Source organism: Helianthus annuus, chromosome 16, assembly GCF_002127325.2.
Source record: "Helianthus annuus cultivar XRQ/B chromosome 16, HanXRQr2.0-SUNRISE, whole genome shotgun sequence".
In the NCBI taxonomy this organism is placed as follows: Eukaryota; Viridiplantae; Streptophyta; class Magnoliopsida; order Asterales; family Asteraceae; genus Helianthus; species Helianthus annuus.
In genome coordinates, this window is record NC_035448.2 from 38245443 (window position 1) to 38317531 (window position 72089).

At 38.1% G+C, this 72089-nt stretch overlaps 1 protein-coding gene and 1 non-coding gene across 2 annotated transcripts; both read right to left on the minus strand.

The window, feature by feature from the left end:
- Positions 1 to 28618: 28618 nt before the first annotated feature.
- LOC118488734 lies at positions 28619 to 28706 on the minus strand. The gene has a single exon (XR_004885273.1). It is a non-coding gene; the product is annotated as a small nucleolar RNA Z159/U59 (small nucleolar RNA).
- A 1924-nt stretch (positions 28707 to 30630) lies between these two features.
- LOC110915415 (26S proteasome non-ATPase regulatory subunit 14 homolog) lies at positions 30631 to 34262 on the minus strand. Its single transcript, XM_022160114.2, has 6 exons — positions 34058 to 34262; positions 33743 to 33920; positions 32827 to 32908; positions 32047 to 32223; positions 31803 to 31970; positions 30631 to 30960 (listed from the first exon to the last, which is right to left on the minus strand). Exons 1-6 carry the CDS (start codon positions 34197 to 34199, stop codon positions 30769 to 30771), a joined length of 939 nt encoding a protein of 312 aa, XP_022015806.1. The 5' UTR covers positions 34200 to 34262; the 3' UTR covers positions 30631 to 30768.
- Between the last annotated feature and the right edge of the window lie 37827 nt (positions 34263 to 72089).

Genomic DNA, 72089 nt, shown 5'->3' on the forward strand with positions numbered 1-72089 from the left:
GAATTTCTAAGGGTTTTGGGCTTTAATTATTTTATTATAGTTTGAAATATTGTTGGGTTTGGTTAATGGGCTAAGACTTAGTGGGCTAGTTAGGCTACACGGTATGGGGGACGTCCCCACACCGTCCCGGTCCGGCGCCGCACCAAACACCGTGCCGCCCCCGGTGCATCGCGTCCTCCACGTCCGATTATCGCCGTTGGCGACGTTCCAAAGTTGTGGGCCCATCCGAATTTGAACGTTGAAAACAAACAAAATTAATTAATTTTTCAACGACTATTTTATTAATTCCCCCCCCCCCCCATTTCACTTCCATTTTTATAAATACTCACCCGTTTTACTCATTTTTTCACAACTTTTCACCAACTACAATCTCACATCTCTCTCACATTTTATAACCCTCTTCCCCTTTTATAAAAATTCATCTATTTTTTTACCCGCTACCACCCTATCTCTCGCTAAAAAATTAGGATATTTTTAAGTTTTTAGGATATTTTTAAGTTTTTTTTTTTACTTTATTTTTTTAAGTTTATGTTTTTTTTTAATTTATTTTTTTAAGTTTAATTTTTTTTAAGTTTATGTAATGTTTTTTAATATTAATGAAAATATTTTGTTACTTTATTTGTTAAATGTTAAAAAAAGTAGAAGATTAAAAAAAACATAAAAGTGGTGGAGGATTATGACTAGGACCATCCTCCCATGCCCCCTAGTTTTGGAGGATGATCCATCCTTGGGAGGACTATGATGTCGCCTACGTGGCGGATCATCCTCCAAGGATGGTCCATCACCATACCTTGTAGTCTTAGTTAGGAATTATAAGTGGGTAAAGGTATTGTGTATTTGGGTTTAGTTAGTTAGGTATTAAAAGTTATATAATTTAGGTAGTATTTAAAAAAATAATAGTTTACTAAAAAATCTTAAAATATAAATTGATAACACTTTTTACCGAAGGGGTGCGGTCGAAAAATTCCAAGGGGTGCGGACGGGATTTTCGACGGAACTTAGCACTAAAAAAATCTTTCCCCGGGGGTGCGCCCGCCCACCTTAAGCTGTGCTTGGGTCCGCCCATGGACAAATGGAAATTGTTTGATCTAATTTTTCCTTTTAATAATCTTCTCTTTACATAATACGAATAGAGAAGTAACTAAATGTTCGAGTCAGAGTCATGTAAGATTTATCAATTAAATATTTTACGACCTTTTATAACCTGATAATGAGATTCAGGGAGTATGACACTTTAGGTGTCATATCTAAGCATATATATATGCCTTTTCATGATAGTAATAATAAACCAACTTTGATTTATTTTTCTATTTAATGATATACGTATAATAAATAATATCATACAAAATATGAGATATAAATAAAGTCAAGGCATACAATACATGTTATATGTTACCACATATAAAAGCTCTATAAAATAAAATATTTTTCATGACAATATATATATATATATATATATATATATAGACCAGTCACAAGAATATTATTATATTATATATACAAATATTTATCATCATACTTTTACATAAACAAATATCACATCAAGTTCTTACAAACATATGATCACTACTCTTACAATGATCAATTTATATCACATACACTTCAAAGAATGAGATGGATATGAAAACTTTCATAAATTCTTATTCTTTACTCAATCACACGGGTAAGAAATCAATTTAAACTATTCATACTATCTTAATGATATTAGTACATCAAGAAATATAAATAATTAATCACTTTAATTTGAAACGTAAAGAAATGTTTTCTTTAAATCTGCATGATGTTTTAATAATATATCATTAAATATCTATTACTATTGTGATGATTTAACGAACCATAAACGAACACAACATTCCGGGTTTCAAGTAAATGAACAAATTCTTCCAATAATCTTTAACAAGAAAATGCTAATAAAATATATGATTCATACCTTCCATCATTTTCCTTTCGTTTTTAATTTTAATATGAAATCAAGTATACATAATCATATGTATATATGATACGAAAAACTAATTTAATTGATTAATATATCATCTAAAAGACCCTAGAAGAAGTATTCACTGATTACAATGTTCACAAGATTAATCTTAATATATCATCTAACAAACCATGTATCTTGATCATACCAAACTGTTACATCCAATTGAATTCACCCAAGAATAATCTTATATACGATCAAGAGTATAACAACAATAATAATAATTATGTGGTTAATATAAACATTTAACAAAAAAAACGCCGTACTTTAACACATAATCTGACTAACAAATTAGTCTATAATTTAATATTATAATGAGTTTTCATTATCAAGAATATAATACCAAGCATTAATTGCTAGATAACTAATGCAAATTCACTTGAAAACTTTTACAGATTTAACTTTATATCCTAACGCATTAACATTTTCTTTATGAATTTTAACCTAGTTTGTTGAGAAAAGAATATGGATGAGCCAAAATAGGTTAAGCCTATATTGTGGGAAAAATAAACTATTATTCACCCTTCGTATTACTAACCCCAGCCTTCTTAAGTTTCAATGATTAATGCAGGAAACGTAAACATAAACGAAATGTTATGAAAACGTAAGTGAGAATGGTAATTGTTATGGTCTGACTAGAATATAAATTATGACATAGTCATGTTATTTTAATTCTTTATAATTCAATAAATTGAATGGAGAGAAACGTTTTTTTCTCAAATATTAAGAGCTTATACAATTTTTTAAAGAAATATATATTCTATTTAATCCAATTCAATAAAATAAACATATAGATTTGGTAACAAAATTTTTCGTATCACAAAATCAATAACATTTTTATTTAATATTACTAATATTATTTGAAAATTTAGGCAATTACCATTCTACTCTACTTAAAAAGAATTAGGTATTCGAAATTTAAAACTATGAGATACGCTAAAATAATGATATATGCAGGTAAGTGGATTTATACATGTAATAACAATGATTAATAATAAGAAGAAAATTATATAGTGCATATATGAGTGATAGAGTATATTAAATGAAGGTTAAAAATTGGTACCTAATTGTCGAGAGAAGCAAATCCACTTTAAATTCAAAACATGGCGAGATGCTAATGTATCAGGTCCACTTTGAAACGTGTAGCGTGTAGCTGGTAGTGATGATTCCTCAAAAATTAGGGTTTTGGTGAGAGCACTTTCGTGCTGATAACGTGTTGCAAAACTATCCTAAAAGCAAATAATAAGAGTAGAAGAAGAAGAAAATAATAGGGAGAAGGGATCTAATATTTCATTGATTGAGGTGTCTATTACAAGAGATACAAAAGACTATATATAATTGAGGAAAACTTGTAGAACAAGCCTAATCTATTTAGGTGTTGATAACCACATTAATAATAAATATATTTATAACATTTTGATTATTTTCTAAATTATATAAAATAATACTAAAAATATAGACAACTTTTTTATATACTTTATGTGACACCCTGTTGAAACATTCTCACTTACGCTAGCTTGACAGTGGCTGCCTTAACTTTCGGAACGAAAGTTCCTAAAACTTGGGGATAATGTGACACTTCGGATTTTCCCGGGAAACCTTTTAATGTAACTTACGTGTATATATGTTATTAAATGAAAATTTGGAACTATTCGTTGTTGCATGCTATGTGTATTTATGTATACGGGTAATATATATATATATATATATATGTGTGTAATACTAGTGAGCCGGACCCGACTCGAGACCCGGAGTGGTCTCGAGTGAGCAGTATTGGGCCGGTTTGGACCTTGCAACACTCCTTAGCCCACCCTCTTATAACCGGCACACACACACACCCTAACCCACTTGTGACACTATATAAACCAACCCTCCCATCCCTTAACCATTTTTACTACACTCCTCTCACAACACTCTCATACTCTCCTCTCATCTCTCTCACTAAAAACCCTAAGAATTCTAGCAACCAAGATCACTTCCTCACCATCTCATCTCTCTCGGGTCAAACCATAGCATCAAGGCTCGCGGATTCAAGCTCAAGATCATCTTTCGGAGCTTAGTTTATCGAATTCTTGGACCACTACTTCCAACCGGTTAGCATGAATATTTCTACAAGTTGTTTTGCTTTGCTTGTTACTAAATGATGCTTGTAGCCTCTTGTTATGTTATCCGATTGATGCATTTAGGACCTAAAGATCATAATCATGTATGTGTTGTTTGCTATGATTATCCGGTTAGATATTGGAGTTTGATTTAAATCGTTGCTAGTTGTAAGGATATGTTTCGGTTTATGTTGTTGGTATGTGTTGTATATGATGATGGTTATGAAATCCTTGTTCATGCTTGAACGGTTTGTTATCGGTTAGAAATGAGGATCTGGTTAGGGTGTCGAATGCATAATTTAGGATGGTTGATGATTGTGGTGATGAATATTGTTTGATTATTGTTCGTGTAAATGATGAACAGTTTGAAGATGGTTTGTATATTCAAAAATATGTGTGTTTGATCCATTTTAGACAAGGGTTAGACAAGAAAACATGTTTTAGTGGCATAGTACAATCTGATTTCATGAAATTGCAATTCTATTGGCCAGTACTGTTTGCAGGTTCTAGAAACTGATTCATGTGCACGTAATCACGGTTGCGAGTCGCAACCTTTGGTTGCTACTCGAGACCACATAAAGTCTTGTCGAGATCTCCCGGTTGCGAGTCGCAATCAACGCGTATCGAATCCAGTTGCGAGTCGTAACCACTGCTGCTGAGTCGGAACTGCTGGTTGCGAGTCGTAACCTCTGGTTGCGACTCGTAATCAAAACGTGACGGACCGAGACCTCGGTTGCGAGTCACTCTTGTCTCGACTGGACTGTTTTAGGGTTTTTGGGCCTTTGACTGTTGGGCTTACTGTTGACTGGACTGCATGTTGTCACTGCTGATTATATGTTAGGGCTGACCCAATGACCCAACTGTTCGTTTGTTCGCATGTTATACGTGTTTGCTATAAGTATTGCCATACGTGTTCGCTACGTGTTTACTTGTACCCGACTTGACCCATACTTGGTAACCATGCTAGGACGTGGTGACCAACATACTTGACCGGGTAAAATAATCTACCGAGCAACCCAAGGTGAGTTCACAACTTAAAAGCATGCGTCCCGGTGGTTTGGGACACGAGACTAAAACAACCTTATCCCCTTGTAAAGGGGATACCATTTACAATCCTTCCCTAGTTATTGGGAACAAACTTACTTTTCCTTCCCTTGTCATTGGGAAACCTTTTAGTTAATTACTGTTTATACGGAATGCAACCAACGGCACTAAACGCAACTCTATCACTCAAGTCCCTACTACATAATACCGATTAGTCGCCGGGGCCAGGCGAACGGGTTATTAGTTGATAGCGCTATTTAGGTTTTACCAGCCTCACACCGTGCCATGGTATGGGATCGGTCGTGAACTAATGTACTCAGGCATCCGTCAATGATGATAGAACATTGACATCGGGGCATCCTGCGGAAACGCAAACGGTTACCTAGTGTTCGGTATTGGGAAAAACAGTTTAGTCGCTACTTTTGGGGTAGCTCCCCATGGCATGTATAAACGGATAAATTAACTGGTGAAACGAGTTTTGGTAATTAAAACTGGACAACTAGTGAACTCACTCAGCATTATTGTTGACCCCCTTACTGCATGCTTTGCAGGTGGCCAGTGACTGGAGCAGCTGCTTGGGATGTGTAGTGGTCGTCTGCCCGTGTGTTGGGCATTTATCAGGCTTACCTTATGAACATTGTTTAAAACTGTTTATTTATGCTTCCGCTACTTATTACTGTTTGAACTTGAAACCTTAAACTCTGAACTTGATATTTGCTAATCTTATGGTTAGTAAGTATTACCTTTTGTTAATAACTTAATTATTCAGTATAATTGGTGGCTGGATCCTGGTCGGTCACGCCCTCAAAGCGGGTGTCATCCGCGGGTGGATTTGGGGGTGTGACAGATTGGTATCAGAGCCATTGGTTATAGTGAACTTGGTTTTAAAAAGGGGAAGAATCTTTTTGAGAAAAACCAGACTATAACCCGTGACTCGTGACGACACTACACTCCAAGTGCAAGGCTCGACTTATCTGACCTCATAGCTCGGACCCATATTTACTCGCCTAATTGTCTTATGCTTTCTGCTTTACTATACGTACTAGTCTGCCTGATTAGATAGATGCGTCTCCTCTCTTCTATCGTATTCTCGCTATGTTACGACACCACACTCATACTATGTTTTCTGGTTATGAAGACAATGAGTGGACGCGGACGAGGAAACGTCAACATGACTCAGGCTCAGTTCACTAACCTGCTCAACACTGTGGCTGCAGCTTTCGCAGCTCACCCTATAGGTAAGCTCGTTGTTTTAGGATGTTTAGATCCTACCGCCACATCGTCTTTTCGCCTCTAAACCTATTTCGCTCCACACAACAGGTCAGCCTGCGCCTGTGCAACCACGTGTCTGTACCTTCAAGACCTTCATGGATTGCAAACCTCTTCCATTCAGTGGCACTGAGGGTGCCATAGGTCTCCTGCACTGGATCGAGAAGGTCGAAGCTGTCTTCGCTGTCTGCGAGTGTCCCCCTGCTAATTGGGTGAAGTTTGCTACTGGTACCCTTGAGGGTAGTGCGCTTTCGTGGTGGAAGGCGCAAATTCAAATGCTTGGTTTGGAGACTGCAAACGCTACTGTATGGGAAGATTTCAAGGATATGATCAAGGAAGAGTACTGTCACAGGGATGACATCCACAAACTCGAGGACGAGTACTATGAACTCAAGATGGTTGGGTCAGAGATCGAGACCTACACCAAGTTGTCCAACGACTATGCTGCTCTCTGCCCAAACATGTCCCGACCCATGTATCGAAGGATCGAATTGTACATCACGGGCTTAGTCCCGGAAATCAGGAGCCATGTAACCTCGGCCAACCTCCCTACCATACAGCCTGTGGTTCGTCTTGCCCACAAACTCACCAACCAGGCTGTGGAGGAGGGCAGGTTGCCCAAAAGGATCAGTGCTGCGGAAGGAACTTCTAGTGATGGTAAACGAAAGTGGGATGGAAATCAGGGCAAAGATGCTAACTCTACTCAGGCCCCAGCTCAGCAAAGGAAAACTGACAACAACAAAGGCACTCAGCAACAGGGTGGCTACCGGGGAAGCTACCCTAAGTGCAACAAGTGTAACAGGCACCACAATGGGGCATGTAACAAGGGTCAGTGTCAGAGATGCCACAAGGTGGGGCACGAAGCCAAGGATTGTAGAAGTCAGTTCCCAGTAAGGCAGAATCAGCAACAACCCCAACAGCAACAGCAGCAGGGAAACAACCGAGCATGTTTTAAATGCGGGGCAACAGGGCACATGCGAAAGGATTGCCCTGAACTGAATCAGAATCGCAACAACAATCAGGGAGCTGGGAACAATGAGCAAAACAACAATGCTGGGAATGGTGCAAGGGGCAGAGCTTTCGTGATTGGTGCTGGTGAAGCAAGGAACGATCCCAACGTCGTGGCGGGTAAGTTCCTACTTGATGATCGTTATGTTTCTGTGTTATTTGATTCCGGTGCCGATGCCAGTTATGTATCCCTTCGCATTAGTAAGAAACTTAAGCACCCACCTGCATTATTAAGTTCTAAGCACATCGTCGAGATAGCTAATGGTAAGAACATCGAGGCCACGCACATGATCCACGACTGCACCCTAGAATTGTCTGGCCACACTTTTAGTATCGATCTTTTCCCCGTCAAACTTGGAAGCTTCGACGTCGTCATTGGTATGGATTGGTTATCCAAACATCGCGCTGAGATCCTCTGTCAAGAGAAAGCAGTTCGTATACCTCGTTGTTCTGGCCAACCCCTCATTGTTCAAGGCAACAAAGGTGGAGAAGTCACAGGCATTATCTCGCTTTTAAAAGCCCAGAAGTGTTTACAAAAAGGGCACACCGCTATCCTAGCGCTCGTCACCAACACCCACGAAAAGGAAAAGAGGATTGAAGATTTTCCTGTAGTACGAGACTATCCCGAGGTATTTCCTGAGGAATTACCTGGACTCCCTCCCCACTGTCAGGTCGAATTCCAAATCGAGCTAGCTCCCGGAGCAGCACCCATAGCTCGTGCACCGTACCGTCTAGCCCCTGCAGAACTAAAAGAACTCTCCACGCAATTACAGGAACTATTGGATAAAGGATTTATCCGTCCTAGTTCGTCACCCTGGGGAGCCCCAGTACTCTTTGTCAAGAAGAAGGATGGCACATTCCGGATGTGCATCGACTATCGTGAGTTGAACAAGGTTACCATCAAGAATCGTTACCCCCTCCCGCGCATCGACGACCTATTCGATCAGCTGCAAGGATCGAGCTACTATTCCAAGATTGACCTGCGATCAGGCTATCATCAGCTGAGAGTTCGTAATGAAGACATCTCTAAGACTGCGTTCAGGACTCGTTATGGTCATTACGAGTTCCTCGTTATGCCTTTTGGAATGACTAACGCACCTGCGGTTTTCATGGATCTCATGAACCGAGTGTGCAAGCCTTACCTCGACAAATTCGTGATTGTGTTTATCGACGACATCCTGATCTACTCGAAAAGTCAAGAAGAGCATGAACGACACCTACGCCTCATCCTCGAACTCTTACGCAAGGAGCAATTATACGCCAAGTTCTCGAAGTGCGACTTCTGGCTTCGAGAGGTCCATTTCCTTGGGCATGTAGTCAACAAGAACGGAATTCATGTTGACCCAGCTAAGATCGAATCGATAAAAAACTGGCCTACGCCTAAGACTCCCACTGAAGTTCGCCAATTCTTGGGATTGGCAGGTTACTACCGCAGATTCATTCAAGGATTCTCGAAGATTGCACAACCCCTCACTATACTCACTCAGAAAGGCATCGCCTACAAGTGGAATGAAGCACAGGAATCTGCTTTTCAGAGGCTTAAGGATAACCTCTGTAGCGCCCCTATTCTCTCGTTGCCTGAAGGCACTGACGACTTCGTAGTCTACTGCGATGCGTCTATTCATGGGCTCGGTTGCGTGTTAATGCAACGCGAGAAAGTTATTGCCTACGCCTCACGACAACTCAAGACGCATGAAAGAAACTACACTACGCACGATTTGGAACTGGGAGCAGTGATCTTTGCTCTGAAGATATGGAGACATTACCTGTACGGTACCAAGTGCACTATCTACACCGATCACAGGAGCCTCGAGCATATCTTTAGGCAAAAGGAATTAAACATGCGACAACATCGATGGGTCGAACTCTTGAATGACTACGAATGCGCCATCAAATACCATCCGGGCAAGGCCAATGTTGTGGCAGACGCCCTCAGCCGAAAGGACACTGTACCAAAGCGCGTGCGAGCATTGCAACTTACCATCCAGTCTAACCTCCCTACCCAGATCCGAAATGCTCAAGTTGAAGCATTGAAACCGGAAAACATCAGGGCTGAGTCTCTGCGGGGGTCGAGGCAGCGGCTAGAACAGAAAGAAGATGGTGCTTACTATGTAACAGGGCGCATTTGGGTTCCACTCTTTGGAGGTTTACGTGAACTCGTGATGGACGAAGCCCACAAGTCCCGCTACTCAGTACATCCTGGTTCGGACAAGATGTATCACGACTTGAAGACTACATACTGGTGGCCTGGTATGAAGGCCCACATAGCAACATACGTCAGCAAATGTTTGACTTGCGCCAGAGTCAAGACAGAGTACCAGAAGCCAGCGGGTCTACTCCAACAACCAGAAATCCCGAAATGGAAATGGGAGCAAATTTCCATGGATTTTGTTACAGGGCTACCTAGGTCTCAACGCGGAAATGATACTATTTGGGTAATAGTGGATCGACTGACCAAGTCCGCGCACTTTCTGGCTATTAAGGAAACAGACAAGTTTTCTACCTTGGCGGAGATTTACTTAAAGGAAGTAGTTTCGAGGCACGGAGTGCCAACCTCAATTATTTCCGACCGAGACGCTCGTTTTACTTCGGAATTGAGGCAAGCTATGCACAAATCCTTTGGCTCACGTTTGGACATGAGCACCGCTTATCACCCGCAAACGGATGGGCAGTCCGAACGCACCATCCAGACTCTAGAAGACATGCTTAGAGCATGTGTGATCGACTTTGGCAAGAATTGGGAGAAGCATCTACCGCTAGTAGAGTTCTCTTACAACAACAGCTACCACACTAGTATTCAGGCAGCGCCTTTTGAGGCATTGTACGGTCGTAAATGCCGGTCACCTCTTTGCTGGGCGGAAATCGGTGATAGTCAAATCACGGGCCCAGAGATGGTGGTAGATACAACGGAAAAGATTGCCCAGATCAGACAACGCATGGCGGCAGCTCGTGACCGTCAGAAGAACTACGCTGATAAGCGTAGGAAACCATTGGAATTCCATGTCGGTGACCGGGTTCTACTTAAAGTCTCACCCTGGAAGGGTGTGGTTCGCTTTGGTAAACGGGGCAAGCTTAATCCGCGATACATTGGACCATTCGGAATTACTGAGAAGATCGGTAAGGTTGCTTATAGATTGAACCTGCCTGAAGAACTGAGTGCGGTACACAACGTATTTCACGTATCTAATCTGAAGAAGTGTCTATCAGATGAAACGCTCGTAATTCCTTTCAAGGAACTGACTATTGACGAACAGCTACACTTTACTGAGGAACCGATTGAAATCACTGATCGAGAGATCAAAACCCTCAAACGTAGCCAGATACCTCTTGTACGAGTCCGTTGGAACTCGCGACGTGGCCCAGAGTATACCTGGGAGCGGGAAGACCAGATGAAGCACAAGTATCCCCAGCTGTTTCCAAACGAAAACCCCAGCACTGAAGCTACAGCCGAATTTCGGGACGAAATTCCAAACTAACGGGGGGATGATGTGACACCCCGTTGAAACATTCTCACTTACGCTAGCTTGACAGTGGCTGCCTTAACTTTCGGGACGAAAGTTCCTAAAACTTGGGGATAATGTGACACTTCGGATTTTCCCGGGAAACCTTTTAATGTAACTTACGTGTATATATGTTATTAAATGAAAATTTGGAACTATTCGTTGTTGCATGCTATGTGTATTTATGTATACGGGTAATATATATATATATGTGTGTAATACTAGTGAGCCGGACCCGACTCGAGACCCGGAGTGGTCTCGAGTGAGCAGTATTGGGCCGGTTTGGACCTTGCAACACTCCTTAGCCCACCCTCTTATAACCGGCACACACACACACCCTAACCCACTTGTGACACTATATAAACCAACCCTCCCATCCCTTAACCATTTTTACTACACTCCTCTCACAACACTCTCATACTCTCCTCTCATCTCTCTCACTAAAAACCCTAAGAATTCTAGCAACCAAGATCACTTCCTCACCATCTCATCTCTCTCGGGTCAAACCATAGCATCAAGGCTCGCGGATTCAAGCTCAAGATCATCTTTCGGAGCTTAGTTTATCGAATTCTTGGACCACTACTTCCAACCGGTTAGCATGAATATTTCTACAAGTTGTTTTGCTTTGCTTGTTACTAAATGATGCTTGTAGCCTCTTGTTATGTTATCCGATTGATGCATTTAGGACCTAAAGATCATAATCATGTATGTGTTGTTTGCTATGATTATCCGGTTAGATATTGGAGTTTGATTTAAATCGTTGCTAGTTGTAAGGATATGTTTCGGTTTATGTTGTTGGTATGTGTTGTATATGATGATGGTTATGAAATCCTTGTTCATGCTTGAACGGTTTGTTATCGGTTAGAAATGAGGATCTGGTTAGGGTGTCGAATGCATAATTTAGGATGGTTGATGATTGTGGTGATGAATATTGTTTGATTATTGTTCGTGTAAATGATGAACAGTTTGAAGATGGTTTGTATATTCAAAAATATGTGTGTTTGATCCATTTTAGACAAGGGTTAGACAAGAAAACATGTTTTAGTGGCATAGTACAATCTGATTTCATGAAATTGCAATTCTATTGGCCAGTACTGTTTGCAGGTTCTAGAAACTGATTCATGTGCACGTAATCACGGTTGCGAGTCGCAACCTTTGGTTGCTACTCGAGACCACATAAAGTCTTGTCGAGATCTCCCGGTTGCGAGTCGCAATCAACGCGTATCGAATCCAGTTGCGAGTCGTAACCACTGCTGCTGAGTCGGAACTGCTGGTTGCGAGTCGTAACCTCTGGTTGCGACTCGTAATCAAAACGTGACGGACCGAGACCTCGGTTGCGAGTCGCAACCTCGGTTGCGAGTCACTCTTGTCTCGACTGGACTGTTTTAGGGTTTTTGGGCCTTTGACTGTTGGGCTTACTGTTGACTGGACTGCATGTTGTCACTGCTGATTATATGTTAGGGCTGACCCAATGACCCAACTGTTCGTTTGTTCGCATGTTATACGTGTTTGCTATAAGTATTGCCATACGTGTTCGCTACGTGTTTACTTGTACCCGACTTGACCCATACTTGGTAACCATGCTAGGACGTGGTGACCAACATACTTGACCGGGTAAAATAATCTACCGAGCAACCCAAGGTGAGTTCACAACTTAAAAGCATGCGTCCCGGTGGTTTGGGACACAAGACTAAAACAACCTTATCCCCTTGTAAAGGGGATACCATTTACAATCCTTCCCTAGTTATTGGGAACAAACTTACTTTTCCTTCCCTTGTCATTGGGAAACCTTTTAGTTAATTACTGTTTATACGGAATGCAACCAACGGCACTAAACGCAACTCTATCACTCAAGTCCCTACTACATAATACCGATTAGTCGCCGGGGCCAGGCGAACGGGTTATTAGTTGATAGCGCTATTTAGGTTTTACCAGCCTCACACCGTGCCATGGTATGGGATCGGTCGTGAACTAATGTACTCAGGCATCCGTCAATGATGATAGAACATTGACATCGGGGCATCCTGCGGAAACGCAAACGGTTACCTAGTGTTCGGTATTGGGAAAAACAGTTTAGTCGCTACTTTTGGGGTAGCTCCCCATGGCATGTATAAACGGATAAATTAACTGGTGAAACGAGTTTTGGTAATTAAAACTGGACAACTAGTGAACTCACTCAGCATTATTGTTGACCCCCTTACTGCATGCTTTGCAGGTGGCCAGTGACTGGAGCAGCTGCTTGGGATGTGTAGTGGTCGTCTGCCCGTGTGTTGGGCATTTATCAGGCTTACCTTATGAACATTGTTTAAAACTGTTTATTTATGCTTCCGCTACTTATTACTGTTTGAACTTGAAAACTTAAACTCTGAACTTGATATTTGCTAATCTGATGGTTAGTAAGTATTACCTTTTGTTAATAACTTAATTATTCAGTATAATTGGTGGCTGGATCCTGGTCGGTCACGCCCTCAAAGCGGGTGTCATCCGCGGGTGGATTTTGGGGGTGTGACACTTTACACGGGTATATAGACAACTTTAATTTGAGATCTCGACAAACATTTTTTTGTGAAATATGATAATATAGCCTTCAGAGCCTCTGCCCTCTGACAACTCGTTTGAGATCTCAACAAACACTTTTTGTACTACATCAATACGTATCAGAGGACTTTCATCAACATGTAAGTTCGTCGATTATTCGACAATGAAGACTTAACCCTTGGTAATCCGTAGGTGAAAGTCCAGGAGAAACCGAGCACGGGAAAAGTACTCTATCAACAGATCACAAATCGAAATTACATATGGATCCCGATGGACATCTAGTTCTTCAATAGATCAATGAAACCTATTTCATCGAGGGCCAGTCACAAATCAATGATGGCGTCGCATGACGACGAAAATACCATCTGTATATTTTTTGTGAATATATATATATATATAGGGGTTGGTAAAGGTACAATTTGTGTTAACGTACAGTGCGTACGAGATTGAGTTTCAACATGCGATTTTTTTCTTCAACGTGCGATTTTTTTCTTCAACATGCGATTTTTTTATACAAACAACATGCGATTTTGAAGTTTATACACCATGTGACATTTTTTTATAACATGCGATTTGAGTTTATAACATGCGATCTTCAAATCTCGTACGCTCGTACGATAAGACATATTGTACATTACACTTTCACTATATATATATATATATATATATATATATATATATATATATAGGCTAGGAGTTGGCTACAAAGTCCAAATTTCCTAAAAAAGTGTAAAAAGTTATAAAACACCAAAATGTCAACCATAAAAGACACACAAAACTCACAAATAACAAAATGAAGATTACTAAAACATCGTATATGTGGGTTTTTTGTGTTTCGGATTATAAGGCTCTGATTATTGAATGACAAACATTATTGTGTTTTATGTTGATTAGCATGTTGTGTTTTATAATCATAGTTCTACGATTCTGTATTTGAAGTTTTTATAGATTATTATGGTTTGAATATGGTATTCTAGTAGTCTTCACTCTGTTATTTTTGGGTTTTAGATGTGTTTTATGGCTGAAATTAGAGTGTTTTATCACTTTTTACACTTTTTAGGAAATTTGGACTTTATATATACAAACATAAATTTATATACACACAAAAAAGCCACAAAAGGACTTCTAATACTTAAAGTCTAACATTTAGGTTTTAGTATCTGATCCAATTATCAACCCAATAAACATTAACATCCAAAGCAATAAGTGTCTGATATTTGCGTCGTTTCCACAATTCCACGCCAATAAACAACCATCATTGAAAAACATTAGGACGCTTTAGAGTGTAGGTATTCAATTTTGAGCTTATTTAGTTTGTTCAATATCAAGTTCATTTGGACTTAATCAAAATTCGAATTGAACTCAGTAATCAACATGAGCCATTATTAGAATTTTGAAGTAGCATTCGAGTTTAATTCGATTTAGTAATTGAATGTGAATCCAATTTCAAATTCGATGCAAATTCAGTCTTCGAATTTCAAATCGTATACGAGTTCAACTTCAAAATTATAAGATTCGAATAATTTAAATCGTTTAATTCGAAAGAAGTTATAATTGTAACGATACTCAATTTGTTTAACACCTCTTAAGAAAAGAAACCGGTAGAGTTTGTAAAGCTCTAGAAAAGTAATAAAAAATGGCACGTGTAGTAGAAAGAAGATAATGTTGGATATTTAGTGTAACCGGGTTGACTTGTTGACTAAAGTGAGTTGTAATACACATCAAGCAAATTAGAAGGTGCGAGAGTGCACGCTTGTTTGAGTTGTTACAATTCTAATTGTTTGGGAGGAGCCCTAATCAATGGGGTTCCAAAAGGGCAATACCCCCCTTGTCACATCACCATCACATAAGAATTTAAGTAATAACTAAACACTCAATAACTAAAACAAAGATTAAAAGAAAACCCATGTGATTGGTTGGAGAACACTTGGCCCCACATGCTAGACCACCTTTTCCCCGTTATCAAAATGTCGATGATAATGGCCAGGGGATGAATGGCGCCCCCATTAACAAGGTGTTGTGGAATAACAATGGAAATAGTGAGGAGGCAATAGTGATGTGGGATTGGGTGTCACTCCACAACACTTAGACCATGCGTAGTGGTAAGGGTGAATAATGCCCCCATCCTTGGGCGCTTTCTGCCATGTGGCAGTACAGTCAGCAAGGGTCATTATTTGGTGTTTTTCTAAAATAGGTGTAGTGGGGATGTGGGCATTATATTAAAAGGTGTAAAGAATTAAATAAAAATAAAAAAACCAACAAAAAAAGCTATTGGAGTAAAAAAAAAAAGGAAGATTAAATGTTATTGGCCAAACAAAATTGTTCAAAGCGTGATTCAAAATACGCCAGGGGGTTTTTTGTGAAAGAAAACGCCCAAACACGCCGGCGGGGGTGGGGGCGATGGCGTTTTTGGGCGTGTTTGGGGGAAAAGACGCCCACTACGGATGGTCTTAGCTTTATGAATTATTATTTAGGGAAAAGATCAAATAGGAAGTTAATTTTCGCTAGGAAGGATAGGAAGCCATAGGATTATGACATGTGGCAAATTTTAAAATAAAGAGAAAGGGTATTTTAGTCAATCCAACTCCTTCTTCTTCCTTTTTCAAAACCCAGTAACTTCAAAACCCACCATTTTCAAAACCCACCATCTTCAACTGTTTCTTCACTTTCTATCTCAATAATCACTACATTATAATCCGATTTTCATCACCAATCAATGATTTAAAACCCGATCAACGTGTTCTTCAGCTTTTTTTGAAGAAAATCCAGTTTAATTTCATAAAAAAATCTCGTTTTTTCCGGTGATTTTGGAGATAATCACTCGATTCGTCCGATTCGAGCGTTGATAAGTGTTTTTATCATTCAAATTTCGTCAATTGATGAAGAAATCGGCTTCGATCCATGTAAGAAATTCTTTAATTTCATTTTCACGATCTGAGTTTTTGATTTAGTCATTGCGTTTTACGATCTTTGCGGGGGTCCGGGGGCGGCAGCCCCTGGTAGCGGCGTCCCAGGGGCGACAGCCCCTGGCGGGGTCCAACGCTGGCTGGGGTTAAGCTCATTTCGAAGACAGTAATTCTAGACAATTCAGCCAGTTCACAGTGACAGACAATTTTATGTGTCCATTGCGTTTTAGAAATAAGAGAGTTTTATGTGGTTTCTGGCTATTGCGTTTTAGAAAAAAAACACATTTTTAAGTGTTTTTAGTTATTGCGTTTTAGGTAAAACACATTTTTAGGTGTTTTCAGTCCATTGCGTTTTAGAATGAGTCATCTTTAAGTGTTTTCTGGCCATTGCGTTTTACATATAAGATATTTCTTTGTGTTTTTGGTGCATTGCGTTTTAGGTAAAACACTTTTTTTATATGTTTTCAGTCCATTGCGTTTTAGAAAACAGACATTTTAAGTGTTTTCAGGCCATTGCGTTTTACAAATAAGACATTTCTTTGTGTTTTTGGTGCATTGCGTTTTAGGTAAAACACATTTTTATGTGTTTTCTGGCCATTGCGTTTTGCAAATAAGACATTTCTGTGTGTTTTCTGGCCATTGCGTTTTACAAATAAGTCATTTCTTTGTGTTTTTGGTGCATTGCGTTTTAGAAAAATGTCATTTTTTAGGTTTTTTTTTTTCATTGCGTTTTACGTAACTGGTGGTTTTTCTATTGCGTTTTACGCAACTGGGTTTTAAAATTTTTTTTTTTAAATATAGCAATAGTATACTCGTTTTAAAGATAAAAAAAACGCTCGTTTTTTTTGGTGCAATTTTTATAAAAAAATAATGTCGTATGAAAGAGTTATTAACGTTTAAAAAATGGGGGGGAATTGGAGGAGAGAGAAACTATTGGCTTGTATTGACTTAGAATGCCCTTGAACAAACTCACGCGCCTCTTTTCTTCCTTTCAATTTCCCTAATTTAATCTTAGCCCTTGATTAACTTAATGGATGGTCAAGATCACTTCCTAACCTTCCTAGCCAAATAAACTTCCTATTGTATCTCCACTCTTATTATTTATAACCGTAGTTGTATATGAGCTTATAGTTTAACAAATATAAATAAAAATAACACATAAAATCTAAAATTACATATCGGAATATAAAAAATTATCTATGAAAGATTCAACGGATCATCATATCTATATATAGGTGGCCATAGAATTCAGCGGCATTATTTTATTTTATTCTATTCCTAAGTTGTTAGGAAGGTACATAAATTTATTTCATTCTTAAGTTGTTACGAAGGTACCATAAATAGCGACTTCCGGTCTAGTTTGATGACTTTGATTTTTGTTGCAGAGCTTCCATCACCAAGCTTATCGAAAAGCGGCCAAGCTGCCGAACAAATTGATCATTTTTCCAAACAAGCTATCCAACAAGTGACGGGGATTTAGTTTTTTCTAGCTCGTTTTTATATTTATATAGAAGTTGTACCGTTCCCAAAAAAAAGCTCCTATAAAATCAGTATATTTTAAAGTTTGAATAGATGATCAAATCTTGTGGAATTTTTTACATATATTAAAAGGGTGTTGCTAAATGCATCCTTCTTTTTAGGCCATGGGGTATGGGGTTTGGGTTGGGGCGTGGGTTGGGGTAAAACGACCAAGCCACCACCCTGGGTGGGCTTGGGTTGGGGCGTGGCCCTTGGGGCTTGGCTTTCAAGCCGGGCGTGGGGCGGTATGACCAAGCTAGCTGGCTGAATCTCATTCGCTCACCCCGCCACGTCACGCGGCCTTTTCGAATTTTAAAATTCAAACGGTCCCCCATACTACCAAACCGCCACCCTGGTCTCCCAACAACCTCTATATATTGTAACCCCCAACTCACTGGTCCCCCCATCCCACGAACCCAACCCCACCGGCTACCCACTTCTCTCGAACCCGCTACCCCACTGCCCCCCCCCCATCCCACGAACCCAACCCCGCTATGGCATCCTGGACCCATGAAGAAGAAATTGCTCTCGTCACAAGCGTCGTTGACGCTATGAAGGGGCGGCCACCCGGCAAAACAAAATATTGGGTGGAAGCATTCGGAGCCTACCGACATAACGTCGGTAACGACCGCCACAACCTCAACGCGTGCCAACATAAATGGCGCGAGCTACGGCCCAAGCTCGAGCGTTTCAAGGCTTACTACGAAGCCGTTCCCGGTGGTGAGTTAAGCCACGAGGACCGGGTGGCGGTGGCTGTCACACCCCAACCAATGGCGGAAACATCGGGATGAGACGAAGTGTGAAGATTGCTAGAGACATCATAACGCTATTTGTGACAATATTTAGAAAATCCAAATTTCATTTCATTTCATAAATTCAAATAGTCAACATTACAAGAAATTCAAATACAACAAGTTTAACTAAACAACATGATAACATAACAAAATTTGATACAACATATTAAACCCTAACGTCTATATGTGTATCTAGGCATCAACGCTATTTCTTTTCTTAGCATCGTCCTCATCAACCTGTAACATGTTTAAAATAATTCAATGCAAAAGCAAAGGCGAGTATACAAGTTTGGTACATACATAGCATAAGATAAAAATGTGAACAATTCCTCATAGCAAGCATGCGATTCAAGATAAACATTAAATATGGCATGTGTATAACATATCAAACCAAGAAAACGCAACTTGCTCATGACATAACCAAAGTTTCAGTAGAGGCGGGTCGTTAATCCTATAGCTCTAAAATTGGCAAATGTTACAGTCTCCCCTACTTTAGGAGATTTCGTCCTCGAAATCTAAGATTAACGTATTTTCATAAAAATTTAGAACAATCCACATGCCATACTTAGTTAACAAGATTAACGTATCCCTGGCATGTGAATACACAGGTCAACCCATCGTGTATGTTAAGGTGTGGCTTCTTACGAAGTTAATGACAAGTTTATCACATAAAGTTTCACCCAAGTAACACGAATCCAGTATAACATATTAGCATGCACGTGAAATAAATTCCAAATTTTTTTTTGAAAAGGGACGTTCAATCATTTGAGAACGAAGAAAAGTTGGTAACTACCTCCGAGGTAAGGGAATCACCCCTAGCTCATTGGTGAAGTTGGAAAGTGAGCGGAGCTAATCATCAAGGTTAGGGAATCACCCCTATCTTGATGATAAGTTTCCATTTTTTTGGGAATATGAGTATTAACAAGCATCAAGATGTATCAAAGTATTCATATATAATGTATTATTTTGTGCATTGCATAAGAATATGTTCATGTGTAAGTTTTTGATAAGTAAACATGTTACACCCCAAAAGTGGTAAAAGTAAAAAGGGGGAAATACGAGTATACTCACAAAGTTTGCATATGTTTTCCGATTATCCAATTGTTGACGAGTTGATGAGGTTAGAAGGTTGAATGTGTAGGGTTAAAGTTCATGTATGCTTAGAGTCGAGATTCGGTATTTAAAAACAACATAAAAGTAAGATATGAGAATAGCATGTGGAAGTAATCATCTTCAACCCATAACACTTGTATGACACTTGGTAACCACAAGGGTTATGATAATATTTTCATGAGTTGAACACCCATAAGAATCACAACAAGGTTTAGGTCTTAGGTGATGTTCTACTACTTTAACATATAAACATGAGTTCAACATTAAAGGTTCGAATGAGTGTATATATATATCTAGGTTAAGTACTACATATTATTTAGTCCAATAATTCAAGTAGGAGGTAGAAGATTAGAATCTTCATTTAGGCACCTCGTGTTATCATAGATGTCATGTATGGGGTAGGAAGGACATGCTTCCATTTAGGAACCCCTTGAATGTTCACCACTTCACTTGGTGTAACAACAACCAAGGAGGGTCACGAACTAGGATTTGCACAATAACATAAACAACCTAACTATTGAGAAATCATCAAATCATGTGAGGATTGTATGTAGGACAACCCAAGTTGTTCCATAATCACTCATGTATCAAAGGCTATGTTTGACATGATTTGTGGGTTGAAACCCTAAACAAAACACCAAGTTTATGAGGTTTAATCCTCTGATTTTAAATGTCTCAACCTTGTTTTTAAGCTTAACCAACCATGGGATAAGTTGTAAGCATTAGGACATAGGTATGAGATGTGTTGAACACAAGTTACATAGGTTTAAACAAGTTTTTGATGAACATAAAAACAAACAGAAAGTTTATGGACGATTTCGGGGCATTTCCAGATCTGATTTCTCCAAGGAGAAGTCTAGGAATCGAACCCCATGATTATACAAGCAAGTAGGAAAACGAATCGAGTGAATCGGATAAGAATTGAGTGAGTTATGCTCATTTTCGTGAAGGGGTGTCAATCTACTCGAACCCTTGCTTTCAGCTACGGTTTGGTGGATGTTTTGTGAGTTTTTAGGGTTGCAAAAGTGGTAGGGAGGCTGGTTATAAGTGGTATTTATAGGGGGAAGGATTAGGGTTTCAATGGGTTGGGCTTTGGAAGTGTTTAGAAGGGGTTACACCTTGAAACTAGCCCACAAAACCCAACTATATGGGGCTGAATTTTGTTGAATTGGGGCTGCCATATTTCTTCATTTTTTTATTTTTTTAAAAAATTATAATGAGTAATTTTGTTAATTAAGTTGTGTAATAATGTGCAACAATGTTTCCCCTAACTTGTAACAAGGTGAAATATGAAATAAAACATGATTTAACTAGGTAAAAAGTGTAATGTACAAGTTTTATTTACGAAGCAAGTTCCGTATTTTACAACGATTACGATGAAAGAATGGTTATAAGAACACAAGATTTCCAAAGATAGAATTTCACGTAAGGTTTCTAAATGTAGGAAGTTTGAAAACGCAGGGCGTTACAGTCTCCCCTCCTTTAGGAAATTTCGGCCCGAAATTTATTCAAGAGGAAGGCTTGAAAGAGTTTTTGGCATAAAGGTGATCATTAAGAATTGAAACTTGGGAAGTTTGAAAGTTTTGAAAAGTACCAAATTTTGGAGAACGTCAAGGTAGATTTGCAAGGGGAAGTTTTTAAGGATAGTATAAAAAATCATACTTTCGTAAATCCTGTTTATTGAGAGGAACGAAAAGGTTTGTTACTTTAAATAAAGCAATAGAGGTATACTAAGTATAGTTTCACAAGAATCAAGAATAGGGAGGCTATTTTATAGGTAACGAGGTAAGTTAGGACTCAAATGTTTAAACAAGCTGGATTGCGAACGAGTTTTGTATAAAATAATACGAGTATAGAATGAACGAATGGCTCTTAAAGAGTACAAGTATGTGAATAGCATAAGTGTTGGATAGATGAACATAGTGTGTTAAGGATGAAGTCTCGTCATGAATAATCGGATATAATGCGTTTGTGAGTTGCGTGAAGTTGTATTAGGTCCAAAAGGTCTGCAACACACTGAATTTCTCATGGCACGTTTTACGAAAGTTTGGTAACATGGTGAAAACACTTATATATAGGAAGTACCAGCGGCGTATCCACCATGTTTTAACCACATTACGTCCGTTTCGTTACTCGGGGTCATGTTACGTTCCGTGTCTTACCATACACAGTAGTACACTCTATGGTTCTCATACGCCTATCACTATAATCCCGTGTGCACCCGCGATTATACTGATCGTCGCATGATCCACATAGCTTGTACTAGTTATGTATGAATCAAGGTATACATGAATTTGAAAATAAGAATGTGTACGTAGAAGAATGTCGTATGTAAGCATGTTTATGTTTAAGCATGTATGGGACCCACGTAAGCGAATCCCTCGGATTACGCTCGCGTATAGGTACGAATGTACGAATCATGAGTAAGGATGAAAGTATGAGCATAAGTTCAACTATGAATACGCATGTATGTATGAGCATAAACATAAAACGTGTAAGTTGTATGTGTACAAGTAGAAGCGTAAAACGTATAAGTAGTATGTGTATGAGTACAAGCATAAAACGTATGAACATAGGTGTAGGTATGAAAAATAAATATTGCGTATATGGTGTACGTTGAGACATTGCGGAGAAAAAAAAAGTTAAGTATGTAGATACGAACGATATAAATGATGTTATCGCGAGATATCGTCTAAAATGTGTATGATGATGTGCATGTATAGTTGTTTAAACAAAACGTTGAGTTTGTCGAATCAAAATTAGATTGAGCTTGGTTTGAAAGGTAGAATATAGTTTGTATATGTAAAGGAACATAAAGTACTCATTGGTCATGCTTAACGTATTTTGTAATGATTGAAATGCTACTTTTGTTTAAAAAAAAAAGTTCACGTATGTTGAAAATTGTCGGTCCCCATGAAGTCTTCTAGCCCACGTGTTTTGAAATTTGGATGACGAGTTAAGCGTTGTAGAGAAGGTTTTTTTTTTTTTATAACGGGTTTGTTTCATTTGCATCAAAACATGAAAATTTTGGACTTTGAAAGTTCTTGTGAAAACGTCGACCCTTAGAAAAGAAATTTAGTAAAAGAACTTAGTGATTGTTTAAAAATAATTTTAACAAAGGATTTATTGATGTTGGAAAGAGTATTTGGTAAACGGTCATATAACATCTATGAGGTCTTATAAGTAATTGAGAAAGGTTAGTTTAATTTCGATTAAGAGTGGAAGTCTCTAGTATGATGATATAATGTGAACGTGTTTCAGTTAATAAATCAGATGTGAAGTTCAAGGGCAAGAGATTCATTAGACCGATTAAATTGATAGGTAGCATTTCGTAAGGTTTGGAAATTCGTGTAGTAAAACGGTAAAGACATGATTAAGAATCTCGTGTATATGATTTGAGTGAAAATGGATGGTAGAATAAGAAGTACGTTTGATAAACAATGTATTTTGAAATCGGTATAAGTAGGTATTTTGAATAATGATAAATGATTTAGGTATAAAACATGATCGGGTTTGCATAATAAAATATTTTGAAAGATAAGTTTTGGGTAACGGTCACCTAAGTAAGGGAATCACCCCTAACTCGTTGGTGAAGTCGTTTTAAGGGAAGAGGGGTGGAGTCAATCGTCAAGGTAAGGAAGTCACTCCAATCTCGATGATACATCTCCACTAGTTGTTAAAAGGAATATGAATTTAAATTATATGAAAATCATGCGTATATAAGTGTATCGAAAAGGTTCGATATGTTGTGCGTGTGAAAAGAGAAATCAAAGGTAAACTCGAGGTTGAAAGATTGCATCGTATAAAATGAACAATAGAAACACATGTTTGACCAAAGTTTGGAGTGTTCCAAAACGGAACTTTGACTAACCAAAGTGGTCGAAAAGTCTTTTGAATTTGAGGAGCATGTTTTGGCCTAATAGGTAAAATACTCTCGCCGACAAGTCGGTTAACGGTATTTACCCTTCCGGTTACTACATGTCCCAAATCAATCGAAATTTCGAGACTTGGCGGGATTTATGAAAAAATCAAGGAGTGGAACTAGTCGACAAGGTGCGGGTTTCACCCCTATCTTGACGATTTCGTATCCTAAGTGTGGTTGGTACTCGTCGGGTCAAAATTTAAATTTCGACATGTTGACGAGGGTCCACTAGAATTTGAAATTTGAGATTTGCCATTTAGATGTGGATTTCACTCCTAGCTCAATGGCGATATCTCGTGTAAAAAGAAGAATAGATAGATTGAGAGTCGTTCACTAAATTGTGGGTTTCACGCCTATTTTGGTGAATTCGTCTCATTTGTACAATATGAGTGTTGTCGGATTTAGAATAATCAAGTAAAATGCATGAGGGAAGTGTGTGTTGAAGGAAATACACAAGCAAGTATAAACACATAAGAAAGCATATCAAGAATGGTACTTAAATAATGAAATGATAAAACAAGTGTTAACACATAATAGAACAAGCTTTAATGCGTACGAATAACATGTCAAATATTACACATGAGTAACATACACGTTTAAAAGAGCATAAATAAGTAACAAATAAGGTATCATGTAGTAGTCCAAGCAAAGCATACGAATAAGGCTCTAAAACTATAGACTAGGTGAAAGCATTCCTACTTTTCCTAATTCCCTATAGTTATGGCTCTGATACCAATCTGTCACACCCCAACCAATGGCGGAAACATCGGGATGAGACGAAGTGTGAAGATTGCTAGAGACATCATAACGCTATTTGTGACAATATTTAGAAAATCCAAATTTCATTTCATTTCATAAATTCAAATAGTCAACATTACAAGAAATTCAAATACAACAAGTTTAACTAAACAACATGATAACATAACAAAATTTGATACAACATATTAAACCCTAACGTCTATATGTGTATCTAGGCATCAACGCTATTTCTTTTCTTAGCATCGTCCTCATCAACCTGTAACATGTTTAAAATAATTCAATGCAAAAGCAAAGGCGAGTATACAAGTTTGGTACATACATAGCATAAGATAAAAATGTGAACAATTCCTCATAGCAAGCATGCGATTCAAGATAAACATTAAATATGGCATGTGTATAACATATCAAACCAAGAAAACGCAACTTGCTCATGACATAACCAAAGTTTCAGTAGAGGCGGGTCGTTAATCCTATAGCTCTAAAATTGGCAAATGTTACAGTGGCGAACATAGAGTTTCGAGGCAAGGAAAAAAAGGCGTTAGACAAGATCGGCCTCTTTGAAATTTATTTAACGCTCTAGGTTTGTTATTTTGTAATTTTTAGAAATTATGTAATTTTTAGGATTATGTAATTTTTAAAATTTTAATGAAGTTGTAGGTTTTTTTTATAAATGTTGTGTGATTTTTTATAAATTTTTTGTATTTTTTTTTAAATATTTTGCCACGCGGTGCACCAAACCCAAGCCCAACTCACGCCCCGCCATACCCCGCGGACACGTAACCAGGCGGTGGGGGGGCTCCCTTTACATATGTCAGCAAATGCCCCAACCCAAGCCCAACCCCCGCCCCACCATACCCCACGGTCTTACATTTTGTACCTCTCTTCCATAAAAAGGATATTTTAAAACTTTTTAAATTCCACCTTTTAAAAATTTATTTCTCACACTTTTTACGCTAAGTATCACAACCAGTATTCTCTTTTTTTCTAAATTTATACACCCAAAATTTGCCATAGGCTGGGTTTTGATTGAGTCTGCACGATGACAATATGGATTATGAAGCAAGGCATACATGATTATAATATTGTAATATTAATTTTATTAAAAAGTTAACAAGAACAAGATCTTTTAGTGTACGTTTGTGTTCACCTTTATTGGAACATATTGAATTTTCAATTACATTGTAAAAGAAAATGATACACCTACATACTAATAATATCCATTTTGAGGCAATAAAGATATGCAAATTAGATCAAATAAGCATGAACCACTGATCAACAATTCCAGAAAAAAAAACATTGCTAAAGCAAACAATATACAAGGTATACATGTGTTTCAATCAGGTTAAACAAAACACTAGCTAAAAGAATATAGTTTATATCATTTATAAATGTCACTTGCAAATAATTGATTTTCAATCTCTACTAGCCTATACATCAAGAACTTATAGCTAAGGCAAGATCTTTGCCTTATATTGTTGAATTGCTCAAGAGGCATCACATCCAAAATACAACACAAGCGAACACGGTTGTAAATCAAGCAGCACATGCTCTAACCTACATTGTTCATGAAAATGAGTCCAACAAGGGCATTGTTAAGTTGGTTTTTGTGCTTGCTTTGAAGTTGCTTTTCAAGTTGTATCTTCAAACATTTTCATTTTCAGGATGGAAGGTGCTATTCCATTTCTTGTACAATTATTGAAACCCATGATGATGAGATGGTGTTGAAAGCCACAATAAAGCTATTGCGTACACTTGCTTCTGATAGGTATGAAATTAAACTGAGGTTTGATGCTTGTATTGGTTAGCTAGCGAAATTTTTACTTAATTTAGTGTTGGTTTTTGTGTTTGCTTTGGAGTTGTGTTTCAAGTGGTATCTTCGAACATTTTCATTTTCAGGATGGAAGTGTTATTCCATTTATTGTTCAATTATTGAAACGCATGATGATGAGATGGTGTTGAAAGCCACAATAAAGCTCTTGCGTACACTTGCTTCTGACAATTATGAAATTAAACTGAGGTTTGATGCTTGTATTGGTTAGCTAGCAAATTTTTTTACTTAACTTAGTGTTTAATTCACTCCCAAATAATCTACATATAGTTTATTATCAAGCTTTACCGAACCTTGTTCTACTACTCTGGTCTGAAAACTATTACATATGCCATCAAGTTATGAGTCAGCCATTTTTTTAAAAGCAAATAGTGTTCTTAAATTGAGGTTTGATGCTTGTATTGGTTAGCTAGCAAATTTTTTTTACTTGATTTAGTGTTTAATTCACTCCCAAATAATCTACATATAGTTTATTATCAAGCTTTATCGAACCTTGTTCTACTGCTCTGGTCTGAAAACTATTCTATATTCCATCGAGTTGTGAGTCAGCCATTTTTTAAAAGCAAATCGTGTTCATACTTTTTCCGTAATAAGGTATTTGATTATGGTTTATGGAGTGGGAGTTGGCTACAAAGCCTAAGTTTCCTACAAAGTGTAGGAAGCAATAGGGAGGTGACATGTAGCATGGAGGGTTTTTAATAAAAAGGTCATTTTTGTAATTTGACATTTATTTTATTTTTTATTTTTCATCAACTAACTGCTGAGAAGATTATGGAAACTGTATTTCTCCATGATTTTCTGAATTGTGGTTACGAACTGTATATACACGTAATTATCAATCAAAATTACATACGTTTTACACAATCTTCATCATTTTGTTCCTCGCAATCATATTACGTGAGAAAAAGTGATAGCTTCAAACGCAATTGTTGACTGCGGAGACGGTAAATACAATTCTTTTCTGTGTTTGTCATTATCAATTGTGTGTAGCGATCTTTAATGTTTTTGCTGGAAATCACCAGCATGTTCTTTGTGATGTGTTTTACCAGTTAGGATGTTAAAATCAATGTGTTATGGCTCCCATCATATAAATGATGTTTGTATAGTGTAACTTAGTATTTTTTTAGATTCTTTTTGTTGTGTCACAACTTATCATATTGTGTTTTAGTTTAATGTTTATTAGTTAACATGTTTTAGCATGTAGGTGTTACAATTTTGTTTTGTGATGTTTGTGTTTTAGAATGATCAGAATGGTTATCACGATCAGCATGATCAGCTATCATAAAATGCAAGTGAACCGAACCGATATCAACGTACCATATCAATATGTGTTTTTTGTTTTCGATCGATATAGTGCTTTCTCTTTCAATTACTGTATCGAGTGCAGGTACAGTAACGAACCAAATTGATACCGACTTAATCCCCGCCGCGAAGCGCGGGGGAATATCACTAGTTACATATTATTTTTCAAACTTTAATATAAAACTATGTTTTTTATCTTTTTCTTTTAATCCACGAAACTACTAAAACTGAACCGCTTTACTGTGAACACTGGTTCTGATTGTTTTATTTTCAAAATTGTCGTTAGTAACTTGAACCTAAATTTTTTTCAAAACCAGGCAGTGAACATCCCTGCTTTCTAGCACCCCAATTCTAAATCTATACCAACATAATAATCACACTCATCACATTACCAACTTGTGGTTAACATAGAAAAACAATCCTTTCTACACTTTACAGCGAAACTGCACGAAAGTTTCCTTTTATGAGAATAATCATTTCCATGAAATATGCAGCCAAACTGACCAATCCAGTCAGTTTAGAAGCAAGCATTAATGTTACAAAAAGGCCGATCATCACAGAAACTGTCTAAGTTTAAAAGACAAGCATCTTTCTTGAGTAAACTGCCATTTTGGTCCCTGTCGTTTGGGCACTTTTGCCATTTTAGTCCAAATCTCAAACTTTTTAAATCTGGGTCCCTATGGTTTCACTTTTGTTGTCATTTAATTCCAAAAGTGAAATCATACCAAATCTCTCAAATTAAACCCTTAAATTTTGTCCTTTTCCACAGGGGTAATTTTGTCATTTTAAGCATTTATATATATATAAATAAAAAAAAGATTATAACAAAATCCCAAACACCCCTAATTATCTCTGCACTTTCTCTCTCTAAACACCCTCTTTCTCTCTCTTCTCTCTCTCTCTCGAACACCACCGCCCCCATGAACACCATCACCACCACCTCTAAACACCCTCTGTCTCTCTCTCTCTCTCTCTTCTCTCTCTATCACACACAAAAACAGAACAATTAACAACACACAACAGAATAATATAAGTAAATCTCTTCAGTTCAGGTCTCCAAAAAACTTTCATCACGGTTAACATCAGAAGAATGAAAGTTATTAATTTTGAATCATCATAAGAGATATTAGAGAAAATAGAAAACAATGTGAAAACGAAAATGTAGACGATAAACCTGAAGAACTGGATGGAGATTTGAAAGCTCGAGATTGTTAGAACAATGGAAGGATATGATTTGGGGGAAAACGTGACGAGGGTTTTATAAGCAAAAACATTAAGAATGACCGGCGACTGTGCTCCGATCTGTTTTCCGGTAACTTTTCCAATCTGTTCTTGATCCTCCTCGCTTCCGATCTCCTTTTCTACATTTGTTCTTCCGATATGTTCATATTTCAGATCAATTTCCCTAAATTTTCTCTTTCAGATTTGTTCCAATTTCAGATCTATTCTTTGTTTCTGATCTAACTGATTTTCTACCACCTCTTTACACCTCCCACCGGAACTGGTCTAGTGGTGGTGGTGGGGTAGCCGGTGACTGGTCTGGATTGATCGGCCATTGAGTGAAATAGTTGTTGTTAATGATGAGGTGGTGATTGGTGGTTGTTTGGGGAAGATCCGGTTTGTGAAAGGTAGGGTTTGTAGTTTGGGAGGGTTTGGGTTAGAACTTTTAAGAAGATGATGGTCTGCCATGTGTTTTAGATATTAATATGTTATAATAAAATCAAATGACCAAAATGCCCCTGAACAAAAGGACAAAACAATCAGCTTTTAACAGTCAAAATAGGGGGTTTTGGATTTTGGACTAAAATAGCAATAAAAGTGAAACCACAGGGACCCAGATTTAAAAAGTTTGAGATTTGGACTAAAATGGCAAAAGTGCCCAAACCACAGGGACCAAAATGGCAGTTTACTCATCTTTCTTTGCATAATCATGGCCCAAAGTTCAGCCCTGCAGTCGAACACAGGCAGGATTGTAGCCATTGGTGCCTTCCCGGGGTTCCTGATGCATGGAAGGAGATTCTTTATGTGCTAGGCAGGTGCTTCTGCAAGGACTACTACATCCAGAGTTCATTCACGTGTGATATGATGGTGAATGGGTGGTGGACATAGCTTATATAATATGCTTTTTGATGATAGTGCCAGCAAGTCTTTGCATTGCAGTATGGAGATGGTTTACCAGGCAAGCAACTGTATATTAGGGTGCATTTGATTTGCCAATGTTTTGGCCCACAGAAAGCTAGAAGCTTCATATATACATTTAATCAAAGATCATAATTTAAAACTCTTCATATATACATTTGATTAGCCAATGTTTTAACTTCAATGTTCTATATGTTTCCAGCCTCCATATATAGTATACAATGTGTCTGAAGCGATGGGGCCACCTCGGATGTAAATCACCCCTTCTATGGCGCCTCATCCCCGAGGGTTTTCCTCACTGTCATCTGCCAATGTTGTAAAACAAGGTCTTGAAGGCAGAACACTCCACAGTTCGCTACAAGATAGGCTACCAAGACGATTTTCTTCTACTCCGCCTAATTACCCGGAATCAATCAAACACGGTCAACCTCGGTCAAAATCAGATCTAGTTGGTCAACTCGGGCCGAGTTTGACTTAAAAGACAAATAAAACATAATTCTTATATCTATTATATTAAAGAATGAATATCAATTTTTGAAATACTTTATTATCTGAACATGTATTTTTTTATTTATATTGATATTCATGTATTTTGTTATAAGTATTGATAAATTTATGATATTTAACATATATGGTTTTCCCAAAACTAATTTCTTTATAATTTGACATATCCGACTCTCTGTTTAGGCCGAGTACTCTCAAGTCTCAACTCCTCAGTCGACTAACCTAGGAGCGCCTAGTAACTTCTGCAACCATGCGCTGCATTGGTTGCCTAACACCTCACGCATCAAACCAAGAAATAAAGTAATTTAAAAGGTTATATAAATCTGATACACTTTTAACAATCATCTACTCTTTTAACCAGCTCAACCCATTTGAGTTGTACTTGAATCAAATGAAGATGACGATGTGCACCAAACATCAAGATAATGAAAACAATAGTTGGTTAAGAAAAAACTGTAAAAGTTGTTTCTTTTCCCTCGAATCGTTTACAAGAAATTGGTTAATCAATGTACCAACTGCCAAAACAGAAAACACAGACTAGATTCTAGAACGAGACGGTGTCGAGCATTGTACCAAGCGTCTGAATGATGTTGGATGACATGAGATTCGAGACATGCTCTTCAAGATGTTTCTTCGCATCCTGCCGTCCCACATTCGCAATAGCTAACTTCTCTGAAGATAGTTTGTCCTCTTCCTGAACCGCTTTGTTATATTTGATGGCTAGAGTCAGCATCTCCTGCAAAAAATAGACAACTCGATTAAGGTTGTTCTTATCTCTAACGGGTCATATGGGTGGGTAGGTTAAACGGATCGTTTATTTAATAATATGATATTATTGACAGATCTAACTATTCATAAATACTTTTTTAATAAAAGAAGAAAAAGGGGTTTCAGGTCCATCCAACCCGTACTGGAATTTTGTTTGGAGCCAATACCCAACCTGCTCATTTGCCAACTATGCCAAAAACATTGATTGGCAATAGGGGTAGGTTTTTCTAACCAAAGCCCGAAAACCGACCCGAATAAAACTAACCCAAACCCGATTGTGATGTTACCCGATTAACCCGAACCCAAACAAGATGGAACTGAAACCCAAAAGTAGTATTCGGGTCAGTAATTGGGTTAAAAAATGTTAATCGGGTTAACCCGAATTTACATAAAAACAAATGTCAATTATATTTTTACACATAATCAGCAGAAAAGTCGAGATTTACTCCCATATGTTGTGTTTCGTTGTTTTGCTGGTTGTTGAGCGAGTAAAAAGGTTCAGTTCGGTTGATACAAGTTGACGTTTTCTTTTTAGTTTATACTATGGGTTGTTACGGTTTGGTTTTGTGCTTATTTTTATTTATTTATTTATTTATTTATTTATTTTTTGACTTTTTTTAGTTAATTTTAGTGTTTAATGCAGGGTTTTGACTAAATATCGGGAGTATTTTTATTTGACATTTTGTGTTTCTTATTTAATAAACTTCAATTTAAGTTATATTGTAAAGTATGCATTGCAACTTGTATTTAGAAACCCGTATACCAATTAACCCAACCCGAATAAACCCAAAACCGTTCAAATTATCATACCTGGACAGTCTGCTCATTGGTTTTTGAATGGGCATCAAACCGTTCAAGTTTCAATCCATCAGTCCACTTCTTCTTGTGGAGATTCAATAGCATCTTCTCTTCAAGTTCGTTCTTCCTGTAATTAATAGCTATTGAATAGTAGTGTCTGTTTAGCCCATGGATCAGTGCCTGCAAAACCAAGATGAAAAACGATCACTACATCATCCTCATTTTGCCAAATATTTGAGATATGTTAAGGGCTCACTTGAATTGACGGTTTATTGAGATGACCAAGATTGGAAGTTGTTTGTCGTGGTTCTTGGCCGAGCATCATGGTTTGAGGGTTAATAAGACGGAAGGCGTCTATCACGACCTTCCCTTTGACACTCTGGATCGGATCCACCACCACTGCAACCGCTCTTTGATTCAGAGCTTCAAAACTCTGCAATTCGGTTAATTCAATGGCAAATTGGAAATAACAAGAAGAGTGAAATGTCATTTTAGTCCCTGAGATTTGGCCAGTTTTGTGACTTTCATCCAAAGGTTTGTTTTCCGCATCTGGATCCAAAAGGTTTGAAATCTTGCCATTTCATCCAGCTCGTTAACTCCATCCATTTTTCTCTGTTAAGTCAGGGGTATTTATGTCTTTTTTTAACTTAAAGGGCAATTCGGTATTTTTACATAAAGTGAAAAAGACGAATTGCCCTTTAAATTAAGAAAAGGACAGGCATACCCCTAACTTAACAGAGAAAAAATGGATGGAGTTAACGAGCCGGATGAAAATGGCAAGATTTCAAACCTTTTGGATCCAGGTGTGAAAAAAACAAACCTTTGGACGAAAAGTCGCAAAACTGGCTTAAACCTCAGGGACAGAAATGGCATTTTCCTCTACCAAGAAAGTTACATTTTTGAACTTCCTACAGGAAAGTTACATTGTGTAGTAGCATGTTCAAATTAGCATGCCACGATCTTATCAGTGAATGAACATGTGCAGAGCATGTGAATGATAGATAACGTAGTAAATTACAGAAACTCAATGCAGAACCTGTTGCGTGTTGATGTCAACTCCGGATAACCAACAACCGAATCCAGGATGAGAATGGTACCAGCCAACCACCATCTCTGGTCTGTGGCAACAAAAACAAAATACTAGTCAACTACACGACACGATTATTATTGACCAAAACAAAAACCAGTAGAAACAAAGTTGCAATGTACAGCTAATGCATTCCCATAGACCGTTAACAACTCGCTTGACCTCATTATTAAATTATTACATGCCCATTGTCCGTTCAGAAACATTCATGAGCATTTCTACAAATGCACGAATGTCTAATAATCGATAACACGGTTAATCCAAAGTTATCAATCGCATTAAAGGTTCAACTTATACACCCATGATATCAAATATTGCTAAAATTTATAATTTAGATTTGCACAAATCAAAATACACTCCATAAACTTAAATTAAGGGTCAGGATAGTGGTACATCTCTAATGGATCTTTTGACACCCTGATAAGTATACGTAATACTTGTCTTATAAGTATATACAACTTGTATATCCTTTTTTACATGAACTATACCACTCACATACAAATATACGAGTCGTATATCCTTTTTCTACTTGAACCATACAATTCGTATACAGATATACGAGTCGTATATAGACACGAGACACGTCACCCAACAAAGCATATACAACTCACATATAAGACTCGTATACGCATATCCGAATATAAAAACTGGCTAATAATCCACAGTAAAAGAATCTGCAACATGATAAGTCAGAGTATACAATCTATGGCTGTCACATACATGACACCAAATAAAAGTTCTAAATTTCTAACAAACAGCTGCAACACAAACAATCAAACAAAGTAAAAAAAGAATTAATAATAATAATAATAATAATAATAATAATAATAATAATAATAATAATAATAATAAAACATAAAACTACCTTCCAGTTTGTTTAAGCATATCAAGCATATTAGTCTGAAAAACATGATCCACAGCCTCAACACTAACACCAGTACCACTCTGCGGCATAGCGAAAACATCGACCACCCGAACCGTATACTCATCAACAAATTCCCCAAGCATCAATCCCATAACTTCCATAGGCACTCCAGCTCTGCCTACGTCACAATACCATTAATTAAAACCTAACTTTGATCAATCAATAACACCACTAATCACCAAACTATACAAACATATAACAAAAAGAAACAATTTAACAATATGAAACCCTAGAAACTGGTAATTAGTTGTTTACCATGTTTAAGCATCTTGAGAAGGGCTAGAGAAGAGATGTAGACTTGCTCAGAGGTGTCGAGAGTCGGAGAGTCCGGTGGCGGGTGGCCTAACGCGCCGCCGGCCCCGGCGAACATCCGCTGTAACCGTTCCATCCCTGACATTAGTTGATGATCAAAGAGAATGGAGTTTTCTTTGGTAACAAGACAAGATCTGTTGCAAACTGTGTTGATGTGCAAGGCGTTGTTTAAATATGTCACTTTTTTTTTTGAAAAAATAAAATTAGATTTTATTTCATTCCAATCATCAGGGCAAATTACATAAGGATAGCGGGTAGACGAGCACAAACTGCGCCGCCATCCCTTTCTGAATAGAAAACCCTAATCTACTAAAAACAAAGTCTCGCCCCTGAGGGGTCGAAAAGTTGCTGTGGACCACACGCTGAACTCTAGACAAGAACCGAACTGCCTCTGGCGCCAAAGAGCCGAACGTATCAAACGCCAAGGGGACAAAGGCATGCTGATTATCCTCACAAGCTTTCGCGTGCTTTTCCACCTTATTTGGCTCTACTTTCAGTACTGCTTGCTCCGTCACAAACCCATTTTCCCGGAACCCGGCTAGTGGGGATACACCTGTGAGATCGACACAAGCATGTTTCCCGCCCTCCCAACCAAAAACTAGCACGTCAGCTGGGCGTAGGGTGGATCTCCCCTCCGACGGGTCTGTAAGAAAATTAACCGGTGCCTCTTTCTTTGCTGAGATCCCTGCTCGTTTGAGAATATCCATTAACGCGTCTCGCACAAAGTCATGGCGATACTTAAACCCCGGCAACTCTCTACAGTGTAACGCATGTTCCTCGTATTTATCCAGACATGCTTTACGGCAGACTGGGCAAGTTTCATCATTCGGGAACATAGGGATCATCAAACGGTACTTAAGGATTGACCGGTACTCCACCGCTGACATACGTTGACCCAAGCCTTCAATAGGAATAACAGTTAAGAAATCCTGAGCGTGAGGCCTCTGTAGGCATTCAATGACGGCTTTCTGGCGGGGGGGGGGGGGGGACAAATGGAAATCTTCTCCCAAACTTTGTGCGATTCGACAACAAAGGGCATTCGTCAAAGTTTTCTGTGGCTTTTTGGGGGCGGTGTCCTTGTTAGAGAAACCGTCGAGATCAAAGTCAGGTAGAGATTCATGCAAGCGTTCCAAGGCGCTGGCATAATCTGGATCAGTGTTAGCAACCCCACTATTACGTAAGATGTGGTCCTGCAACTCCCAAGATTGAGACCTGTAAGCCACAAAGGCATAGGCAGCCACATCCCGGGCTGAGAGAAGGCCCAACCCACCAAGCCTCATTGGCAAGGTCACGATTCGCCACTGTAGATCACCAAAAAAAGGACCCCTACATACAACAATGTCTTCTATTGCCTCCCGAAGACCTTTATCAAAACATGAAACAACATCATCCACAAAGGGGGGCTGGCAAGTTCGCAAACCAAATATGTCACTTAACTTTATTTTTTCTTTTTTTGAGTAATTGTCATTTCACTCATCTACATGTTATTAGTATGTAATCGTCTCTGTTTTGACCGTTTAAAAATAAAATTATGAATTTAGATGCCATTGAACTGTTTAAAAAAAAGTATTTGAGGCTTGATCAAAATTGTCATTTTAGTGTAAATAGTTTTTTTGACATTTTAGTCCAAATAGTTTTGTTTTTGCCGTTTTAGTCCCTGACTTTTGTCATTTTTTTGCCATTTTCATCGACCAACACCACCTCCCACCTTCCACCACCCACCCCATCACAACCTTTTATCATCACCATCACCTGTCTGCACCGTCACCACCCACCCACCCCACTACCATCACTACCCACCATTTCCACCACCAACGACCACCTTTCCGCCACCCACGTCATCAACCTTTAACATAATACATGAATTATTCATAAATCTCTAAAAACTTGTTTGTGCACGACGTTAGTGTAACACCCCAAAAACGTCGCAGCGAAAATACAAACGTGGTGGTGACGGAGGTTGGTACCCATATAGGTCTTAGTGGTCGATGCTTTAGTTAATTTGGACATTTTGTTATTTTAAAAACATAGTTTTTAAGATTACCACATCATCACAACCAAGTCACAGTCGTTTGACCCTTAGAGGTCTTATTACATACATGGTCCCATAGTTTAAAAGTGTCCAAACATTATTTTATTACACAATCATCACACAACCACATGACAACGCAAGCCAAAATTCTCCGAAGCCGAACTCATGTACCTGAAGAACACATTAAAAATCAAGTGTCAACACAATGGAAGGTGAGTTCACATACAAATTTTGTAACGATTTGTTTAAGGAAAATATTTCTTATTAAAACATTTCAATGATTTAAAACATCCACATATGTTTAAGAAAGATGATTTTATTTCCTTTGTAAAATGTCATGGAAGAAATCATCTGAAATAGCCACGTAAGCCTATCTCTGATGAAAACTTTTACTCGTGATTTTTAGTTATATTACATTTCGTTATTTCTTCGGTTTCGTAAGTTTGCAAGACATTACAAGCTATATAATAAGATTAAGGTTTTAATCAATACTAGACAATTAAATAATTCAATTCGCCGCTATGTGGACCGGAGCGACCGGTCACGACGGGGTAGTTAACCCAATAGATCTATTAATGATTCCACGTGTGCGTTACTTAATGATTAAATGCTAAAACCGGCGCCCAGCTTTCCCGCATTTAGGAAAACCATTTGCTTGCCCCAATACAATAATATATATAACCTACTGAATAACAATTTAATATTGAATGTTGTACAAATCCCTGTTGTCTCCATGTGATGTAAGCCTATTCCGTTACCTACACTCCCATGTGACGTAAGCCTATTCCGTTACTTACACTTTCGAGACTAGTGAATTTGTTCCAACTTAGATTTAAAAATTCGTTTTTAAATTTTTACGATCGTTATACCCATAACGTCGTCAATTTACCCAGTTTCTCCCCGAAACCTGTATGATGCTTTTTAAACTCGTTTTTTCTCGAAAATAGTTTATGTTACATATCTCTTTGAGTTCATAAATCTTATTATGATACTCTAAAAATCGTATTCTCGATGAAAATACATTTTTATATAATTGAAAAGCATATTTGTATATGAAAACATATACTTTGCCACTAATGACATGTTTTTTCTCTGAAAACATTATATAAGATAGTAAAATGATGTTTTAGTGAATTCTCACTAAAATACATTTAATTGAAATCATGTTTTATATGAAAACATATATTCATTCTTTTTAAAGACGAGTTCTTCACCGCGAAAACAGTAAAAAGTGGGGTATTAGTGACACTCACCTTTGGGTGCGTTTTTAACTATCGCAATCCCTCGGATCAATCCATATATCCTAATTTAGATAGGAATAATCTATTAACTAATTCTTCTAAAATAATCAAGTTTCTCTGTTACTTAGGATTTTCACATATCTTTGAGGTTTTTAAGAAAAGTCTTTGTTTTTAATTATGTTGATATATATATATATATATATATATATATATGTATATATGTGTGTGTGTGTGTGTGTACTTCCATATACATCATATACATATACGTATTAAGATTTTGCGATTCGAACGATTTTGTTGGTGACTCTTTATCATGTCTACTTATTCGCAATATATATCTACGAGATGCGCTTGATAACATATATGCATAAGTATAGACATATTCGGTATATATATATATATATATATATATATATATATATATATATATATATATATATATATATATATATAATATACATCGTAATTCACATATCACGTTATTTCACACATATATATCATGTTTAAACACTTAATATATATTAAATAACTCATCAAATCATTTTAAACATATTTCTCCTGTTAATCACAAATTTTCACACATAATGTGATTTTTGATCTAGTTTATCGTTTCTACCGTACAAACGTCTTAATATATTATCATTTCATATCATCATGAATTAACTTAGTAAATCATATTACATATACTCATATGTACATATCAAACTAAAATACACAAAGTTCACCCTTGAACATCCCTTTTCAGCGTATGTTGAAATATGCGTGTTTTATCGTTTCGGTACTGTTTTTGGGTGTCGGAAGTCACATATGACCAACCAAACACCAAAAAAATTAATATAAGTTAAAATACTTAAATTCGCAAAACAAGATTTTTAAACATTCTAACTAATTTTTCTTCACGAATATGATTAAAATATGGTTTTAATCATAATGAAATATTTTTCGGATTTTAACGTTATCCGGACAGTCACCGACGTTCGTTTTGCATTTCGTTCGTTACGCGATAAGCGTTTAACTTATTATTGCCAACGTAGTTTTTAGCAAATTTTGTGTTTGTCAAACTTTCAAATACCTAGAATTAATGTCCTATTTAATAATTTAGTGCCTACATATAATCATAACACGTGTCACACCAGTACAATGCCAGCTCAGAATAGCCGGGGTCATAGTCTCCCCTTGTTTAGGAAATTTCGACCCTGAAATTCCACTTTACAGGTTTTGTTTTCGCACTTTGTGGAAACATGAAGGATTGTTTTGTTAATTATGGTCCGGTAGTTTCTGCGAGAAACTCTGATTCTTACGAAGAATCCTCGTAGACCTTCATTAACTAATCCAACTTTTTCTAACTCTCGTCTCAACGCTCTACACTTCCTACAAGGTTCATCGCTTACGGGCACTAAATTAGTAAAGGGTAGGGTCAGTGTTCCACCATGTCAGGTCTGACATATGCTGAACCACATATAAGTTGTCCTATACCTGAGATAGTCTAAGCCTACTTACGATTGATCCAACTCAAGAGAGGCTCTCGAAAGTATCAAATCTAGTGAGCTCGTTTTCTCTCCCTTTCATATCTAATCCGAATATCCACTCTCCACAAATTGTAAAATCAATAGATCGCTCATCCCGTTAGGAATTTGTAAGTGTCTTCCTGGTTATCGACATAACACTTCAAATCAATCTATGATTTCTCTGAATGCTTTCAGACTCTATCCATTGGCCTCTTGCCATTCTTCCTTCTTAAAAGAAATAGACGCTCACGTCTTCTCTTATTCTTATGAAAGCACCGGATCGATGACGAACATCAACATTGCACTTAATTCAAGACATGAAGAACAATCATAAACATAAAAGATAGAAAGATATAGAAGATGAAAATCTTTATTAACCAATTAGTCATCACAGATGTAACGCTCCGTTTTTTCGTAACTTGCCTGAATTAGAAAGCTTGTTTTGTAATTCCATTGTTGGAAACCTTGCTTCTCTTATAATCATATTTCATTTTATAACTTTTTAAACCGAGACTTCGATCGTAATAACATTCCTATTTTATACAAATTATACCTTTACTTGTTCGTTATACTTATACGTTTTAATTCGTTATACGTTCGACACCTATTTCGTGATTCTTGGAAACACGTGATAAACTTACAAATACGTATCATACATACAAGACACTTGATTATTCGAATACAAGACTTATAATTATTTAACACATCATTACATACCTATACTTGTTTAAACATTTCACTTATTTCTTACAACATAAAAATTCATGTTTACATCATTGATTTAGCAATTTATTTCATATTTCATATGTACATTAGGACATGTTACATGTTAGGCTTATACATTAAACAACTTAAATACGTAACATATGTCACAATTATACAAGTATTAATGTTAAAAAAAAGATTTTGAACAGCCCCAAGTCCGATCACAAGTTTGTGGGGGGGGGGGATTTAATTTTTTTTTAAAGGTAAAAACGAGCTAACTACTTAACATTTCATTTGATGGTTAGTCATATGACAAATAAATTTAACATATTTAATACCATGCCTAAGTGGAACAAATAAAAAAAATAAGTAAAAGAAAGACAGTAGCATTGCGGCCGCAACTATGGCTGCAATAGTTGTTTTGTTTTAAATTTTTATCAACCAACTACCTATATTAATTACAATCCAACTTGACCCTAATCCTTTCCCTATAAATACCACCCCATATCCAACCATTTTCACACTTTTACAACCCTTAAACTCTCTCAAAAACACACTTAATCACAACTGAGTTCCAGCAACAAGATCAGAAAGTTCAAGACTTTCTGAGTCAGTTCTAACTCACTTCCTTTACTCTTTTCTACTCTTTTCTTTCTTCTTAACACTTGGAACACCTCTAGGAGTGTTTCCATAGGGTTTCCATGGAAAACCAAGATGGAACATCACCATATTTGAGGTCAAAAGTGTAAGAAACTTTTTTGTTTTATAAACTTTCTTTAAACTTATGTTTTCTTCAAGCAAACCTGTGTTCTTATGCCATTAATCAAATCCATGATTTGTGACCTTAACCAAGGTTGTTTCACACAAATTCGGAGGTGTTATTTTCCTCTAAACTTTCTGTTTTGTAAGGGTTTTTAACCCACAAGTGTTGTAACCTTCCAAGCTTGTTTTTGAAACAAGACTTGTGTTTGGTATGAGTGTGATTACTTGGAAGCCTTGGCTATCCTACCTTCAATCCACCACCTCACTTGATGATTTGTCCCTTTAGTAGTATGTACATTTCATTTCCATTTCATTTCATTTATGACCATCCGAGTTGTTCTTTTGACAACTTGTGCATTGGTGAATCTTAGGAAAGAGGTTAAAGGAAGGTTATCCTCCTACCTCCATGCATGACTTCTATAAAATTCCATGATAAACTTGTTGGACTTAATACATAACTATATAATATAAGTTAAATATAAATACATAACCGAACCCGTGATAATAGTCAAGTGATTATTTGTCATGGTAATAAGTTATATCATCTAAGACTTAAAACTCTCATAACGATTCTCATGGGTATCTTAACCCATGAAATCACTTTAACCCATACGGGATTCATAGTGTTAAAAATCTTTGTTTTAGTCTAGATGATTACTTTCTCATATACATACTATTGTGTACTTTAAATTCCTAATTCCGAGACTAAACATTCCTTAAACTCCAACACTGAACACATTCAATCTTCTACCCTCATTAACTCGTCAATACTTGGATAATCGGAAGACTTAGCAATTTTGTGAGTACACTTGACCCCTTTTGCTTTTAATACACTTTGGGTGCAACATGTTTTACTTGTTAAAATACACGATTCACACAAACATGCTTTATTCACTCAATTCGTTATACATGCTTTGTTATGCTTAGGTTCATGCTAAAATTCATACTACTTGTTAGCCCGCCTTAACAATTATAGCGCTATAGGAGTAGCACACCACCCGACAGGGTTTTGTTAAGTTATCTTCTTTACCGTCTCGATTACTTCAGTGTCGAGGGACGCATATTATTCATACTTAGTCTCGTCACTTTTGTGGTGAGGGCACATATAATTCTTATGGACACTTGGGTTTGACACTTAGTATTGCATGCTAGTTTAACCTTGTATACCAAATTGCTATGTTGGATTGAGAAATACTTTTTATACTTATGCCAACACTACACATGCATATAATCGTACACATCTTAGTCAATATTTCACGACAACTTCACTTATATCATTCGTTTTCACATACTCAAACTTCTTGATCATTTTATATGCTTAGATTTGTTATGTTTCAATTAATACTATGTACGCAATCATTATTATTCATACTTATACTCATACTTGTATGCATACTTGTACTTATACTTATACTTATACTTATACTCATGTGACAACGTCAGTTTTCCGTACATTCCGTACACTAGTTGAACACTAATCTATACTTAAATAATTGTGCATGATCTAGTTTACAAGACAAATGAATTTTTGATTACTGTTATATACATACAATGGCATTTCATATTCGTTGCTACATGCAACACGATATAGTGCTAATAATGCACAGAACAGAATTGGCACCATTATTAGACAAACAAAAAAAAAATACTGACGACGCTCAGTACATAAACAGACAATATTTTGAGGCCCTGTATGAGCTGGAGATGACGTATTACACTAGTATAGTGTGTAGGGAAGTAAGAACCACAAAACTGCATCCTTAAGTGATAGACGAAGTGCCGGAAAGTGCCTAAAACCCATTAAAGATGCAGCATTCTTTATAATTCAGCAATTTTCAACTTTTTAATAAGCTAGTAATGTGTAAAAATATGGCAAAATGGTCCTGTATGCTTTCCTAAGTGACGGGAATTAAAAGTGACACAAAAAGTTACATAAAGGACACTATACAGTATAACTAAGCACTTTAACGAATCGGTATCTAACCGAACAACCGGACATTACCCAGAACATTAAAATAATACTAGAAGCACTGTTTTAGTATAACAAAGCTAGTTATGGTCACCAACCATCATAATACATCCTAAAACACCTAAACACAATCAACCCATAAACTAACACTTAAAGTCTAACTAGAAAATGTAACCTGTAGTTGAGATGCAACCAAGACACCCCCCCCCTCATAACCGATTAGGGACAAGGGTCCCACCACCTTGATTTCTTTTGATTATTTTATTAGGTATGTAAGATGGATATGGAACAAATTAATCTCTAGTTAATGGAGTGTTGGGAAATTTTATTTAAGAACCATAAGGCATAACCTCTACATCATTCATCATCTTCACTACACCATAACTTCTCCCTCTCTCAATAAGCTTGCCGCCGAACACCCCTCCCCACCGTCACCATTTTCGGTCATTCATCCATCCATTCCTAGTATGATACAAGGTGCTAGAAGGTGAATAACGAAGCTTGGAACTCACAGAACTTGAAGGACCTCTCTCTAGTGCTATTAACCACTTCATCTTCATCTTGTGATCATCCCTAGCCTTGAGCTAGTAGTAAGATCATCTAAACTCCATTTTACATCTTATTTAGTTGGTTAAAGAATGATATGAGTAACTAATCTTGAAGAACACTATGAATCTTGAACATGAAATTTAAACATAGGCTTAAAAATCATAAGAAATCATGTTGTTAAGTGTTATTATGCTTCTTGATGATTGATTATTTGTGTTTATGATGTTGATCATAATAAGAACCTTGCTAGATAATGATTAAACACATGATCTAGCAAGTATAAGGATAGATCTTGAGAAAAACATAATGGTCATCCTTTATGTAAACATGAACTTGAAAAATGAAGTTATTTTTATGTATGACGAAGTATGAAACATGTTATGAATCATGTAAATGGGTGACTACAAAACTAATTTTCTCAAGAAACTAAGTTAAATTACAAGATTTACATAAACTTGGTTCTTAAAGAAACCAATCACATTTTTAATGGTTAATCAAGTGTATAAACATGTATTTAACAAGAAAAATGCAAGAAGAAATATTTTTAGAAAAATATTTTACAAGTTGTAAAGATTTAAATTCTTCAAAAATGATATTTTTAAATAAACAACCACACTTTAAAGGGTAACTAAGCTTACTAAACACACTAGTAAGTTACTACAAATTTTTGTAAATTTTCAAGTTCATGACATAGTGTAAATTTCATATTTTTGACATATGGTAAGTGTTGAATGATTTGTTGATGATTGGTGATGATTTTACAAAAGAAAATGATATGCTTGAAAGCATGGAAACCTCTATTTTCAGGGGAAACTATGGCAAAATTTTCTAAAAATGCCAACACTTAGAAAATATTTTCTAAACAAGTGTTTACAAGTGTATTTTTAACTATGATTTTCCATTGGAGGTTGGTTTTTACAAATAAAAATGGGTAAATATGTATTTAGGATATATATTTACATTAAAGACATTGTGTGTGATTATGTGAAATAGTTATATTTTAGGGAAAATAATATAACTTACAAATACCAAGAACTTACAACACCAAAATAATACCAAAAATTACAAAGAATAAAGTATATAGGTTACACGCTTAAATATTGACAGCCGAACAAGAACGTAACTTATAAAATATTCCGGAAAATACCATTACAAATATATTTTTGGTAAATATTATTTTGGAAACGAAAGAGGTGAAAATATGATTTTCGTTATTATCACAAAGTATATCATATTTTCGACAAAGAGGAAATATATTACTTTTGGAAGTAAAAATACAATTCCTTAGAATATTTTAGAAGATATATGATTTTTGAAGAAAAATATATATTTTCTTGACGATACATTATTTTTGGACAAAACAAGTCTACGTATATTTTCTAAGTGAAAATATGTTATTTTGGAAACTACAAATACAAGAATACGAGAATACATGTATGAAATACTCCCATCCTTGGGAAAGAAACGCGAAAACGAATACTGGAAAAGTATGATAACTCTGGATGATGTAAAGACATAAAGAAAACGTAACTCAAAACATGAATACTAAGACAAGGCACGACCCGCTCGTCTAATAGACCCTAGCACATTGTAGGTAGTTGAATTTGCTGACGAGATTTGAGTTACGAGTACTGAAGACGCAAAATAGTGAGTTCATGCTCCCCCTTTTCTTTAACTGTTTTTGGTTTTATAACTCTCGGGGGTGAAATACATGTACAAATACTTAAACGGTATGAAATGCCTATGAAATACTAGATCATGTGAGCATAGACTAAATACTAAAAATGCCATAAAGTCTTGGTGAAAACTAGTACCAAGCCATTAAAAACATTCATTAATTAGGGACGAGGGTTAGATCTAACGGGTACGGCCGAACCCCACTCATGGTCAAAAGTAGTACCTAGTAGTGCTTCGAAGTCCCAGTCGAGGTTAATCGACCCAGTCGAGGGAAATCGACACAGTCGAGGGTAATCGACATAGTCAAGGAGTTAGAACGAGTACTCTGACAAGGAATCAGAACGAGTATTCCGACAAGGAATCAGAACGAGTATTCCGACAAGGAATCAGAACGAGTATTCCGAAAAGGAATCAGAACGAGTATTCCGACAAGAAGTCATAACAAGTACTCCCCATGTCCTCACATGCCTTAAAGTTCTTGTAAAACATTCATGTTCATACACGTTTTTCATACCTGTTTACAAAAGAGTCTCTCAAAGATTTACAAGAATTACAGTACACAAACTAGACGCATGAACTCGCTCAACTTTTTGTTGATGTTTTTCCTAAATTACATGTATTTCAGGTAACAGGATGGATCTTGGACGCAGGTGTCGTAACTAGAAGTTTAGATGTCATACACTTTCGTTGGTTTGCAACCTAGTCGAAGGTTGTGTTTTAAAAACTTGAATAAACAATGTTTGTAATACTTAAATTTATGAATGGATGAACATCGTTTTGATCATGTAGTTGTTTATTACGATTGAATGCAATGATATTAAACCAGTCACACATCATATGCTTCCGCAAAAGTTAGGGTGTGACAGTTTGGTATCAGAGCTTCGATTGTAGTGAACTAGGATTCCTTCTCGAGTCTAGACTACAATCACTAGAGTTCGCTCACGAAAACATTTTACAAAAAGGTTTTCATTGCATTCACGTAAGCGTCAAGATCCACCAGTCAAACACTTTTCAAAAAGAGACAAGGCAAGGACATTAGTAGGGAATACCCTCAAGATAAGGTGCCAATTAAGGCATAGTCTACACGAGTTAGACTTGCCAAAGATAAAATACACTCTTGGTGATAACTAGTACCAAGTAGTGTTTTCTGTCGGGAATCGACAACTAGAAAAATGACACCCCCCAAAACGAGAGTTATACGTGATATGATTAAAATGCCTGTTTATGCTAAGTAATATATTTGTTTATCAATACATACATACGAATAAGTGTACGGAATAAATATTGACGTGAATACATATTAATAAGTGTACGGAATAATTATTGACGTGAACAAGATACTTTTGGCTCCGACTCCTTTTGCTGTACGTAACTCGCATGATGAAGCTGTCGACCTCACGTTCATCGCAAAGCTCATAGCTAGAGTGATTACCAGACAAGATTCTGAGCTTGCTTCCGTAGGAGATGGCCGCTCTTCCCTCTCGATCGTGAAGGTGCCTGACTACGGTGATGATGACGAGGCAGAGGCGGCAACCTTGAACGAATTCTTAATCAACGGGACGAGATCCCTGCGGCTTATGTGAAGTAAGATTGACAACATACTTGACAAGAAAAGGAAGATGAAGTATTCATCTCAAGGGTGCCCCTCCAACTACTAGGAATACTCTTTATTCCTATCATCGTGCCTATACGCGCGTAACGATAACGAGTGTTAGCGCGTGGACCATCGCAAAGGTCCTTTCCATGACAGAGGTATAAGGGCAATAGTGTCCCCTTCTTGATTGATCATCTGCTTGGACGAGAGAAAATTGGGGTAACTGTGCAAGGCAATTTATTATTACGGGGGCCCACGTAATAACAACTTGTAGTGCATGGAAATCCTGGTGGACTCTACGTGTCAAGCCAAAGATCACCATCCCTCCAAAAATAAACAGTAGGTGTTCACACCTTCATATGGTAGGATAATACATAGACCAGTGCTTTAGCACATTATAAAGTAGGAAACCTGACTTTGCCTACTTCACGTCTGATACTTCTACCCGTGTACGAGACGTTTGAGGAACGATATTTAAGCAAGAGAAGAGGAATAACATTCAGAAGGATCCAGTGACATTACACACTACCACTTGATGAAACTTGTGTGATCAAGGCAATGTAGCCTCGAATACATTGTTACAAACAATAAGCCAAGTTGGCAAGCCTATGTGAAGGCTTAGTAATTGTTTTCCTCGCTCATACATTGATTATATATACATGTGAAATTGGGTGATTACATGATGGCTTATGGCGCTATGACAATTATGGAATGTTGTCTAACCTACCTCATGCATTTTGACAGAAAAGAATGCCGCCCAGACGGGACACAAACACCAGTACGTTACCAAGAACAGAAGCTGAACTTCAAGAACGCATCTCTCAGGCAATTGCACGACATGAAGCCCTCCGCTCTCAATACAGCAGTGGCACTACCGAAAATAACCCTCCAACTGGCTGCACTTATAAACAATTTCTGGACTGCAAGCCACTGAATTTTGATGGCACAGGAGGTGCCGTTGCATTTGTACATTGGACAGAAAAGACTGACTCCGTGCTAAGAATGAGTAACTGTTCACCCCAGCAGAGGGTTACCTTTATCTCAGGGTTGTTTTTGGATGGCGCACTCTCCTGGTGGAACCTTCAGGTCCAGACCCTTGAAGCAGATGCTGCTTGTGCACTGAGCTGGGACGAGCTTAAGGAAATGATGGAAAAGAAATATTGTTCTAGGGCTGAAATCCAGAAGCTTGAGGTGGAGTTCTGGAATTTGAAAATGGACAGACCGAAGATTCCTGAATATGTCCAGCGATTTCACGACTTGTCTAGAGTCGTCCCCTACTTAGTCAAACCGGAATTCAAGAAGGTTGAACGATTCATCTGGGGACTTGCACCTCAGATCAGGAACATGGTTACTTCCTCAAAGCCCTCGACCATCGAAGAAGCTATCGATTTGAGTATCACTCTTACTGAAGAAGCTCTACGCATGGGGAAATTTTCGGAATCTGAGGATAACAAGAAAGAGACTTATGTGGAGTCATCAGGCAATAAGAAAAGGAAGCCTTCAAACCTAAAGATGGGCACCTAAGTCAGCTATGGAAGCTTTAAGGCAAACAAAAGAAAGAAAGTGAATTTGCCACGTGGCAGGAAAACTGATGGAGCCACTAATAAGGCTGGTGGTAAAGTTTACTCGGGGACTAAGCCAAGGTGCGGGGAATGCAATTCTCACCATAAAGGTCGATGTCTGAGGCCTAAGTGCGGAAAGTGTGGAAAAGAAGGACACAGCAAGGATGCCTGTTGGGCGAAAGACCCAGATGGAAGAGATAAGAGAGTACCAGGTTGCGATAAATGTGGTGAAGCAGGGCACTTTAGGAAAGATTGCCCTAGGAAGAAACAAGCAAGGACGGGTTTTCACGATCGAAACTCTTGAAACACGCCAGGATCCAGATGCGGTTGCGGGTACGTTCCCTATTAACCAACCTTATACATCTATTTTTAATTAATACTGGCATCAACTTTAACCTTGCATGCTTAGAACCTAAGAAACTGCATGGCCTAGTTTTGAGAAAAATAGACGTTCCGTATTCTTTAGAAATGGGCATATAGAAGGCTAGTTTAAGCAGACAAAGCAATTAAGGATTGTATTTAGGGACTCAGATGGCCGGAACCTTCTGTTACCATTGACTTGAAAAGTCATAATATGATAGTCAGCATGGATTGGATATCCAAGTATAGAGCCTAAGAACATCCCCGTGATGAAAGAAGCTCTAGGAGCCTTTTCTGAAGACTTGCCAGGAACGCCCCTCCGCAGCGACAAGAGAGGTTTAAGATGAGCCTCGTGCCAGAAGCGGTACCAGTGACAAGATGACGCCTTACCAACTAGTTTCGTCCAAGAAGCATAATCCTCCGAAATAACTGCAAGAGCTGCTAGACAGAAGGAATTAAGGACATGCCATCCTTAGTTAAGGACACGAGGAGAAAGTTGACAGTTTACATTTTGCATAAATTCCAGAGAACTGGATATCAAGGATTTGCATCCTTTGCCAAGGATTGATAACCTGAACAGACCAATCGTAAGGTTCTAAGTTACCACTCAAAGTTCGACTTGAGGACAGGATGTCCATAACTGTGAATTCAAGAAGGAAATATCCCTAAAACGACCTTTAGGACTCGCTTCGAGCATTACGAGTTCCTTGTCGTACCATTTGGCTCAACACATGCATCGACAATATTCATGGACCTCATGAATCGAACGTGTGAGCCATACCTGGATAGACCATGATTATGTTTATTGACTACATTCTTATATGGCCAACGACCAAGGAAGGTCGTAAGCAACAGCTGCAACTTACCTTGCAACTCTTAGAGAAAGAACATTATGTGCTATGATGACGAAAAGCGGATTTCGAATTCGCGAAGTGAGAAGATATATGGTGGATAAAGAATGAGATTCATGCCAACCATGCAACCAAGAGCTAAGGAGCTAGAGTTGCAATAATGTAACGCTTCTCGACAAAGTCTCGGTTGTACGTCGATGCAACGAGACCACAACATTGCATACATGGCACATTGATTAAGGAATCATAAGAAGAAACCTTGAGCTAGATACAGTATTGCGCGCTGCAAATTTGACGTCATTACCTGAAAGAAAACGCTGCACGATCTCTACTGATCACAAGGATTGCAGCACACCGTTGATCGTAAGAACTTAAATGTTAACATAGATGGACTAAGCTACTGAACGATGCAGGCTGTAGGGACATGTTACGTGCTTGTGTGATAAACTTTGATGAAAAGTTGGAACACTCACTTGCCCTTAGTGGAGTCTTCCTACAACAGTATTTATCACACCGCCGTTTAAACCGCTACGTGTGAAGCGTTAGATGGAACGTAATAAGTCAATCCCCGTCGTGTTGAACGGAGACCGAAGATAAACAATCTACTGGCCCGAGTTGGTTCAGGAAAAACTAGAGGCAAACCATTTAGATATGTGAACATATCAAGGCAGCCCGCAGAATACAGAAAGATGGCACCGGTGAGCGGCAGAAATCGTAGGAATTTGAAACGAGAAATATGGCTTGAATGAGAGCCTCGCCTAGAGAAGGCGTAGTGTGATTTGGAAAACTAAAAGGGTCAAATCCCCGATGTAGGGATCGGAACCATTGTTCACAAGATGAAACTCCTAGAAAAGATCCGTAGTGATTGCGACACATTCTATGTGTCTAGTCTTTAAAGGAGTCAGACTCAAGGAACAGTCGTAGTTCCCACAAATAAGATTCACGTCAATGACAAACAACAAGAATTACTATAGAAACCTGTTAAGGTTTTGGACCAAGAGTCCACAATACTATAGAAACCTGTTAAGGTTTTGGACCAAGAGTCCACAATACTATAGAAACCTGTTAACGTTACGGACCAAGAGTCCACAAGATATAGAAAAGACATGATTGATTTACTTGAGTATGATAGAATTCATAACATGACCCAAAGATACATGGGAACATGAAGACAAATTTTAAAACATAAGTGACCACATTTGATTCACAAGTCCCCTGCGACCGATGGCATCGCTTGAATTTCGGGACGAAATTCTTTTAACGGGGGGAGACTGTGACAACCGTCACTTTTCCGTACATTCCGTACACTAGTGGAACAGTAATCTATACTTAAATAATTGTGCATGATCTAGTTTACAAGACAAATGAATTTTTGATTACTGTTATATACATACAATGGCATTTCATATTCGTTGCTACATGCAACACGATATAGTGCTAATAATGCACAGAACAGAATTGGCACCATTATTAGACAAACAAAAAAAAAATACTGACGATGCTCAGTACATAAACAGACAATATTTTGAGGCCCTGTTTGAGCTGGAGATGACGTATTACACTAGTATAGTGTGTAGCGAAGTAAGGACCACAAAACTGCATGCTTAAGTGATAGACAAAGTGCCGGAAAGTGCCTAAAAACCATTAAAGATGCAGAATTCTGTATAATTCAGCAATTTTCAGCTTTTTAATAAGCTAGTAATGTGTAAAAATATGGCAAAATGGTCCTGTATGCTTTCCTAAGTGACGGGAATTAAAAGTGACACAAAAAGTTACATAAAGGACACTATACGGTATAACTAAGCACTTTAACGAATCGGTATCTAACCGAACAACCGGACATTACCCGGAACATTAAAATAATACTAGAAGCACTGTTTTAGTATAACAAAGCTAGTTATGGTCACCAACCATCATAATACATCCTAAAACACCTAAACACAATCAACCCATAAACTAACACTTAAAGTCTAACTAGAAAATGTAACTTGTAGTTGAGATGCAACCAAGACACCCCCCCCCCCTCATAACCGATTAGGGATAAGGGTCCCACCACCTTGATTTCTTTTGATTATTTTATTAGATATGTAAGATGGATATGGAACACATTAACCTCTAGTTAATGGAGTGTTGGGAAATTTTATTTAAGAACCATAAGGCATAACCTCTACATCATTCATCATCTTCACTACACCATAACTTCTCCCTCTCTCAATAAGCTTGCGGCTGAACACCCCTCCCCACCATCACCATTTTCGGTTATTCATCCATCCATTCCTAGTATGATACAAGGTGCTAGAAGGTGAATAACGAAGCTTGGAACTCACGGAACTTTAAGGACCTCTCTCTAGTGCTATTAACCACTTCATCTTCATCTTGTGATCATCCCTAGCCTTGAGCTAGTAGTAAGATCATCTAAACTCCATTTTACATCTTATTTAGTTGGTTAAAGAATGATATGAGTAACTAATTTTGAAGAACACTATGAATCTTGAACATGAAACTTAAACATAGGCTTAAAAATCATACGAAATCATGTTGTTAAGTGTTATTATGCTTCTTGATGATTGATTATTTGTGTTTATGATGTTGATCATAATAAGAACCTTGCTAGATAATGATTAAACACATGATCTAGCAAGTATAAGGATAGATCTTGAGAAAATCATAATGGTCATCCTTTATGTAAACATGAACTTGAAAAATGAAGTTATTTTTATGTATGACGAAGTATGAAACATGTTATGAATCTTGTAAATGGGTGATTACAAAACTAGTTTTCTCAAGAAACTAAGTTAAATTACAAGATTTACATAAACTTGGTTCTTAAAGAAACCAATCACATTTTTAGTGGTTAATCAAGTGTATAAACATGTATTTAACAAGAAAAATGCAAGAAGAAATATTTTTAGAAAAATATTTTACAAGTTGTAAAGATTTAAATTCTTCAAAAATGATGTTTTTAAAATAAACAACCACACTTTAAAGGGTAACTAAGCTTACTAAACACATTAGTAAGTTACTACAAATTTTTGTAAATTTTCAAGTTCATGACATAGTGTAAATTTCATATTTTTGACATATGGTAAGTGTTGAATGATTTGTTGATGATTGGTGATGATTTTACAAAAGAAAATGATATGCTTGAAAGCATGGAAACCTCCATTTTCAAGGGAAACTATGGCAAAATTTTCTAAAAATGCCAACACTTAGAAAATATTTTCTAAACAAGTGTTTACAAGTGTATTTTTAACTATGATTTTCCATATAAACTTTGCCATAGATTTTTGTAACAAAAATACAAGCATTGGAGGTTGGTTTTTACAAATAAAAATGGGTAAATATGTATTTAGGATATATATTTACATTAAAGACATTGTGTGTGATTATGTGAAATAGTTATATTATTTTAGGGAAAATAATATAACTTACAAATACCAAGAACTTACAACACCAAAATAATACCAAAAATTACAAAGAATAAAGTATATAAGTTACACACTTAAATATTGACAACCGAACAAGAACGTAACTTATAAAATATTCCGGAAGATACCATTACAAATATATTTTTGGTAAATATTATTTTGGAAACGAAAGAGGTGAAAATATGATTTTCGTTATTATTACAAAGTATATCATATTTTCGACAAAGAGGAAATATATTACTTTTGGAAGTAAAAATACAATTCCTTAGAATATTTTAGAAGATATATGATTTTTGAAGAAAAATATATATTTTCTTGACGATACATTATTTTTGGACAAAACAAGTCTATATATATTTTCTAAGTGAAAATAAGTTATTTTAGAAACTACAAATACAAGAATACGAGAATACATGTATGAAATACTCCCATCCTTGGGAAAGAAACGCGAAAACAAATACTTAAAAAGTATTATAACTCTGGATGATGTAAAGACATAAAGAAAACGTAACTCAAAACATGAATACTAAGACAAGGCACGACCCGCTCGTCTAATTGACCGTAGCACATTGTAGGTAGTCGTATTTGCTGACGAGATTTGAGTTACGAGTACTGAAGACGCATACAGTGAGTTCATGCTCCCCCTTTTCTTTAACTGTTTTTGGTTTTATAACTCTCGGGGGTGAAATACATGTACAAATACTTAAACGGTATGAAATGCCTATGAAATACTAGATCATGTGAGCAAAGACTAAATACTAAAAATGCCATAAAGTCTTGGTGAAAACTAGTACCAAGCCATCAAAAACATTCATTAATTAGGGACGAGGGTTAGATCTAACGGGTACGGCCGAACCCCACTCATGGTCAAAACTAGTACCTAGTAGTGCTTCGGAGTCCCAGTCGAGGTTAATCGACCCAGTCGAGGGAAATCGACACAGTCGAGGGTAATCTACACAGGCAAGGAGTCAGAACGAGTACTCTGACAAGGAATCAGAACAAGTATTCCGACAAGGAATCAGAACGAGTATTCCGACAAGGAATCAGAACGAGTATTCCGAAAAGGAATCAGAACGAGTATTCCGACAAGGAGTCATAACAAGTACTCCCCATGTCCTCACATGCCTTAAAGTTCTTGTAAAACATTCATGTTCATACACGTTTTTCATACCTGTTTACAAAAGAGTCTCTCAAAGATTTACAAGAATTATAGTACACAAACTAGACGCATGAACTCGCTCAACTTTTTGTTGATGTTTTTCCAAAATTACATGTATTTCAGGTAATAGGATGGATCTTGGACGCAGGTGTCGTAACTAGAAGTTTAGATGTCATACACTTTCATTGGTTTGCAACCTAGTCGAAGGTTGTGTTTTAAAAACTTGAATAAACAATGTTTGTAATACTTAAATTTATGAATGGATGAACATCGCTTTGATCATGTAGTTGTTTATTACGATTGAATGCAATGATATTAAACCAGTCACACATCATACGCTTCCGCAAAAGTCAGGGTGTGACAACTCATACGCATACTTATATTCGTACTCATATTCATACATTCGTACCTATACGTGAGCGTAACCCGAGGGGTTCACTTAAGTTTACAACAACTTGAAATAAAAGAATTAACCCCAACTTGTTCACCTAAACCTGTGTCCAAACCCTACAATTCGTGCCCCAATTTTTGATATTCGTTACATCCTATTTCTTTGACTTCAATTGTCTGAGTTTCATGATCGTCCAACTGTTTTAGAGATTATTGCGATTTAGGTTTGTGATTTGTGTGTCGATTAATGGAAACAACCGGAGTTTAGTGAGATATCCTAGCTAAGGATTAGTTTCTGAACAATTTTATTTATATTTGATTCAATTTTCAATAATTAATACATGAATATCATTTATCATTGTTCTTAATAATAATTGATTCTAAATCAAATCTCTTCTCCTAATATTTAATATTATATATATCTTTTTCTAATTTTAATATCTCACTATTAAAATAATATCATATTACTTAATATATTATAATTACTAGGATTTTGACCCGTCGTGTGTTGCGGCAGCGGTGCCGAAAGTTAAAGTAACTCGAATTTATATCGTATATTTGATCCGACTTGTTTCTGAAAAATAATACGCCGCTGAATGAAAATGTATTATATTTGCCCCGACTCGCTTTCGAACACAGTTTACAAATGTACACAAAATATGTATCAAACATATTATATTTGATCAGACTCGTTTAAGAAAAAAGTTTATGTCAAAACATGAGTCATTTACGTTGAAACATGAATTTAAACCGACAACTACATCAAAACTGCCACACGCGGCGCATTATAATGACGACACCGTAGTTATTTATAGCCAGCGACACGTTATGTGATGCGTTAACCATATGAAAACACGTGCTTCAATGTATCCGATCTAACTCAGTGTAGCCAAAATAAGCATTACGGTTACAGTATACGATGATGACATTAATGTGTGATGCCCGCATGTGACATTACATGTTTTCGACTTTGATACACACGCTACGTTCGTAATATTAACGTTATTAGACATAGAAAAAAATAGTATGTCTCGATCATAGCGGTGTAAAGTTGTAACACTAATTTGGAGAACCATGTAAAGTCATAAAAGTAATTTAGACATTAACATGGTTAGGCATAGATAAAAAAATATGTTAATGTATGACACACTACGGTCTAAAGTCGTAAAAACAATTTAAATAAAATGAGATGTCAAGCTATTAAGTAGAAAAGGTTGGCGGGTCAAAGTTGCCAATTACCAAAAGTTAGAAGTGAATGTGTAACTTACTTAATTTGATGGTGTGAAGTGGAAGAATAAAAAGTGTAGAGATTAGAGTTAGGGATGAGCATTTGGTACTGGGTATCGGTACAGAATTTCCCGTACCAAATTTTTTCGGTACCGGTACCCATTTTTTGGCATTTTCGGTATCGGTAACAGTTCAGTACGGTACCAATAAATTACCGAATTTTACCTTCAAATATCGGTACCGTACCGGTTCCCAGTTTTGGAGAATTTCGGTACTGGTATTTTCGATATCGGTTCGGTATGGTACCGGCACCACGCTCATCCCTAGTTAGAGTTGTAATTTATGAAAATTAAAAGGATTTTGAAGTATGGGGGCTAGACTTGTCATTTCTCAAAAGTTGAAGGTTTAAAGATAAAGGTCCAACGACCCTCGTCTTTAAGATATAGAGTAATATATATATATATATATATATATATATATATATATATATATATATATATATATATATATATATCTGTGTGTGTGTGTGTCACACCCCTTACTGCGGCGGAAGCACGAGGTGTGATCATGAAAGGTTCTCATTGCATACGAAAGGTAAACATACTACATGCTCATAAAAATAACTTCAAATACCAAACATTTCATAATTTGAAAACATAAGTTTAGCGTTTACATCGCGAGATAGCATGAGACATTGTCTTAAAAGTTTACAACTTTATTTAAACATAAACATAGACGACATCCACAAGCATGAGTAGACCGCGCGCACATCCACCTTTAGTTACCTGAAATACGTGTGAGTTTTGGAAAAAAAAACGTCAACATAATGTTGGTGTGAATTCATGCAGTTCTTGTATTGAACATTTGTATAGTTTATATGAAAAATATGGTATGCATCTTGTGAAAATCAAGTATTCATGTATGTATCAAGTTGTTAATGGGTTGCAAGGCCATTAACATGTGACACGACATAGGAAGTCACCAAACCATAGGCATTTTTCTAGTTGTCGATTCACGACGGAGACACAAAAACACTACTCGGTACTAGTTGTCACCAAGAGTGGGGCTGCCCTGAAACCCATTAGATCTAACCTTTTGTTCTGCGGTCTAAGTATGTACACGATTAATGGTGCTTATGGTACCCTATTCGTGACACGATTTCTCGTATCATTTCTCAAAAAGCATCATGCTTGGTACTAGTTATCACCAAGAGTGCTTTTTGTTTTTGTATCATACCATTTATAAACATTGTAATGTTTGTAACATGTATTTCACCCCCGAAGTTATAAAACTGAAAATAGTTAAAAGAAAAAGGGGGAGCATGAACTCACAACTTTGCGTTCCTTGCATCGCAAACTTCACCGGCTTGCTTATAATGCGTCGTGACCTAAACGTGTTTTATTATCGTTAGTCACTAGACTTGTATCGTACAAGCACAAGTCACTATCTTTTGTATATGTATTGTTGTGTTAAAAATATTTTTTATTTTTAACTATGTATCTTACTTATATTATTTTCTCAAAAATTAATATAAGTATCTTGTATTTTGCACCCGAATTATGTATCTTGTATGTTGTATGTGTATTTTTGTGTTTTTACTTCTCAAGAGTATTTAGTGTATTTTCAAGTCCTAATACACTAGCACGTATAATACATACTACATACACTTAGCACAAAGTTTGGTGATCAAATAATATATATATTTTTCTCAAAAATATACATACTTAATGCCAAATTTTTAACCTTGACGAAATCATCGTTTCTTAACTCAAAAATTAGGGAAACCTTGGTAAATACTTTGGTATACATTTTTAGGGAATAAGTTTCTCAAAACTTATATATTTTTCTAAGTGACAAAATTTATAAAAATTTTGACAGAGTTTCCCTTAAAAATGGAGGTTTCCCATATTTTCAAAACATGTGTTTATTTTCTTTTAAAAATCATCATCAATCAATTTCAACAACATACACTAATTTCTCTATTTCATGAACTTGAAAATTTATAAAAATGTGTAGTAACTTACTAGGGTATTTAGTATGTCTTGTTACCCTTTAAAGTGTGATTGCTTCTTTAAAAACTTCATTTTTAAAGAATATGATTCTTTACAACTTATGTTCATGTTTTCTAAAAATACTACTTCTTGTATTTTTCTTGTTACATATGTGTATCTTTACTTTATTAACCACCAAAAATAAGGTTTATTTGTTTATAAGAACCAAGATTAAGTAAAACTTGTATTTTTAACTTGGTTCTTTTGAAAAACCACGCATGGATATTTAGATCTACATGTTTATCATCTTACTTTGATCTTTATTTTTAGGAAAACATAGTGTTCTTTCAAGTCCATGATCTTTTTGTGGATGATTCATAATTTTTAACATGTTCATCCCCTTATCTTGCTAGATTATGTTTTTAATCATGATCTAGCAAGATTGTATGATGATCTACATCATTTCTACCAACAAACAATAACCAACAATCATAACAACTCATGTACATCAAGTTTTCTTCATATTTAAAGCTTATGTTCAAGTTTACTTCTTATGATTCATTAGTGTTCTTGATGTTTTTGAACATGATTCATCATTAACCACTTAGAATAGTTGTAAAATAGCAAGATCAAAGTTCTTACCACTAGCTCAAGGCTAGGGATGATCAAGAGAAGAAAAGAGGTGGATAAAAGCAAATGGTGAAGGTCCTTGAACTTCCGAAAGCACCTAGCTTCTTTGTATGACCTTTCACACCTTTGTATGAGCTTGAAGTATATGAGAATGGATGGATGATGGTGGTTGTAGGTGGTGGTGAGGTCGGCCGAGAGCTCCAAGGGGGAAGGAAGGAGTGGTGTGTGTTTTGAGTGTGTGAAGAATGAAGTGAGGATCTTGTGTGCATTACTTATAACCAATGTTGGGTTTAACCCTTGTATAACATGTCTTAGAAAGCACAAACATGATCCATTAAACAAATGAAATAAATCAAGGGTAGGCCACCCTTGTCTAAAACCGGTCATGGGGGGGGGGGGGGGGCGGTCCTAGTTCCATCTTAAATGTTAGTTACAATATCTAGTTAGCTATCAAGTGTTACATTTAGGGATTTATGTGTTATAGTGTTTTTGGGTGTATTATGGTGTTTGGTGACCACAACTAGCTTAGAAACATTAAAACAATGCTTCTAATAATAATTTGATGTTCCGGGTAATCCGGTTGTTCGGTTAAATACCGGTTCGTTAAAGTGCTAAATTGCACCGTTTAGTGTCTTTTAAGTATTCTTTTGTACCCCTTTCAATTCCCAACACTTGAGGAAGTATTCTGGATAATATAACGTAAATTCTGCATGATATTTATATGCTTAAAAGCTGATTTGAGCTGAATTTAATGAAATTCTGCACTTAAAGTGCGTTTCGGGTGCTTTTTAGTGCTTATTTTTGCTTCCGGAGAGTATATATATAAACCCTTGTATGTACTATTGGGTTTTAATGTATTCTTGTCATTGGACCTATACCTAGGCCCTAATTCTAATGTCTGACTGCTTTCTGGAGTTCTGTTGACACATTGTGTCTTACCGGTGAGTTTACTAGTATTTCTGACGCAACGCTCTCGTTAATGCATAAAGCAATTTTTGGTAGTATAAAACATGCATGAATTCACTTGTATTGTATGAAATCAGATAATGTTGACATTACAACACATAATTGCAGTCATTTAATAATAATTAGAATGTACCGAAATTACCGGTTTTGTGCCAGTTGTCACAGTCTCCCCCCGTTAAAAGAATTTCGTCCCGAAATTCAGGCCGAACTAGCTCTGGCAGGAGTCTTTTTGAACAGGTGGGGATACTTTTCTTTGAACTGGTCTTCACGTTCCCACGTGTACTCCTGGTCTTGTTGACTTTCCAGTCTGTAACCTCAACGGGTCGTTCTGTAAATCAGAGGGTGTCGTCAATATGCACTTCATCCGCAGGGATGATCACATTTTCTTGTGTTGGACTCTTCTTGAGGTTGGATACATGGAACGTATCATGTACTCCATTAAGTTCTTCCGGTAATTCCAACTTATACGCCACGGTACCAATTCTTTCTAAGATCTTGAATGGTTCGATGTATCGGGGATTCAGCTTCCCACGTTTTCCGAATCGCACTACGCCCTTCCAGGGTGAGACTTTTAGCAAAACTTTGTCTCCCACCTCGAACTCTAATGGTTTTCGTCTTCGATCATCGTAGCTCTTTTGTCGATCTCAAGCCGCCTTAATGCGTTCTCGGATCTGCGTAATCTTTTCGGTTGTCTCTTGCACCAATTCAGGACCAACCACGCGTTTATCTCCGGCGTCTGCCCAGCATAAAGGCAAGCGGCACTTGCGGCCATACAGAGCTTCGAACGGTGCGGCTTTTATGCTTGTATGATAACTGTTATTGTAGGAAAACTCAACCAAAGGTAGGTGAGTATCCCAGCTGCCGCCTAGGTCCATGACGCATGCGCAAAACATATCATCTAATGTTTGTATAGTCCGTTCGCTCTGGCTGTCTGTTTGTGGATGGAATGCCGTGCTTAGATCTAGTTGAGTTCCAAAGGCTTCCTGAAAGGATTGCCAGATTCTTGAGACAAAGCGTCCATCTCTGTCCGAAATGATTGAGATAGGCACTCCATGACGTCCCACAATTTCTTTTAAGTATATCTCAGCAAGTTTTCCAGTGCTATCCTTCTCTCGGATTGGTAGGAAATGCGCAGACTTCGTTAGCCGATCGACTATCACCCATATCATATCGTGCCCTCTAGGGGTCCTGGGTAATTTCGTTATGAAGTCCATCGAGATTTGCTCCCACTTCCACATGGGAATCACTGGTTGTTGTAGTAGGCTAGACGGTTTCTGATATTCAGCCTTAACCTTAGCACAGGTTAGGCACTTTCCAACGTAGACAGCAACATCGCTTTTAAGTCTCGGTCACCAATAGTATTCTTTTAAGTCTTGATACATCTTGTCCGATCTTGGATGGATCTAGTATCTCGATTTATGCGCTTCATCAAGGATGGCTTCTCATAGGCCACCATAGAGCGGAACCCATATACGTTTCTTAAAGTATAAGGCTCCCTCTTCATTTGGCACCATATATTTCAATGCACCCCGGAGGTATTCTGCTTTACGATTTTCCATCTTAAGGGCTTCTTGTTGTGCGTCATGAATACGTGAAGTGAGGTTCGTTCGAATAGTCATTTCCAATGCTCGAACCCTTAGGGTCTGAAGCTTTTCTTTTCGACTTAATGCGTCCGCTACAACGTTCGCCTTTCCAGGATGGTACTTAATCTCACAGTCGTAATCGTTTAGCAACTCGACCCATCGCTGCTGGCGCATGTTCAATTCCTTCTGATCAAGTATGTGTTGTAGACTTTTGTGATCTGTGAAGATTGTGCATCGAGTACCATACAGATAGTGTCACCAGATCTTCAAGGCGAATACCACCATACCCAGTTCCAAGTCGTGCATGGTGTAGTTCCTTTCATGCACTTTCAATTTTCTTGAAGCGTAAGCGATGACTTTCTGGCGTTGCATAAGCACGCAACCCAAACCTTGTCGTGAAGCGTCGCAGTATACCACGAAGTCTTCTGTGCCTTCGGGTAATGATAGTATTGGTGCATCACATAGCTTGTTTTTGAGTAGTTGGAAGGCTTCTTCTTGTTTAACACCCCAGTTGTACTTTTGTCTTTCTGCGTAAGGGTCGTTAGCGATTGAGTTATTTTTGAGAAATTCTCAATAAACCGTCGATAATAGCCCACTAAGCCCAAAAATTGACGAACTTCAGTTGGGGTTTTGGGGGCTTCCCAATTCTTTATGGCTTCAATCTTGGATGGATCTATGTGAATGCCCTTCTCATTCACAACGTGACCAAGAAATTGAACTTCGCGAATCTAGAATTCGCACTTTGAGAATTTTGCATAGAGTTTCTCTTTCTTCAGTAGTTCCAGTATGGTTCTGAGGTGTTGCTCGTGCTCTTCTTTCGTCCGTGAGTAGATCAGGATATCATCGATAAATACAATCACGAATTTATCGAGATATGGTTTGCACACGCGGTTCCTCAGATTCATAAATACCGCTGGCGCGTTCGTCAGTCCGAATGGCATCACAAGAAACTCGTAATGCCCATAGCGTGTTCTGAATGCAGTCTTTGGTACGCTTTCCTCTTGTATCCTTAACTGATGATATCCAGATCGAAGGTCGATCTTGGAATAGTAGCTTGATCCTTGCAACTAATCAAATAAGTCATCAATCCTCGGTAGTGGGTACCGATTCTTGATAGTGAGCTTGTTCAGTTCTCTGTAATCAATACACATCCGCAGAGTTCCATCCTTTTTCTTCACGAACAATACTGGAGCTCCCCAGGGCGAGAAGCTTGGCCTTATGAATCCTTTATCCAACAACTCCTGGAGTTGTGTAGATAATTCTTGCATCTCGAATGGTGCAAGTCGATAGGGTGCCTTCGCTACAGGAGCGGCTCCTGGAACCAAGTCTATACGGAATTCGACTTGTCATTGCGGAGGTAGTTCTGGCAGATCTTCGGGAAAAACATCAGGGAATTCCTTTACCATAGGGATGTCTTCAAGTTTTGGCTCCTCAGCCTTCTTATCTACAACGTGAGCTAGGAAAGCAACACATCCTTTCCTTAGGCACTTCTGTGCCTTCATGCAACTGATGATTCGTAGAGGCGTGTCTCATTTTTCTCCATGTACGATGAGAGTTTCATCATTCGCCAAAGGGATGCGAATGGTCTTCTCATGACAAATAACTTCAGCTTGGTTCTTGGACAACCAGTCCATTCCGACTACTACATCGAAGCTACCCAATTGAATAGGTAAGAGGTCGATGCTAAATCTTCATTCACCAAGTTCAAGTGTGCAGCCTCTAACAACTTCGCCCGATTCAACAAGTTTACCATTGGCTAGTTCTATGGAGTAAGGAATATCCAATCTACTAGACTCTATCCCAAGCATACGTTTAAATTCCACCGACATGAAACTATAATCGGCACCAGTGTCAAATAATATGGATGCAAAGTGATTGTTAATGAGAAACGTACCGGTGACCACGTTAGGGTCCTCGCGTGCATCCCTTGCTCCAATCACAAATGCTCGAGCCTGAGCATTGTTTCTCTTTGGGCAGTCTTTCATGAAATGTTCATTGCTTCCACAACTGAAGCATCCTTGGTTTCGCCCAGCTTCATATCCAACTCGGTTACCATTGCCATTTCCATTTCCCCCATTGTTTCCAGCACCGTTGCGGTTTCCACTCCCGTTCCTGTTTCCCTTACCCCAACAGTCTTCAGTGCGGTGACCCAACTTTCCACACTTGTCACACTTTGAAATGCGACAAACTCCCTCGTGATGACGCTTGCACCGATTGCATTTGGGCAAAGTGCCCAAGTATCCCTTAGCTGGAGCGTCATTCATGGCTGCAAGAGATTTCGCCTCCGGAGGCGGGTTGGGGTCACGCTTCTTGTTGGAACCCTTGTTGTTATGAGTTGCTTGGTTCAGGTTTGCATGTTTCCTTTTCTTGTCGCCGGACGACTCAGCATGCGTCTCGGTCTTTTCTGTTGGGTTCAGTGACAGCTTCTTCATACGAACACAATCTTCAGTAAGGCTGACAGCCAGAGTTACAGCCTCAGTGATTGTTTGAGGTTTGGCCGAAATTACCATGCCGCGGAATTCTGAGGCCAGTCCCCAAATGTAGCGTTCAACGCGCTTGAACTCAGGTGTTACCATATAGGGGATCACCTTAGACAAATCGTGGAACCTTTGAGTGTAACCAGTGATATCAGCACCTTCAATGGTCAGATGCCAAAATTCGGTCTCCAACCTTTGGAGTTCAGCACGTGAGCAATACTTTTCCCTCATACGTTCCTTTAGCTCATCCCAAGTTAAGCCATAAGCGGCATCATCACCAAGAGTTTGAACTTGCAAGTTCCACCAAGTCAGAGCTTCATCGATAAACAACCCAGTAGCAAAAGTGACTTGTTGATCCGCGGTACACTTGCTCATGCGGATAGTGGCTTCAGTCTTTTCCGTCCAGCGTACAAACACCACTCCTCCTCCAGTGATGTGACACCCCAGGAAAAACCAGTAAACAATACAACTTAACTAGCTTCCTCAGTAACCGCATGCTAAATTTCGGGACAAAATTTCTTTCAAGTTGGGGATAATATGACAACTCGCATTTCAGAACCTTTCGTGTACTTTGATGTAGCCGGTGTGAACGCTATGTGACTAACTAATGTGATTGTTTGTGATGAAATGCTATCTTTTCATTATGTGATATATGATGCATTGATTTAATGGAATGTTTTCATTATGCGATTATTATGTGAATGTATGTATGTCAACAACCCTTAGTCGCACAACCTAGTCCAATCGTACGACACACTTGGGCCGCACTATAATGTTTTCACCCACATTCCTCTCGGCCCTCCCCACTTGAAACCGAGTCCAAGAGAAGCCCGAGGATGGGCTCGGCCCTATTGCTTTCGTATAACACCAAGGGGTGTTGGTATACATCCTACTCTTTACTAAACCCTAATTCTCTCTTCTCTCTAGCCCAGAGACGGCAGCCCTTCCTCCATTCGGAACTTTTGCGTCGATCAAGCTAGCACCTTCTACCTTTCGGTTAGTGCCTCATAATTGGCTAACTAGTTAATACTTGATACTTGATATTGTAATTGTTATGTGCCGATAGATTAGACATAACATGCTATTGTGTGGCCATGTGATGATAGTAGAAAACAATGATGATATTAAATCAGTCATGTGCAGGTAATCAGACTTTTAATCGGCCCAACCATACTATTGCATTCAATAGAATTGTAATAGGTTGTTAGACCCACTATCTCGGTCCAATAGAATTGCAATAGGATTGATGTTCGGTCAAATAGCAACATGAAATCTATCTACATTTGTCGGCCATGGTGGATTATTTTAATGATGATTTTATGAATAGACCTAATGAGTCTAGATCACTGATCATATTAGTTGATGATTGATGAGCATGCTAATCGAGTGTTGTATGATTTAGGTGTTACTGTTTTGTAAATTCATCGGGGATTTGATTGAATGATTTAATGATTCAGTAGGATTCAATAACTGTTACTGATCATTAGGGTTCTTGAGGAAACGGTTGGGATACGGTTGTTTTGATCGATTATTGGTTAAGTTGAAACTGGTTAGTTGTTGATTGTTAACCACGAAAATAGGAAGCTGTTTGATTGCTTTGACCGATTTAATGTATGATTGGTAACTGTTGATTTTCTATAAATAATATGCATGATATCCGGATAATAAAACTAATCGCACAAGACACCTTGGTCGCACAAGAAGTCCATTCGCACAAGACGATCTGATCGCACAAGATGTTTTCAATCGCACAAGACGTTTTGGATCGCACAAGCTGTTTATCCGTTTACATATTTGGGCCGTATGTATGTTGGATCGGGCTGATATTCGGCCGGGTGTTTAATTGAACCGCACAACATGTTGTGGATCGCACAAGGCTGTGCTGAACGCACAACATGTTGGGCCGCCTGTCTATTGGGCTTTACCTTTGGATCGTACAAGTATCAAATGTTATGTAATTGTCTGCTAATATGTTAACGTACATTATGTGTTAGCCATAATCAATGTGTGTTCTTAATCTGCTAGCTTATGTGATACTTATGTGCAATACTCGAAACCAAAACCTGACTTGTATGGTAACCATGTTAGGACGTGGTTGACCACTAGCAGCTAGATTTGACTTTTCTGTGTATCTGCCGAGCAAACCAAGGTGAGTTCACACTCTTACCATGGCATGGGATTCCCGGGGTTGGGAATGGGTTTGGATGATTACTTATACTTAAATTGTTATCGGAATTACATACCATAGGCCTCGGGAGAGGAAGGTTATTGGTAGATACTGCTAGACTAGTGATACATGTACTTCTCTTCGCACACACACCGGGAATGGCTGCGATAATAGAACCAATCTTCGCACACATGCCTGGAATGGCTGCGAACCATACTCTAAACTTCGCACACATGCCGGGTGGGCTGCGATACAAATATACCTAGTCTAGAAAACATGGGAAACACCCCACAAATCTTCGCACACATGTCTGGGAGACTGCGATACAAAATACATATGATATATGGTCTACTAAACGAACATACGATTTACAATACGATTACTATAACTGAACAAACCACTGTGAACTCGCTCAACTAGTTGTTGACTCTCTGTTACATGCCTTGCAGGACCACAAGTACACATGGAGCTTGCACGGGAGGCGCTGTCGTTGTGGGACATGGATCGTGGATGTTTTGCTAAACACTTATGACAGTTGAAAACTTAATTACATTGGATTTTTATACTATGCTTCCGCTACTTAAACTATGTTATTTGAACACCTTTCATATTGTGGGTTTATATACAATTACGTTTACTATTCACTTATATGTTCAATATGATTGGTGGCTTGATCCTGGTCATGTCACGCCTCCAACCGGTGGTACTCCGCGTGTGGATTTTGGGGGTGTGACAGATTGGTATCAGAGCCATTGGTTATAGAGAACTTGGTTTTAATAAGGGGAAAACGTTTTTATTAAAACCAGACTATAACCAGAACAGTGCTCTCAACGATCCACAACGACGCTTCGCTCCACGTGCAAGACTCGACATGCTAGGTAATATGGTATATGTTATATCGCCTACTTGCTAGATTACATAGAACTTTGCTCAGGGTATGCTTAGATACACATAACGACTATTGCTTGAGAACCTTTGTGTACTTACTCCCTTCTGATACTATACACTTACGCACATTCGCGACACTTTTCCTGCTTGTGTTTCCTTCGATGTGAAGATCATGAGTGAACGCTTAAACCTAACTCAAGCCCATTTGACGGCTCGTATCAATGAACAAGTTGCTACGACACTTACAGCCACACAAGCAGGAGGTATAACCTGCTATTCCAAACCTATCCTAGGATGTTAGATCCTACTCTCGTGACCCAACTCTCGTGCTTAACCTTGACTTATCTTTCTCGCGCAACGGGTCAGAACGCTCAGCCACCTGTATGCACTTTCAAGAACTTCATGGACTGTCACCCAAGCACATTCAGCGGCACTGAAGGAGCCGTGGGACTACTCCGTTGGTTTGAAAAGCTCGAGCCTGTTTTCGAGATGCGTGAATGTCCTAAGGCTCGCAGGGTGAAGTACGCCACCGGTACTCTAGAAGGCATTGCGCTGACTTGGTGGAACGTGTAAGTTCAGATGTTAGGGCTGGCAGTTGCTAACGCCACCCCTTGGAATGATTTTAAGGAACTCATCAAACGGGAATACTGCACACATGATGACATCCACAAGTTGGAGGTGGAGCTCTATCATCTGAAAATGATAGGGTCGGAAATTGAAGCGTATACGAAATGGTCAAACAAGCTGACCATCTTGTGTCCAACTATGGTGGACCCTCCAGTCAAGCGCATTGAGTTGTACCTCAAGAGGCTAGCGCCAGATTTTCAGAGCCATGTGATGTTGGCTAACCTTAATAATATCCAGAATATTACTCGTCTCGCTCGTCGCCTCACAGATCGAGCAGTGGAACAGAACAGGCTGCCTAAACGTATCAGTGCTACCGATACTACTACTTCCGCTACTCCCAGTGATAACAAGCGGAAATGGGATGGAGATTCCAGCAAGGGTTCAGCTTCAGTTTAGTCTTAAGCTCAGCAGCCAAAGACTGATAACTACCAGAGTCCTGGTCAGCAATCTCCTGGTAGTCAAAGACGGGGTGGATATCGAAGAAACCCCCTAAAGTGCAACAAATGCAACAGACACCACAGTGGTCAGTGCAACGAGGGACGTTGCCAGAGGTGTCTCAAGATGGGCCATGAAGCTAAGGATTTCAGGAGCCCACAGCCTGCAAATCAGAATCGCTAGCAGCAACAGCAAGCAGAGATCCTATGCAAAGAAAAGATTATTCATATTCCCCGTTCTGGTAAAGAACCTCTCGAAGTTCAAGGCGACAAGAGTGGTGCTGTGGTAGGCATCATCTCCTTTCTAAAGGCTCAGAAGTGTTTGCGTAAGGGCCACACTGCCATTCTGGCACTTGTTACCGATGCATCAGCAAAAGAAAAGAAATTGGAAGATATTCCAGTTGTACGCGACTTTCCTCAGGTGTTCCCTGAAGATTTACCTGGGTTACCGCCTCATCGCCAGGTCGAATTCCAGATTGAACTAGCTCCAGGATCTGCACCTATAGCTCGTGCACCGTATCGCTTAGCTCCATCAGAATTGGAAGAACTATCTGCCCAGCTACAAGTACTATTGGATAAGGGTTTCATTCGTCCTAGCTCTTCGCCTTGAGGAGCTCCAGTATTATTCGTGAAAAAGAAGGATGGTACCTTCAGGATGTGCATTGATTACTGCGAGCTCAACAAGGTGACAGTGAAGAATCACTATCCTCTTCCACGAATTGATGACTTATTCGACCAGATGCAAGGGTCGAGCTACTACTCCAAGATAGACTTGAGGTCAGGTTACCATCAGCTGAGAATCCGGGATGAGGACGTCTCCAAAACAGCATTCAGAACACGCTACGGCCACTACGAGTTTCTTGTCATGCCATTCGGGTTGACAAACGCACCGGCAGTCTTTATGGACCTTATGAACAGGGTGTGCAAGCCCTACCTAGATAAGTTTGTGATTGTATTCATCGACGACATCCTGATCTATTCCAAGAGTCAGGAGGAACACGAGCAGCATTTACGAATTATTTTGAAGCTCCTTCGAACAGAGCAATTGTACACCAAGTTTTCAAAATGCGACTTCTGGCTTCGTGAAGTCCACTTTCTAGGCCATGTGGTAAACAAGGATGGGATCCATGTTGATCCATGCAAGGTAGATTCGATCAGGAACTGGCGTGCACCACGTACACCAACGGAAATACGCCAATTCTTGGGTTTGGCGGGTTACTACAGACGGTTCATCAAGGACTTCTCAAAGATTGCTCAGCCGCTTACACTACTGACACAGAAGGGTGATACTCAGGAAACCGCTTTTCAGCACTTAAAGGATAGACTTTGCAGTACACCTATCCTCTCATTGCCAGAGGGCACGGACGATTTTGTGGTCTATTGTGACGCATCGATACAGGGGCTTGGTTGTGTATTGATGCAACGGGATAAAGTTATTGCTTACGCTTCGCGCCAACTCAAGGTTCACGAACGGAACTACACGACACACGATTTAGAGCTGGGAGCTGTTGTTTTCGCGCTCAAGATATGGCGACACTACCTGTACGGTACCAAGTGCACAATCTACACCGATCACAGGAGTCTTGAGCATATCTTCAAGCAGAAGGAATTGAACATGCGTCAACGTCGATGGGTTGAGCTACTTAATGATTACGAATGCGCCATTAAGTACCATCCAGGCAAAGCCAATGTTGTGGCTGACACCCTTAGTCGAAAGGATACTACGCCTAGGCGCGTACGAACACTACAACTTACTATTCAGTCTTGTCTTCCCGCACAGATACGAGATGCTCAGGTGGAAGCATTGAAACCAGAAAACGTCAGGGCAGAAGCCCTACGCGGCTCAAGGCAATGATTAGAACAAAGGGAAGACGGCCGCCTACTATGTAAACGGGACGCGTTTGGGTCCCACAATATGGAAACTTACGCGAGCTTGTAATGGACGAAGCACATAAGTCTCGCTACTCGGTACATCCTGGTTTGGATAAGATGTACCACGATATCAGAACAACGTGTTGGTGGCCTAGCATGAAAGCTCTCATAGCAACATACGTTAGCAAGTGCTTGACTTGTGCGAGAGTCAAGTCGGAATACCAGAAACCATCAGGTCTACTTCAGCAACCCAAGATACCACAATGGAAATGGGAGGAAATTTCCATGGATTTTGTTACTAGCCTACCTAGATCCCAGCATGGGAATGATACAATTTGGGTGATCGTGGATCGACTCACAAAGTCTGCACACTTCCTGGCTATTAAGGAAACAGATAAGTTCTCCACTCTAGCAGACGTATATCTTAAGGAAGTTGTTTCAAGGCACGGAGTGCCAACCTCTATTATTTCGGATCGTGATGCACGATTCACTTCAGAACTGTGGCAAGCAATGCACAAATCTTTTGGCTCACGGCTAGACATGAGCACAACTTATCACCCTCAGACGGATGGACAGTCTGAGCGCACGATTCAAACTCTAGAAGACATGCTTCGGGCATGTGTCATCGATTTCGGCAACAGCTGGGAAAAGCATCTCCCTTTAGTGGAGTTTTCATACAATAACAGTTACCATACCAACATCCAAGCCGCTCCATTCGAGGCATTGTACGGACGTAAATGCCGGTCACCTCTCTGTTGGGCAGAGGTGGGGGATAGTCAAATCACAGGTCCAGAAATGGTAGTTGATGCTACTGAACGAATTGCACAGATACGGAAACGCATGGCGGCGGCTCGCGACCGTCAGAAAAGCTACGCTAATAAGCGCAGGAAACCACTCGAGTTCCAAGTTGGGGATCGAGTGCTACTTAAAGTCTCACCCTGGAAAGGGGTAGTTCGTTTTGGCAAACGAGGCAAACTCAATCCGCGGTATGTCGGACCATTCAAAATCATATAAAGAATAGGCAAAGTGGCCTACAAACTGAACCTACCAGCAGAAGTCGGGGCAGTTCACAATGTTTTTCACGTGTCAAATCTGAAGAAGTGTCTGTCAGATGAGACCCTCATAGTTCCTTTGAAAGAGCTCACTATCGACGAACAGTTACACTTCGTCGAGGAACCTGTTGAAATCACGGACCAGGATGTTAAGGTCCTCAAGCACACTAGAATACCTCTTGTTCGAGTTCGTTGGAACTCCCATCATGGCCCAGAGTTCACCTGGGAACGAGAAGATCAAATGAAAGAAAAGTATCCTGTAAGACCCCAAAATCCGGGTGTCTCACAGTTGGGACATCATTGCATAAATAATCCAAACACTTGAAATTTCTAATTATTATTATTTTCTTCATTTGAAAAAAACTACGCAGCGGAAAACGTTTAAGTCAAATTACCAAAACATGGGAAACTTCCAAACTAAAAATACAAAACTTTAATGTTAAAAATTTATTAAAGTGGCGTCTTCAACTAGAATTGCCAACGCCAATGCCGGGTAGCTTCGTGCAACATCCAAGTGGTCTCACGCTCATATGTCTAACCTGAAATCAAACTAACGTGCATGCAAAAGTCAGCTACGCTGAGTGAGTTCAAGTTTATAATTTAACAAATAAACATTTGTAAAACATCTTCATCATGGAAATAAATAAATAAATATATTTATTTTATCCTCAAAATTTAAAATTCATCTTTTAATGAGTCAAGCACACAACACAGATCTCCTCACCTTAAATCCCAAACACAAAGTAGGGGATAAAGGAATTTTTTTTTTCTTCTCCTCTTGCCCCCAAGGGCAGATAAACTGCTAGGGGACTTCCTCTTGCCCCAAGGACAGATAAACTGTTAGGGGACTTCCTCTTGCCCCAAGGACAGATAAACTATTAGGGGACTTCCTCTGTTCGACCTGGTTATAGCATGACCCAACACATCACACGCAAGCACATAAAAGAGCAAGCAAATAATCCTCATGTATAGTTGGTATGTAAATACAAATAAACTATACAACTTCATAAAAAAAAGTGTTCATCCAAGTAATACATCTAACATGCATGTTAGCCCTAAACTTTGAAAAAGTTTAAAGAGGGCATCGTAAACTTACATACAAATACATACGAGTGTGTACATATATATACTTCAACCATCGTATGTATACCTTCGAACCTACACACCTCCTAAATATATATACCTCTTCACCTTATAAACTCGAGTATGTGTATATTTATATATAGTTATATATATAAATATGTCTCTATATAGATTTATTTTGTTATATATATGAAAGCATATAAAAATATAAGTATCACACCGGTTGGTATAAAAAAACATATAACCTTACTCGCGTTTTATGCTAAAAAAAATAAACGAGTAAAAATGAATTTTATACAATCGTAACAAGAACTTCACAACTTCCTTTATAAAAATAATTATACCAGTTTAGCATGCACATTAGCCCGAAAGACTTAAAAACATTTAAAAGAGTGGGCTCAAGAACTCACCAGCTGAAAAATCAAACTCCTACGCTGTAGATCGTCCGACCGTGCTCGAAATCCCAACCTTGTAATCCTGGTTAAATTATTTCAGTTGTGTTCTTTGTTACTTGCTGGTTAATTTAATTCAGTTGTGAGCCTGGTACATGATTGTTGAATTAATTCCATTGACTTTTGTGACGTGCCAGCATGGCTACTTGATTGTTTCTTTGATCGCACGTGGAGTTTCTTGAGCTAGCTGCTAGGTTGCTTCTTTTCTTTTCTTTTTTTTTTCTCTTTCATTCGCTAATCAAAACAGTAGCCATCCCAAGTCATGGTCCCCATATACACCCAATAAATCCCTTATAAGAATTCATGCATGAAGAAACATAATGGATAAAATTGTCCACGTACCACACCCAAGTTCCCATGAACCTCTAGCCACCACACTTTTCTACCCACACTATTCCTTCTTGAAACTCACAGATCATATGCTATCTTGTTGAATTAAATGCATTACACATCAGCCCTCTTTTATTCCAATCGACTTACGAGGATTATCACAAATTCTAAAGGTTAGCCAAGACTACTACAACCTGTACACTACCAAGATCACTACACAGTTCGGTTTCACCCGGCAAGCCCGACCACATCATGCTCGATTCACTCTCATAATAAGTTCTTTGACACCGCCAAGTTCACTTAGGCCGATGAACACTCCACGACACGAAACTGAAGCGACCGCCGAATGCCGCGCGAACCGATGATCACCTCTACAATCTCATCCCCTTCATTGCAACCACCACCGTAG

Bases quoted from the DNA above. Each gene is read 5' to 3' on its own strand.
- LOC110915415 (XM_022160114.2), bottom strand. From the start codon at position 34,199: ATGTCAGGGATGGAACGGTTACAGCGGATGTTCGCCGGGGCCGGCGGC. The intron at 32,224-32,826 runs GTTCTGCATTGA...ACCGAATTGCAG, and splicing joins TTGACATCAACACGCAACAG to AGTTTTGAAGCTCTGAATCA. The intron at 31,971-32,046 runs GTGAGCCCTTAA...TTGGTTTTGCAG, and splicing joins TCAATAAACCGTCAATTCAA to GCACTGATCCATGGGCTAAA.